Raw genomic sequence first — 65,264 nt, 5'->3', positions numbered from 1 at the left:
CCGCCCCAGGCCGTATTCCACGGGCTGCCTTTGGCACCCTTTCACCCGCGGCGCCTTCGCTCACTCGCAGGGTATTTATTTGCAGGGGCGCTTTCCCCCGACTGCTGTAACCAGGGTTGGGCGGCCGAGGGTGGCCTGGAACCCCGCCCAGGGAGGCCTCTTGCAGGGGACTGGAGGTCGGGGGCGGAAAGCCAGCGTCCGCAGAGCTGCGCTCCCCTCTGGAGGCTCCACGGAAGGACGCGCTGCTGTTTCCGGCTTCGAGAGGGAGCTGCACTCCACGCCACATGGCCTCTTCTCTGGCCGCTCCTCTCATCACATCACCTTCCCTTATGAGGCCCTTGGGCTGACACTGGTCCACGGGATAATCTAGGAAAATCTCCCCATCGAAGGCCTGTGTTCCCATCTGCATGTAGTCCCTTGGTCATGTAAGGGGACATGGTCACAGGTTTTGGGAAAAGGACGTGGACATCTCGGGAAGGCCATTATTCAGCTGCCCACAGACGTCTTCTTCGGTCTGACCCTGCCGGATGCCGGACGGACAGTGGGGAACAAAAACTTGACGGGTGCCAAAAACCGGTGTGGAGCGTGCACCCACTGCTTGACTCAGTCCTGGGCCCGGGGCCAGCACTGACTAAATGGTCACGATGATCAACAAAGCATTAGAAATAGGGCTGACTAGCTGAAAACACAGGGCTGCCAGGTAAATCTGAATTCCAGATAAACAACAATTTTGTACATTCCAGGTCATTTTTTTTTCCCTTTGGAGGTACCGGGGGGGCCGGGGATCGAACCTTGGGACCTCGTATGTGCAAAGCGGGCGCTCAACCACTGAGCCACAGTCGGCTCCCCTGACTTGGTCTTTTGTTTTGCTTGTTGTTGTTTTTTTTTTGTTTTTAAAGATTTATTTTACTTATTTCTCTCCCTTTCCCCTCGCTGTTGTCTGCTCTCTGTGCCCATTCGCCGTGTGTTGTGTCCGCTTGCATTCTTGTCATGCGGCACCAGGAAACTGTGTCCCTTTTTTTTGTTGCGTCATCTTGCTGTGTCAGCTCTCCATGTGTGTGGCGCCACTCCTGGCGGGCTGCACTTTTTTCGCGTGGGGCGGCTCTCCTTGTGGGGCGCACTCCTTGTGCGTGGGGCTCCCCTACACGGGGCACACCCCTGCATGGCACAGTACTGCTTGCGCATGGCAGCACTGCGCGTGGGCCAGCTCACCACACGGGTCAGGAGGCCCTGGGGATCGAACCCTGGACCTTCCGTATGGTAGGTGGACGCTCTATCAGTTGAGCCACAACTGCTTCCCTGTTTTGTTTTTTTGCTGCTGCTTAGGAGGCACTGGGAACCGACCCTGGGACCTTCTGTGTGGGATGCAGGAGCTCAACAGCTTGAAATCTGCTCCCCGTAGGTAAGGTTTGGGACATGCTTATATTATTTTTTAGTATAAGTATGCCCCACGCAATATTTGGGACATACTTATACTATATATATAATATATATGTGCGGTTTTTTTGTGTGTGAAAATGGTTGTTTATCTGAAATGCAAATTTAACTGGCAGCCTGTGTTTTCCTTTGTGAAATCTGGTAAGGCCTAATTATAAACAGTGATGAGGCGCCACAAGGTGGGAGAAAATGGAGTCTGGAGGTCGTGGGACTGGACTTAACTTAGCCCGGGGGGCGGGCCGGGTGGTCTCTCAGGGAAGAGACGCTCGAGTGCTTCCTGAAGGCTGATGGGAGCTTCTGCAATAGCTGCACTACGAGGGCGGAAGGAGTAGCGCGTACCTCAGCCAAGGGGGCCACGAGGAGGACAAGAGGGGGCCAGGTACCTGGGAGGACGGGGGCTGGCCCACCGCGGGGGGCCCACGGGGAGGGGCGTGGGTCTTTATCCTGGGGGGTGATGGGAGGCGAGAGGATTATGTTTTTTAAGATAAACTTTGAATTGAAGGATGACATCCATAAATGGACAAATTACATGACTCCAGCTTGGTGAAGTTCCACGAGCCAAATACACGTGTGACATCATCACCCAGAACAAGGAGTGGAACACGCCCCCTGAAGCCCCGCTAACGTCCCCCTCACTGGCTACCTACTCCCCAAAAGGGCAAGCACGTCCTTTCTTCTGACAGGAATACATTTGCCTGCCTTTGAACTTTACATAAACGGAATCACATCCTAAGCGTTGTGTCCAGCTTCTCGCCCTCGGCGTGGTGTTTGTAACACTCATCCGTCCTGTTGCACGTTGCATTATTTTATTCTTCATTTTCATGGCTGTATAATGGGGCTGTGCAAACATTCTGGAAAAGGCCAGATGGAAACCATTTTGTGCTTTGCAGGCTAGATGGAGACAGGCTCTGTCGCAACGTCTGAGGCTCAGGCCCTCCTACATGACATGTAGACGCTGGAACAAACGAGGGCGTTCCTGTAAACTTTACCTAATTTCGGACATTAAGATTCGAATTCCATATAATTTTCATGGGCCTCAAAATAACCATTTTTAAAATTTTTTCTCACCATTTAAAAAGGCAAAAACATCTGATTATATTCGCTCGTTAGCTGTGCAAAAACAGGTCGCAGGTGGGATTTGGTCCCGGGGCCACCTGCAGTCCCCTGCCTGTCGGATTCCAACAATCCGTGTGACTAGGCCACCAGCTGTTGTCTACTGCCCAAGGGTTGGGACCAGGGGTAAGAAATGAGCGGATTTGTGGGTTAGGGTGGCGCTGGCCGTGGGGACACAGGTGCACCCTGTCCTTGCTCGCCCACCTGGCGCTGTTCCAACTCCTGATTCACTCCACCCCTGGGGTGGGCGGTCCTCACACCAGAGGCCCCGCCCCTGGGATGGCGCCTGCGCACCGCCACTGAGACCGTCGGCCAATCAGAGGAGGAGCCTCAGTGGCCCGATCCCCGCTGCGCATGCCCGCTGCGCTCTGACGGCCTCTGCGCAGCCTCGCGGGGGGCGGAGCCTCGTAGGGGCGGGGCCTAGTCTTGGTTTCCCGCGCAAACGCGTTTCCCTGCGGGCGTTGGCGGGGCCTGGAGATCCCCGCGCGCCCCGGGGCGGGTCCGGAGCCCTCCTGGAATTCCCTGCGTGCGGGGATTCCGGGGGCTGACACCTCCAGACGCCTTTTTCCTCTCAGAATCCCCGAGGCGGGCTGTGGAACCGAGTCTGAGGCGTGCGAGGAGCCCGGGCTGGGGCCCGCCATGACGGCCACGGCTCCTCTCTGGAACTTTCCGGAGTCGCAGGGCTAGGCCGTGGGAACCCCGAGGCCCTTGGAGGCAGGGTTTGAGGCCTTCCGGGCCTGAAACGGGCCCAGGCGGGGCCCCCCGAGCTCTCAGGCGCCCTCAGGCGGGGGGCCGAGGCCCGCTGCTGGGAAGCAGGCCGCGGGCGCCTTCTGAGAAAGGAGACGGCGGCCGCGCGCAGGGACCGCCTGGTTTCAGAGAAAGGGGGCAGGACGGCCCAGCACGCCCCAGCTCGTGGAGGCGGCCACCCGTCTTCGCAGAAAACAGCAGGAAGTGGAGAGGAAGCCAGAAGGCGGCCCGGAGGGGAAGTCGGTGCCCAGTGCGGTCACAGCACGGGCCTCGCCGGCCGTCCCCTCCAGCCGGGTCTTGCAGGGCGCTGGGATCCGGGCTCTCCCAAGCCCCCTTGCAGCTCCTGTTCTCGCCCAGGGTGGGTTCACGGAGGAAGAGCGTGGCCGCCTCCTTTCCCAGCAGCTCAAGGCTCCTTCAGGGGAAGCGGATTTGGCTCAACAGCTAGAGCATCTGCCTACCACACGGGAGGTCCGCGGTTCAAACCCCAGGCCTCCCTGACCCGTGTGGAGCTGGCCCACGTGCAGTGCTGATGCGCGCAAGGAGTGCCCTGCCACGCAGGGGTGTCCCCGCGTAGGGGAGCCCCACGCGCAAGGAGTGCGCCCCGTAAGGAGAGCCGCCCAGTGCAAAAGAAAGTGCAGCCTGCCCAGGAATGGCGCCGCACACACGGAGAGCTGACACAGCAAGATGACGCAACAAAGAAACACAGATTGCTGATGCTGCTGACAATGCAAGTGGACACAGAAGAACACACAGCAAATGGACACAGAGAGCAGACAGTGTGTGTGTGTCGGGGGGGAGGACGGGCAGAGAAAGAAATAAAAATAAATCTTTAAAAAAGAGTCCCGCAGGAATCCTCTGCCAGGGTCCCCCGGGCCCTCCATGCCAGGCTAGGTGGCACCTGCTCTACAGCTGGCCGCATACTTTTATTTCCTCCCCGTGCAAGTTGAATTTTGTGAGCGTACTGTTTCCCTCCCAGAGAGGCTAGTCCAACTGGGGAGCGAAGACCTGTGGACACATAGTAAATGTGGCTTCTGCACTTGGCAGGACGCGCGTGTGGACTCCAGCAGGAGGAGACGCTGCCCTTTACCTGTGCACTGCGCCAGTTGGGTGTCCATGGCCGAAACTTAAGACTGTCAGCCCACTTCATTTACCAAATGTCTGTGTTACTTCTATTAAAGCTCTTCCCAGCCACCTTGGGGGTGGCACTGCTCGTTATTCCCACGTTACGGAGGAGGAAACGAGAGGCGGTGCCGTGCCTGCTGTGGCCTGCTGGAGCCACCCCGCTGAGCTGCTGGCAGAGACTGCCTCGCCTGTGCCTCTTCCCTGCCCTTCTGCCAGGCTGCCCTTTGTTCGAATGTGTTTGGGGGAAGCGAATTTGGCCCAGTGGTTAGGGCGTCTCGTCTACCACATGGGAGGTCTGCGGTTCAAACCCTGGGCCTCCTTGCCCCGTGTGGAGCTGGCCCATGCGCAGTGCTGATGCGCGCAAGGAGTGCCCTGCCACACAGGGGTGTCCCCGCGTAGGGGAGCCCCACACGCAAGGAGTACACCCCGTAATGAGATACCCCATGTGAAAAAAGCACAGCCTGCCCAGGAGTGGTGCCACACACACGGAGAGCTGACGCAACAAGATGATGCAACAAAGAGACACAGATTCCCGGTGCCACTGATAAGGATAGAGGTGGTCACAGAAGAACACACAGCGAGTGGACACAGAGCAGACAACGGGGGGGCGGGGAAGGGGAGAGAAATGAAAAAAATAATAAATAAATAAAACAACGTGTTTGGGAGCGGCGCTGACGTGCCTCCGAGCCGTCCCTTGCTCTGGCCCTCGGGTAGCAGGCCTGGGAGCGCCGTGGGTGCCACGATCCCCGGCCCACACCCAGCGCGGCCCTGCTAATCTGAGAACAAAGACCCCCGCAAGAGGCCACAGAGGGGACGGTTGGAAGAAGGCTGGCCGGAAAGCGAGCAGACGTGAGGGGCGCTTCCTCTCTCTCTCGGCTCCCAGTAGCTGCTCCAGAGGGGGCCGGGATGAGGCTGGCAGCCAGACCAGACAGCAGGCGGACCGGGAGGAGGGCGGCTTCCCTCGCTTCCTCCAGTGGGGGATGCTGCTGGTAGCACAGCGCCTTGACCCCAAGGGTCGGACTTCGGCTGGCTCTTCTCCCCAAGCCCGTCTATTTCAGGCCTCCCGCTGGGTGGGGGAACCCAGTTCTGACCCAGTAGTTACGCCTGATTGTCCCATGACACCTTCAGACTTTGGTCTCAGAATTCTGCCTGTCCAGAGGCAGCTCCACAGAGCTTTGAAAGTGAGAACGTGAGTGTTTGCCAAACTCAGACCCTTTCTAGAGTCTTCTGATACTTGGGGAGGAGGTATATGTGTGTGGGGGGGGGCGGGGGGCAAGGATACCACCTGGCAATATGAGCTGGGCTTTTCTGGAATGTCTGTTCTCTGGAGTCAGCGCTCGCCTTTCTATCCTAAAAGCCAGGTCTCTTACCTGAACAGGATTTGAGGCTTTAGCATGGGGGGGTCAGTGTTACTCGCTGCAGAATCCCGCAGCTGCTCAATCTGGAATTCCTCATTTTCTCGATTGTAGAAGGGTGGAATTAGAGGTCATCCTTGAGCTCACTGGAAGCTGAAGGCACGGGAAGGGACATCTGTCATCTAGCAAGGGAGGGGCAGAGCTGGATCGAGACCCTGGACACCTCCTGCTAGCCGGTTCTCCACTTCCCCCCGTCCTGATTCGGTGTGGGCTCGCAGACTGCATTCCAAGGAAAACTTTCTTTCTCAACATCGGGCTTGGAGTTCTTCCCGGAGTGGTACATTTTGGTGACAGAGAGTGCCACCTTCCTAGGCCCAACTCCCCAGGGAGCCCTTCAGCCCGTCTTTCCACCGTCAGCCCTGGGCTGGCTTCTCCCAGTCAACCGCACGTGGACGGTGGAAAGTGCCGGACCCGACGGGGCCATCCAGAGGGAGTGGCCCTCCCATCCCGGAGGCCTCGGGCTGCCTCGATGGCACTTCGTGTGGGATGGATTTGGATGGTTTTTTTCTCCTAAGGAGGTACTGGGGATTGCACCCAGGACCTCATGCACGCGAAGCAGGCGCTCAGCCGCTGGCTCCACTGCTCCTGCGGGACGGGTTCTCCTCTCCTGGGCTCCCTGGGGGACACTGGCTCCTGAGCCCGCCTTGGCTCTGGCCCTGGCCGCTGCTTGAGGAGGACTTGTAGGGAGCCCCGTGGGCTAGCCGGGCGGCGTGGGACCTGGAGGGCAGGCCGGAGTCCGGAGGCGGGACGGTCCCCACGGGAGGTGCTGTGAAGCTGGCCGTGGGTCAAAAGCAGAAGCCCAGAGAGCTTCCAAGGCCTTGCTCAGAGAAGCACTTCCGCACCATGACCTTGTATAAGTCCCTTTTACCCTTTAGTATGGAAAAAGAGTTTCTAACTATTACAAGTAAAATGTGCCCTGCCAAGGCTGGTGGGGGTGCTCTCCTTTCACATCAGCCACTTTCCAGAAGTTTCCCCTCTGGTGGAGTCTATTGGTCCCAAATGTTTACGCGTGAAAGGCTGTTAAGTGTGGGAGCCGGCGACGGGGGTACGAGTTGCCCTGGCTTCTGGGGCTGCCGTCGGCAGGCACCGTCCAGCTGCCCGCCCTTCTGGGGTTGTTTCAGCTGCAGAGAGCCAGCAGGGGACAAGGGTCTAGAGGCCGATGGCAGGTCAAAGTGGAGGTACAAAGGCACCGCCATTTTGGCCCATTAAGGGACAGTTCCGGCTCCAGAGCTCTTTTGGGGTAGCCTGAGGCCCCCTCCCCCTTTCTGCAGGTTTTTTTTAAAGATTTATTTTTATTTATTTAATTCCCCTCCCCTCCCCCGGTTGTCTGTTTTTCTGTGTCTATTTGCTGCGTCTTGTTTCTTTGTCCGCTTCTGTTGTCGTCAGCGGCACGGGAAGTGTGGGCGGTGCCATTCCTGGGCAGGCTGCTCCCTCCTTCGCGCTGGGCGGCTCTCCTTATGGGTGCACTCCTTGCGCGTGGGGCTCCCCTACGCGGGGGACACCCCTGTGTGGCACGGCACTCCTTGCGCGCATCAGCACTGCGCATGGCCAGCTCCACACGGGTCAAGGAGGCCCGGGGCTTGAACCGCGGACCTCCCATGTGGTAGACGGACGCCCTAACCACTGGGCCAAAGTCAGTTTCCCTTTCTGCAGGTTTTGACCCCAAAGTTCGTCCCTGGTAAACATCCTGGACTCTAAACGCAAGTCTACTTCCCAGAGCAGCAGCCTGCCCCCTCCCCCGGGAGTGACCGTGCTGGTGTCACGATGGTACACTGTCCTTCCTTTGTAGGGTGACACCTGGAAGTTATGGAAATAATGAGAGGATGTTAAGACTAGCCTTCTCGAACTACTGCAGGATCCCCACGGTTCTTGCGTCAGATGTTTTGACACGGTGTCATTTAGTGCGAAAGCGTCATTTTTTTTTTTTTTTCTGTGGATTAGTCCTTTTCTCAATAGAAGGGGCCCCTTGCTTTCAACTCCAGAATTCACCAGTTTGAGTGACACGGCCAAGGTCACAGACAGACTGGGCTGTTTCCCCTTGTTGAGCTTCCCAATGTATTTTTAGAAAAGAAGAGGGGATGCCAAAACAGGATGAAGAAATCGTGGTGTGTTGCAAATGGTTATGTTTAAGAAACAAATGCATTTCTAGGGGAAAAAAATATAAATAATACAATACGCTGCAATATCACAATGGGACGTCAAAATCGATAAAAATAGGAGTGCACCGTGTACTACAGGTGGCACAGTCTGGTAACGGGACACGGTCTGACGTCATACAACAAATAAGGCCTTTTGACCTTGTCGGGGCTGCTTTTATTTCTTCTGGAGAAAGGTCTGAAGAGGCTCCAGAGGTCATTTGTGGAGGTGGCTGGAGGCCTGGGTCCCCGGTCCGGCATCCGTGCTGCCGTGGTTACATCCCCATTCTGCCCGTGAAGGCCTGTTTGTGCATGCTGCAGACATCTGCTCGTTAGAGCTCTGAACATCTTCAAGGCAAAAGTGATGCCGGGGAAGGGGGTGTGGCAAGTGATTGGACTCCCGCCTACCAGGTGGGAGATCCCTGGTTTGGTTCCTGGGGCCTCCTGAAGAAGATGGCTAGCTGGCATGAAGGGCAGGCGCAGTGAGCTGATGCAATAAGATGACGCAACAAAAGACGAGGAAAACATAATGAGAGGGACACAACAAAGCAGGGAGCAGAGGTGGCTCGAGCGATTAGGCGCCTCCCTCCCACACTGGAGGTCCTGGGTTCGGTTCCCTGTTCCTCCTAAGGAAACAAGGAAGACGAAGAGACACAGCAAGTGCAAATGACGAGTGGGTGGGGAGAAATAAAATAAATCTTTAAAAGAAAAGTGATTCCGGTTACAGATTAGTCTCGTAATTTCAGAAACAAAATGCAAGCATTTTGATTTGAAAGGGACACACCCACGTGTGTATATTTTAATTTACACCATCTCCTGAGCAAAGGGGTTTGGTGAAGTCCAGCTCACCTTAAGCGAATGTTTTGGCCTTGCATTTCTTGGAAAGTTGGCTGCAAATGCAAAGAGGGCTCTAGGTCCTCTTGTTCTAAATGTGGCATCTTTAAAAGTGCTTAAACGGAGGGCAGGGCTGTCTTCCAGGGTGTGCGGCCTGTGCTTTCAGGAGGACCCTGAGTTTGGCTTAATTTTCTACTGTTGCCTTCTTGGAATTCTTAATAATTTCTGATCAAGGGGCCCCGCAAATTACGTGGCCGTACTGGATGGCCCGCTCTGGCTCGGTGTCTGCCTGGCTCCAGGGGCAGCGCTTCCTGGCTGGCTGTTGTCATTTATTGAGTTCCCGCAGGTGGTTAGGAACATTCTAGACTTCTTAGCGCCACCTCAAGGGCTGTCCAGGTTCTGCCCTCTCCCTGCTTCTCCAGCCTCACCGGCTCCTTCCACCTTGCCTTCTTCCCGCTCTCTTCTCCCTGTGGGAATTCGGGCCCGCCCTCACCTTCACTGATGACACCCGTTAAAGAACCTATTTCCAGAGAAGGTCACATTCCCAGGGAGCAGGTGTTATCTTTTGGGGGGGACACAGTTCCATTCGCCACACTGGCCGAAGTCTCCAGTGGAGGAGCAGGCTCCTTCCCTGCGGGGGCTTCAAGAGAGAACCCCTCGCCCCGCCTTTTCCAGCTTCCAGAAGCCTCCTGCCTCCCTCGCTCCCGGCCTTCTTCCTCGTCTCTCGCTTCTGTCACCACATCTCTCGCTGATGTGACCCCCCGCCCCTCTCCGAGGCGCCCTGCTTTATGACGTGGACCCACCCGGTCCCCCGGGCGAATCTTTATCTCCACGTCTTTCACTTACTCCCACGCGCAATCCCTCTCGCCAGGTCGGGGACCACAGTCATAGGTCCCAGGGATTGCGACGTGGACATTTTTTTTTTATTGGGGTGGGGGCACCCCTGAGCTGACCACAGAACAGGCACAAAGGAAAAGTTGGCCTGTTCTGGAATTCCAGATACACGGAATCCTTCCCCCTCGTCTCCCGGGCCGGCTTTCCCTCACTCGGCGGGACGTGGCTGAGTCACGCATGCTCCTGCCCGGAGACGTCCAGTCGCTGTCACCGCTGAGCAGCCGTCGGTGGCATGAAAGCAGCACCGCTGCTCGGCCCAGTCACCTGCTGCCGGACACCTGAGATGTCCCCAGGTCTTGACTAGTGTGAAAAACAGCTGCCGGGAACATTCCTTCCAAGACTCCGTGGACATGTTTTAATTTCTCTTTTACTTCTCACGGGACTCTGTGTGCAACTGCCGGGTCACAGAGGAGGAGTGGGCTGTGTTTCGTAAGAAACTGCCAGGCCTTTTCCCACGGGGTTGCGCCATTTTACACTTCCACACCCCCGTGCACGCACCCCAAAATTATGCTTGTGCCACATACTTGCCAACACTCGTTCTTTCTCATTTTAGCCATTCAGGTGGACGTTGGGTACTTTTTTCAAAGTTTCCGTGAATCCGTTGTAATATCTTCTATCATGGGAAAGCTTCAACAAACCCTTTTTTGTATGTCGGGAGAATGTTTTGGCGGGAGGCAGGCCAGGCCTCGTGGGAGTGCGAGGCCGAAAGGCCCGGGACTTGCTTTACTGCGCTGCCGCCACCTCGAAATGCTTAATGTTTTTTGAACAAGGGGCATCGCAGTTTCCTTCTCCACTGAGCCCACAAATCACCGGGCGGTTGTCACCTGAGACCCCTCTGCTGCCCCGCTGCCCGGCCTCCTGGCCTCTCCCCTGCATGCCAGCACCCGAGGAGCGCCGGCTGGTGTCACGGGGGCGAGTGCCAGGAAGCACGGGGGTGAAACTTCGGCCGATGGGCAGCCAGGCCCTGAGTTCCCCTCTCCCACTCGCTCCCTCCAGGCCCCGAGGTCCCGTTTCTGCAGCTTTGCGGGGGCAAGGGCCCCAGCTCGAGCCGTCTGTCACACTCTGCTTCGGCTGGCTCAGTGACGCGCTTCCTTCGCTGCCTTTCCTCCTTGCCTTGGGTCCTCGTCCCTCCCTTTTGTTGCCCGGCGGCGTGGGACTGGACTCCCCAAGCACACGAGAGCGCGTGGGCTCTTCCCCGCTCTGCCTCCTGGGGAATGATGAGCAGAACCACGGCGCCCACCGCTGCCCCGGGTAGGAAGGAAGAAAGTTCTGGAGTCACCTGAGTGGTGTGATCCCAATTTTGAAAAACCAGTCACAACTTTCTGTACGAGGCAGTGTCGGTATCTCCTGGTGAAGACGGTGGAGGGACTGGGTGCTGCGATCCCACCGTCTGGCGGAAAGCCCTGGCTGGACCCCTCGCCAGCTGCCTGGCGTGGGGGAACCATTTCGTTCTGGCACCTTCACTGGCTCCCCTGCCCACGGTGCCATCATCACGGGGATGCCGGGAGCACCAGAGGACATCACCCAAGGCGGCGAGAGTGAACACCAGCTGCTGCCAGAGCCGTCCCCAGGACGCTGACATTCGCTTGTTTCGAGAGCAGGTGGGAGGGATTTGCACCCACTGGTAGAAGTGGGTGTTCATACTGAAGGGTGGTCCCAGGACACAGACGGAGGGGGCTCTTTTCACTTGTGAAGAAGAAAATGCACGGCACCAAGGATGGCCTTTGAGTTATTTTCCACAAATTGTATGATGATTATATTTTGCTTTGGGGATCCAGGACAAAAGTGATAAAAAATTTTTTGGCTCATTTCCTGCGTTTTTATTTTATATATTCAAAATACAGTTGAGTAATGTGTGCACAGTTTTGCACCTGGGGTTGACGTAAACTATTACGTAAGCATCTTTTTCATGTTCTTAAAGTCAGGTCATTATGGATGAACAAAATGTGGCCCGTCCGTACAGTGGGAGATCAGCCACAAAAGCGGAGGACGCGCTGGTCCGCGCCACAGCCTGGACGAGCCTTGAAAGCGGGACGCTGGGCGAAAGAAGCCAGACAAAGGGCCTCCTGTCACCTGATCCCGCTGACAGGAAATGTCCAGTCCCGGCAAACCCACGCAGACAGAACGTGGAGCAGTGGTCACACAGGAAGTGGATCCCTGGTCACACAGGAAGTGGATCCCTGATCACACAGGAATTAGATCCCTGGTCACACAGGAAGTGGATCCCTGGTCACACAGGAAGTGGGTCCCTGGTCACACAGGAAGTGGATCCCTGGTCACACAGGAAGTGGGTCCCTGGTCACACAGGAAGTGGATCCCTGGTCACACAGGAAGTGGGTCCCTGGTCACACAGGAAGTGGATCCCTGATCACACAGGAATTAGATCCCTGGTCACACAGGAAGTAGATCAGTGGTTGCCAAGGGCAGGGGATGGAGGAGGGGGTGTGACTGCTAACGGGGAAGGGGTTTCTTTTTTTGGGGTGATGAAAATGTCCTAAAATTAGATAATGCTGATGGCTGTACATCTACTGAACCGCACAATCTAAAAGGGTGGGTTTTTATGGTGTGTAAATTATATCTTGATTAAAAAACCAATCACACATTTGAAGACTGCAGATATCCAGGTGTGTGACTGCACCACAATGAAGACCTAAAACGCTGTTGTTGGATGGCGTCTGCATCTCAGGTTACTTCTCTGTGCAGATCCTCGGAAGGGGCTGTGCCCCCGGGATAGCCCCCAAAGCACTTTCTAGAAGGGTTGGCCTTCCCGGCAGGGTGCCCGGCGCTGGGTGAGGGCCCACACTTCCCTGCGAACCTGCTGGCATGGCCCGCCACAGCTGCTCTCAATCCTGACAAATTTGAGGCGAAAAGGAGAATTTCATCATTTAGACAAATCATTGCTGAACACTTTAAAAAGTCTATTGTAGCGACACCTGCCACATCCAACTTGCCATTTTAACCCTTGCAAGGGTGCGATTCAGGGACATCAATTATTCACAGGGTTGCACCCCATCGCCACCGTCAAGCACCCCACATTTTCCATCACCTCAAACAGAAACTCCGTGCCCACGAAGCGATCGCTCCCTGGCCCCTCGCCCCAGCCTCCAGCCACCTCCAGCCCTCTTCCTGTCCCTATGAATTTGCTTATTCTGGACATTTCGAATCTAGAATAGTCACACACCTGTTCCTCCAGGGAGGGCTCGTTTCACTCAACGCGATGCCTTCAAGGTCCCCCCACGCTGCAGCACGCATCGGCACGCCACTTCCTTTTACGGCTGAATGACAGGTAGGGAGGGGCCCCGTGTGGTCTGTCCGTTCATCGGTGGGAGGACACACGGGCCGCTTCCACGTTTTGGCAACTGTGAACCACGTGGCTGTGAATGTTCACGTCCACATATCTGAGTCCCTCATTCCCGGAAACACTTTGGGCTGCGCTACCTTGTACATACCCTTGCTCCATCTATCAATTGCCATCTCCGTGTTTTTCTTTTTCATTTCCAGGCGCTTTTTCTATATGAAGGATCTCACCCCTTGGCGGCCTCTCTTGGCAGGTAGTTCCCACAGCTTGTTTTCTACCTTCTCATTGCGTACTTTTTGATCCGTGGAGGATCGTTTTCTCGTAGTTGACTCTGTAGGGGAAGTTCTCTGCCCACAGAGCCGAGAGACGCCCTTTTCAACATTTGATCTTCAGTATTAAAAATGTAACTCCTGGCCGTGGGGCGTGAGATGAGGCGCCACCTCTCACCTGGTATCTTCCCCAGGGGTCTTTCTTTGCTGGTGGCAGAGAGAGCCAAGCCACGGGAGAAGAACTGACCATCCCACACTCCAAGCCCCTAAAAGAAGGGCTGCCTCCCACCGGGGATGCCAAACCGGGGGGCCCAGATGTGGGTGCAGGTCCTCCAGCAGCTCTCGCCCACCCCAGGTTTTCTAATTACAAACCTGAAAGCCCGTCGAGGCGAAACGTTACTCATTTTTGTAGGTGTCCTGAGCCCTGGGGTGAAAGCAGCTCCGCGTGGGAATGGGCCCGGGGCCCCTCGTGCCACCCCTTGCTGGTCGGTGCGGGGGCGCGGGGGTGACGGGCGCAGCCGGCCTCCCTGCTCCCGGCGGGAGAGACACCCTATCCCTGGTCGGGGCGGGCCCAGGAGAAAAGGAAGAGCGAGGCTTTTGAACTGTGTATCAATTCACTTTGTATTGACACTTCCACACGATACGAAAACACTGCAAGGAAGCGGGGGGACGGCGCACCCCGGGACTTCAGAGACCAGAAACTGAAACAGCTGGGCACCGGAAGGCAGGCGGGCTGGAACCTACTGGAACCACAGGCTGCTTCTGGAAACAGGGAACCAGTCTTGGCAAAGTTTGGCAACGGTCCGGGAGGGCGGGGCGTGGGAGCGGGGCGCCCGGCCCGTGGCTTCCCTTCCGAGGGTCGGAGGGGAGGTGGGCTTCAGTCCTCGAGGAAGGAGGATGGTTTGGGGGTCTCACCGTAGCCCGGAGAGCCCCCCGTCCCAGTGGCTCATGCCCTGGGGTGACGGCCCCGAAGCGTGGGCCAGGAGATGGATGAGCTGCCCAGGACATGGTGACGGCGACCCGGCGTCCAAGGGGCCAAGCGACAAAGAATAACGACGAGCAGCTCCCGCCCGGCGTGGCGGCCGGCGTCCTGGGGGCCCGGAGGTCATGACGGAGTGGATTCCCGGGCTGGGGGCCGCGTTTGGGGAGGACGGGGGGAAGGCCGCGTGTTCCAGCTCCTTCCCGGGGCGGCCGGCTTCCGTGCCCACGCTCGGGCGGGCCACCCTCCACCTGGCGCCCGTGGGAGACGCCGGGCCACAGGGGCAGCAGACGCCCGCGTCCCTCCCGCCTGCTTGTAGCTCCCCTTTCTCCCCTTCGAGTCTCCCCCGGCCCGGCCGGGAGGCGCTGCCCCTGCTCCCCGCCCGGCGGGAGACGCAGGGCCCCCGAGAAACGTGGCGAGCGAGGCTTTGGCGCCGCGCGTGGGGAGGACAGGGCCGAGCGGGCTGCGCCGAGGCCGTCCCCGCGCTGACGTTTATTCTCCGGGGAGAGAAAACCTGCAAGATCCCCCGACCCCAAAGCTCGGAAGCCCCCGGCTCAGGCCCGGCGCCTCCTACCCGGGGTCCGAGAGGGGGCAGCAACCCGGGGGCCCTGCTCCCCGCCCCCCGCCCCCGCATCGTGGGGCTCGGCCTGGGGGGCCCCGACTTCAGCGGGTGCGGGCTTTAGGGCCTGCACAGCCGGACGCCGCCGGGAGCCCATCCGGGGTCCCCCCGCCCGCCGTGCCCGCCGCGGCCTCTCTGGGGACACACGGGTGGACTGGGCTTGGTCCGGCGGTGTCCTCGTCCCCGAGGCCGTGGCCGGCTCGGCCGTCCCCTTTGGCATCTGGGGGCGAGGGGACGCGCCAGGGCCCGGCAGCCCTGAGGGTTAAAGGTGCTTCTTGGGAGAGGAAAGCAGGGATCCCTTGCGGGGGGTACAAGCCATCTCTGGTGCAGGGATGGGGCGGGGCATCCCGGGTGGCGGGCGTGGCCTCGGCAAGCCCCGCCCACACCACCGTCCCCCAGCGCCCCGCTTACCAGCCTGCACCTGCTCGGGATGGGGGTCCCCTCCCGGCCCAGCGGAGAAGAGGTGCAGGACCCGGCAGCCTTCCCGGCCCCTCGTCATCCGAGGGCGGGCTCCCCAAACCTCCTGGCTCCTCCCGGACCTGCCGGGGGCCAAGAGGGCGTCCTGATGTCCAGCCTCCGGGAGCCCGGCCGGGGGGGCTCCCCACTGCACCTCCTCTTCCCCCCGGCACCCCCAACAAGCCCGCCTCCCTCGGGAGCCTCCTCCGTCGTGGCGAGGCCCCGGGCGGCGGGGGGGATGAGCCCAAGGGGCGGGGGGCTCTGTCCCCACTCCCACCGGCCGTGGAATCTCCGCGGCCTTCCAGGGCAGCTCCCGGGCACGGCGGCGGCGGGGGAGCCGGGCAGGCGGGGGTCCTGGGGCCTGGCTGCCGGGGGGACCCGTCCCCGTGTGGCCGCGGGAAGGCCCGGCCAGGGGACGCGCTCCACCGCCGTCCGCCGCCCGCTCACCTCACGGCCCGGGTGGAGAAAAAGGAAAACCTAATTTTTTCCCAAGGCAGCCCCGTGACATCGTCTAAGCCCCTGATGTCACCGGGGAGGGCGATGGCTTCTGGTCAGACCCGGTTTCACTTCCCTGAGCCCACACGGGCCGCGGGGAGAGCCGCGGAGGGCAGGGCGCCGCCGGGACGGGGAAGCGCCGAGCGGGGAGAAGTTTCCACGTCTCGGGCAAGAGGAAACGTCGGGACATGCCAACGCGGCGAAAGCGGAAGAACCAAACCGGAAGAGCCAAATAAGAGCGAGGCCGCGAACTACCCGCGTCCACGCCTCCTGCTTAAAAAGGGGCGAAACGCCACCGGCGCTTTTTCAACCCGCTCCGGCCGCGAAGCCCCCGATCGCGCCCTGCACGTGCTCGCTGGGCTCTGGGTTTGGCCATCACGACCCGGCCTTCGCGGCAGGGATTCACAAGGCTTGAAGCGTGTTTTTAAGAAAAGTCATTGTGCTCCCCCCGCCCCCCGAATTTCACCTCTGCTTACAAAACATCCCAGCGACCCGGCGCCAGGCATTTCGCCAGCGGCCGCGTGGGCCCGAGCCCGCGGCGATTTCGCCCGTCCCAGTCACCCTGCCCGGCCCTGCGTGGCAATTCCGGTGGCAGGGGAGAGTTTTAAGACCCTGCTACCGCATCGCTCGGGCACTGGGACTGGTCTTAACTGGACGCGTTCGTGGAGCCGACACGCCCTTCCAACGGGGTGCTTGAGAGGGGCTAGTTGTTGGTTTTACAGCCCACAGAAGCGCAGAGGTCAGCTCTTAGCCCCGTTTGGGCGGGCGTCGGCACTCTGCGTTTCTTTTGGAATTAAAATCTGGGGGGATTCGAGAGGTTTTACTTGAGCTGAGAATGCCAAGACCCCACAGAAAGACCCCCTACCTTGAGAGAGAGAGAAAGAGAGAGGGGGGGAGAGGCTGAGCACACGGCACAGGGGGGACAGAGCTACAGGATAACACAGGGCTTCTTGTCCTTGAAGGGGTTCTCGGAGGCGGGGACGCCCACCAGCAGGGGGTCGTTGCGGGCGTGCTGCTCGCAGTAGCTCATGAGTTCGGACGAGGCTTTGGAGACCTGCGTGTGGACACAAGGGGGAGAAAGGAAAAATAAGAAGGGCTGGCACGCACACGCGCGTCGCGGCGTGGTTCACGGCAGCCGGGAGGTGGGAGTGCCCCGGGTTTGCAATGGCTGATGGACGGAGAAGCACGATGTGGTCCGGCCCGAAAATGGAGTATTATGCAGCCAGGAAAAGGACGGAGGTTCTGAGAAATGCAGCAGCACAGGGGGACCTCGGAAACGTGACGCCTGGTGAAAGAAGCCGAAGGCAAAAGGCCAGAGGGTCTGACTCCATTGATACGGACTGTCTGGAAGAGGCAAATCCGTTCAACCCCGTCGGGGACGCAGGGACCCCACGGGAGGCCAGCACCCCTGGTCAAGGTCAACGTCACTAGAGAAAGCTGAGGTCAGAGAGAGGGAGCCCCCTGGGCTGTACCCCCATTTCCCCAGGACACGAATCTGGGGGCTCTCTAGGTGCTGGGGGGCTGGAGGCTTGGTCGAGGGCGTATGGGGACACTTCTGCCCGCCACTGGGTCTCATCTTCCCGGGGGCAACTCTCTGCCATCCCCCACTTCCGACCGGGCAACCTGATGAGGTGGAAATGGGGAAGGAGTTCGGGGTGATGGGAGAGGCTTGGTAATGGATGGTGGTGAGGGTCGCACCCCGTCGTGAAGGCGGTCCATCCCACCGGAAGGGGTGCCTGGGAGTGGGGGCGACGGGAAGGTTCAGGCTGTGGACGTGCTACCCTGGTTAAAAAAACAAGAGCGAGACGGAAGAGGCGACAAGGAGATGCCACACATGATCTGCTCGGGGCCTGACCACGGAGGAGAGGCCCGAAGGACGTCATCTCAGGACAACAGAAAACACAGGTGCGCAGACTGTAAGCTTTACATTTCTTGAACTTGATGTGACTGCACTTGAGGTGGTCACGTAAGAGAAAATCTTGTTGGGAAGCGGACATGGCTCAACGGATACAGCGTCCGCCTACCAGACGGGAGGTCCAGGGTTCAAACCCAGGGCCTCCTGGCCCGCGTGGAGCTGGCCCATGTGCAGTGTTGCTGCGCGCAAGGAGTGTTGCCCGGCCCAAGGGGTGCCCCCCGTGCAAGGAGCGGCCCCCGTGCAAGGAGCGCAGCTCTGCGCAGGAGGACAGACCACCCGGGAGGGGTGCCGCCCGCGAGGAGAGCTGACACAGCAAGATGACACAACGACATGAGACACAGCAAACTAGGGAGCTGCGGTGCAGCAAGAGAATGGTCGCCTCTCGCCCACTCCGGAAGGTCCCGGGATGGGTTCCCGGAGCCGCCTAATGAGAAGACAAGAGGCACAGAGGAACACACAGCGTGTGGACACAGAGAGCAGACAATGGGGGGGCGGGGAGACATAAGGAAAAGTAAAAAAATAAAAAAGCAAATCAATTAAAAAAAAGAAAATCTTGTTCTTGGGAAATGTACATGGAAGCATTAAGTACTCAAGGAGCATGATGTGTGCAACCAACATTCCAGTGTTGAAGAAGTGGATGGGTGGGTGGGTGGATGGTGGATGGGCAGATAAATGGAAAGATGGATGGATCAGTGGATAGATGGATAGCTGGATGGATGATGAAAAGAGAGACAGACGTAACAAATGTGGCCGGGTGTTGAAAGGCGGTGAATCTGGGCAGTGGGCGGGGTACGCAGAACTTCTCAGTTCTGTTTCTGCAACTTTGCTCTAAGTTAGAAATGATTTCAAAACAAAAAGTTCAAAACCAAAATGCAGCCAACGAGAGGCCGTGGTGAGAGAGCTGCTCGGCACACGGAGGCGCCCCTCTTTGGGTCCGAGGACGCCCCGAGTCCCATCCCCCGGCGCCCGCCCACTTCCTCGGGGGCTCGGCCACCTCGGGCAGCCCCGGCGGCCGCCCCGGGCGCTCCCACCCACGGCGGCGGAAACCGCCGCGGCCCTGGGCGCGCACGGCCCGGCCCGGCCTGCGCGGCTCCACCTCGGAACCAGCTGCCCTGGGCGGCAGAAGGAGCCCCCGGAGCCCGGAACCAGCTGCGGGGGGGGGGGTCCCCGTGCCCCCCGCGTTCCAGGAGCGCGCCTTCCCGGGTGCCGCGGACGCTTCTGCCCGGGCCCGTGCCCGGCGGGCTCTGAATCCCCCGCGGCTCGGCCGGGCGCGAGCTGCCCACGCGAGAGCCAGGCCACGGCCGCGCCCGCCTCCGGACGCTGAGCCCCGAGGCTGGTCGCCGGGGGTGTTTTTTTTTGTTGGGGGGTTGGGGGCCCCATGAAACCTCAGGCGGGCTGCGGGGGACGAGCCGGTCACCTCCCGGCTCCTTCCTGCCGACCGCGAGACCCTGATGTCCAACGGGCCAGATGGACGAGGGGCCTGGCGGGCGCGCACGGGGCCCGAGCCACCTCAAGTGGCCTCGCCAGAAGGGATGTCGTGGACGCCCCGGGCTCGCTCCCCGCCGGACGCCAGGATTTGGGGCGTCCCCGTGCCCAGGGGCCTCCTGGAGGGATTCTGGACACCCGGGCCCCCTGAAACCCTCTCCGTGCCCCCCTCCACGCCCGGGGGCCGTTGGTCAGCTTGGCCAGGTCTGCCCACTTCCCAGGCCAGCGCTGACCGGCCGTCAGCGCCAGCCCCGTGCCGGGCCACACCAAGGGGTGCAGGGACCCCCAGGAGGAACACGCGGGGGGAGGCCTATTCCCCGTCCCTGGACCGAGGGGCCGGGGGAGGGCCAGTGCCCGCCTTCTGCGGACCCCCCCCCCGGCGGGGGCTCGGGGCGGCCCTCCCTTCGGCCCCCAGGGGGCTGGGGTCGACCCGGCCTCTGTCCACTGGGTCCCCAAAGCACGGCCCCCCATGCTGCACCGTAACCCTTGGCTCCCGGGACGCGGGGACCCGGGAGCCCAGGGCTCAGAGAGGCTGTGCGGGGGCGTGAGGCGGCACAGCACGTGGGCCCCGGCCGGCTCACCTTGATGCGCTCGATGCCGGCCTCAATGCGCAGCTGCTCCACCAGCTTCCGGGCTTGGGCGACATTGTTAGTGGCCGACATCCTCTGCCATCGGCTCCGGGCCCCGGGCGAGAGAGAGCTGCGGGGGGAGCAGAGGGGCCGGTAAGCGGGGGCCAGGGAGGGTGCCTGGGGCCGCGACGGCCCTGGATGTCCCCCGACGTCGCCTGGCGTGCCCCGGGGAACGGCCCTGAGCCTCGACCTGTGTGTGCACGGGGCGGGGGAGGGGGGGGTCAAGGGGCCGCCCAAGAGGAGGGGGTCTGGGTTCAGAGACACCCCCGGAGCAGGAAGGAGCCGACGTGCTCCCGCGGGACCTTCCGGAGCTTTCCGGGGGGCTGAGAGCGGACGGGCGGGGCTTGGCGGCACGTGGGCAGACGATTCGAGACGAAGCCCCCTGCCGCCAGCGAGACCCCCGCTTGCTGCCCTCACCGCGCCCTTCACGCCTGCTGGCCCGCCACCCTGGGGTGTCACGGCTCATGAGCGAGGGGGTCGCGGCCCCTCCGCGCCAGGAGGCCAGTCCCTTAGCGGCGCGGGGGATTCCTTCCGAGCTAGTGTTGGCGTGAGTTCTGCTTCCTTTCCCAAAGAGTTTTGCTCATTTTTCTCTTTCGGTCGGCTTTTCTGCCCGAGGTGGCGGTAGACTTGCGTGCGGCTTTAGGGAGTGAGGGGGGCGGGTGCGGCTCCGCGGTTGAGCGCCCGCTTCCCACATACCAGGTCCCGGGTTCAATCCCCGGGACCTCCTGAAAACAAACCAACCAACAAAAAGCGAGAGAGAACGCAGAAGAGGGTGGCAGACGGGAACTCTGTTTTATGCGTGAGTTTTCTGTCAACCTACGACTTCTCTTTAAAAAAAGAAAAGAAATAAGGCAGCGGGATCCCACGTGGCCATCACCCAGTTTCTTGCAACGTGATGTAGTCAACGGGATGACCGGCCCACAGGGGGTCCCTGCCCCGCCGTGGCTGCGCCCCCTTCTCTTCCACCCCCGTGCCTGAACGCCCGCAGCCGCGGATCTGGGTTTTCATTTCCATCACGTCATCGTTTCGAGAACACTATACAAAAATATCAAAAACAGAAAATAAAAGTGAAGGAAACAATTGTTTTGACGTTACAGAAACAGGATCATCTAGTGCATCACCCAGTGGGACAGGCTTTTTGCACTCGGTGTCACCTGGAGATTCTTCTGGGCTGCTGCGTGTTAGGTCCATTCTTTTCTTTTTTTTAAGATTTATTTATTTATTCCCCCCCTCATTGTCTGCTCTTTGTGTCCACTTGCTGGGTGCTCTTCTGTGTTGGCTTGTCTTCTCTTTAGGCGGCACTGGAAACGGATCCTGGGACCTTCCCTGGTGGGAGAGAAGCGCTCCGTCGCTGGCGCCACCTCAGCTCCCTAGTCTGCTGCGTCTCTTATTGTCACTCCTCTGTGTCTCTTTGTTGCGTCATCTTGCTGCGCCAGCTTGCCTTCGCCAGGAGGCCCCGGGGACCGAACCCCGGCCCTCCCATAGGGTAGACGGGAGCCCGACCGCTTGGGCCCCATCCGCTTCCCCGCTTCACTTCTTTTCACGGCCGAGGAGGGGAAACCGCCACCGACGGGAGGACATCTGCCCCAACTTTTCCTCCCCAAACCGCCGCGGCGCTTCGCGGCCGGGTTTCTGCGTGAGGGGGGCCTCCGTTTCTCCGGAGAGACGCTCCGGGACGCGAACGCGAGGCGCCCGGGAGCGGCAGGTGCCGTGTCTAGGGGAGCCCCCGACCCGACGGGGCCCGAGGGGCGAGAGCCGAGCCGCGTAGCCCGGCTGCGCGGAGGCGTCCCTGCGTGTCTCCCGTCTTCACCGAGGCGGCCCCGGGCTCTGAGCAGGGGTGACCGGGGACCTCGTGGGTGCCACAGCGGGGAGGGGCTGCTCCTGGCCTCGAGTGGGGGCCCGGGCGGCTGCTCAGCACCCTCCAGCGCCCGGCACGCCCCCACCCCAGAGAACGACCCGGGCCCGCCGTGCCCAGCTGCAGACGTCCCCGGGGGACCCCGGCCCGGGGCTGGGGGCGCAGAGCGCAGGAGGGGCCCCTGCTTCCGCCGGGACGGGTGGCGGCGCGGCCCCTCCCGCCGTGGCCCGGGTCGTGGCGCACAGAGGCAGGGCTCGGGCTCGCGGGGAGGTCCCGCTGGCTCCGCGGGGAAGGGACAGGGGCGTCAGCAACCCCTGGGGCCGCCAAAGGTCCCGCGCAGCGCGGCTCCGCGTCCCTGAGGCTTTCGGGACGACGAGAGTCCAGAGACGGGGGACGGGCTCGGCGTCGTCGGGGGGGCGGGGGTAGGGCCGGGGGGCGTGGGGGGCTTCCCGGGGCCGGGAGCGCTGGCGGCAACGCGAGCCGGCGCGGGGGGTGACGCGGTGGAGTGGGACACGCGTGCCCGCACACGGCCCTGGAGCTGCACGGGAGCCGGACGCGTGCCTGGCGAGACGGTGTCGCCGCGGGGGGCGGGCCGGGGCGTCCCGCTCTGCTATTTGTAGCGATGGCCTGGGAACCCACAGACGGCCTCCACGCAAAGGCTCGATTAAAGTGAAATACGGAAAAATAAAGAAGCCACCCCCTGGCCCTGCCCGGCGCCCCCTCGGCGGCCCCGGAGAGGCTGGCGCTGGACGCGGGGCCCGGGTGCGGGCTGCGGGGGGCTGTGATGGGCGGGACGCATCAAAGCGGCCGCAGCCCGGCCAGCCCGGGGGGAACCGCCTCGGCTTGGCTGGAAAAGCCTCAATTACTCAGAGGCTAAATATAGCCGTGCGCGGGCGCCTGGGGCACTGGCCTTGGGAGCGGAGGGGCGCTCAGCAGCGCGGCCCCAGGGCCCCCCCAGCCGGGAAGCACCCCGCTCCCAAGCTGCCCCGGGCGGGGGCTGGAGGGGCTGCCCGGGCCACGGCACGCCAGCCCGGGGCTCCGGCACCCAGACGGGGGGTGAGGACGGAGCCCACGCCAGGCGGGACGCAGAGCCACGCCGCGTCGGCCCGGAACATTCCCCACCCGCCGCCCGTCTGCAGGAGGCGTGCGCCCCGGCCTGGGCCGAGCAGAGCCGCGGGGGGCCCGAGACGCCCGGGCCTTGGGGGCCGCGGGGGTCTCCGTGCCCGGGGCGGGGGGAGCGGGCAGCGACGGGAGGGGCGCCGTGGTGCGCGGGTCCCATGCCGCAGGATCAGGCCCTGCACGTGGCTCGCGGTGAGGGGCGCCCCGAGAAGAAACCGTAACCGCCCCCGCCGGGGCCCCCGGGCTGGCGTCCGGGGCCAGGGCCATCGAGCCGCGGCCGAGCCGGGGCGGGCGTCCCTCAAAGGTCTCGGAGAGACGCCTGAGCGCCAGGGACACTGAGGGCATCACACAGACGGGTGCGGCGTGAAGACACGGTTCTGGGCTTAGCCGCCAGCCTGCGGCGCGTTTACGCACCACACCTTGCATCGTCTGTTGTGCTTGTCGTCACTTCGTATTACATACCAATGTGCACTCTACCGTTTGTTTCGTATTTTCTATTCGCTATATCCCTGTACCCCTTGTGCATGTGTGTGTGTGTTTAGGTACGGGGCCGGGAATTGAACCCAGGACCTCGTATGTGGGAAGCCGGTGCACAACCACCAAGCCACATTAGCACCCGAGTTGGTTTTCTTGTTGTTTGGCTTGTTGTTGTTGTTTTTTTTTTAAGATTTATTTATTTCTCCCCCCACCCCTGGCCCGTTATCTGCTGTCTGTGTCCATTCTCTGTGTGTTCTTCTGTGTCCATGTGCATTATCTGGCAGCACTGGGAATCTGTGTCTCTCTTTGTTGCATCATCTTGCTGCATCGGCTCTCCGTGTGTGCGGCGCCATTCCTGGGCAGGCTGCACTTTCTTTTGCGCTGGGCGGCTCTCCTTACGGGGCGAACTCCTTGCGCGTGGGGCTCCCCTATGCGGGGACACCCCTGCGTGGCACGGCACTCCTTGCGCGCATCAGCACTGCGCATGGGCCAGCTGCACACGGGTCAAGGAGGCCCGGGGTTTGAACTGCGGACCTCCCAGGTGGTAGACGGACGCCCTATCCATTGAGCCACGTCCGCTTCCCTGTTGTTTTTCGTTGTTTTTAGGAGGCACTGGGAAGCAGCCCCGGGACCTCCCGTGTGGGAAGCAGGCGCTCGACCACTTGAGCCACATCTGCTCCCTGACCTGCTGATGTGTATCATGACTCTATATTATTTATTCATCGTGTGCTTTTATCACTTGCTCTACATTTCATACCACTTGTCTGCCATATACTTGCTCTTTATTTGTTTTTACTTTATACATTGTACGCCTCCTATTGCACGTTGTTATGCACGCATCGACGCTTCCGGCACATTCCCGCCGCTTGCGACTTCTGCCACTGGCGCTCCGTTCGGTCCTGAAATCATCCTGGGCTCAAGGGAAGTCGCAGAGCCCAAGGCGCAGCGTCTGGGTCCCCACGGCCACGGCTGGGGGGCGACGTCCACACCGGGCCCTCGGCGTCGGCGCCTGGCTCAGGGCGCTGCCAGCAGAGCGCGTGTCGTCGCGCACCCGCCCAGGGGTCCAGCCCCTCCCGGGAGCCCCCGCCCGCAGGCCGCCCGCAGCCCGTGGGGCGGGGGTTTGCGAGCGGAGGGGGGCACCCGGGCACGTGCGACGTGGAGCAGCCGGATCGCTTTTTGGGGGCGTCCTGGGCGCTGGGGGTTCAGCAGCCCCCGGGCTCTCCTCGCTCGATACCAGCAGCTGTCCCTCCCCACGTGACAGCCGCAAGCGTCCCCAGCCCTCGCCCAGCGTCCCCTGCGGGCAAGACCTAAGCTCTCCATGGCATTCCCTCATTTCGAGCGTCCCCGCGCCGTCGGCTGAACGGAAGCGGCAGGAGAGCAGGGGGCCCGCTGCCCCGAGGCATGGTACCAAGTGAAAACGCAGGCCAGTGGCCCTTTGGGACCAGAAGCGCCACAGACCAGTGCCACCTCCCCAGCTCATTGGAAGGGGGAGAGACAAAAGGGAGGACAGAGCCATCTGGGAAAGCAGGAGGCCTGGATTCGCTCTGTCACTTCAGCTGTGTGTCCCTAGGAAACTCGCCTCCCCTCTCTGAGCCCCAAGCAACTTCGCTCAGAGCAATGATCTCTGATCTGTGCCGGGCCCGGCAAACCACCAGGTCCCCAATTTCCAGGAGACGGGGCTGGCCGCTGCGGAGAGGGCCCTCTTTCGGGGACCCGTGGTAACTGCCTAATGGAGACACAGCTGCTGGAAGCCTGGGACACAGAGAGCAGACAATGGGGGGGGGTGGGGAGGGGAGGGAAATACATAAAAATAAATCTTAAAAAAAGAAAAGCTCCTTTAAAAATAAAGAAAAACAAAACGGGAGTGAAGGGACTAGGGGATTGAGCCGGGATCTGGGGGGCGCGCGCTCCCCCGTTTTCCGGGCGCCCGAGACGGCCCGCTGGGCTGCGGGCCGAGCCTGGCCCCTTGGGCCGTCCCGCCAAGGCTGCTCTGCTGCGGGGCCTCAGGGTGTCGGGTGTCTGGGGGTGCCCAGGTGGCGGGCGCGTCACTAGGGGCCCCCCGGGGACCCTGGCTGCACGAGCCCCCCACGGAGCCGGCGGACCCTACCGGAGGTCTCGGGGTGCCGGGGGGGGCCTCTGGGGGTGGGTGGAGGCGGGGGGCACCCGTGGACACGGGGGGCCCTGGCTTTGCCGCCCCCCGAGGTCCCTCGCTCGGGCTTCCTCCACCGGCATAAAGGGTCCTGCGGGCGGGCCCCGCTGTGCCCGCCGCGGCGCCGAGGTCAGGGCCGGCTGCGCGACGACGTCTTCGAGCCCCCTCCACCGTGGACGGGAGCCTCTGGCTGCAGGCTGCTGCCCGTCCCATGAGGCAGCGCTGCGCGGGCAAACCCGACCTGCCGGGCGCACCCAGGGACGCCGGGCGGGCGGGGACGCCGTCTGCTCGAAGCCCGGGAGCGCTGCCACGACGGCGAGGGAGCTGGAGCCGGGGTCTGGGGGAGGAGGGGAGCCCAGGAGGGGAGCCTGGCTTTTGGGGTGACTTTTCCCCAGGAAGGTTTGTTGTTTTTTTTTTTAATTTAAATTTTATCTGGTTTCGTATTTATTGGTGTAAAATTTTCTGTAGTATATGTGAAAATGCAATCTGTGGGGAAGTGGACATGGCTCAACTGATAGAGCGTCCGTCTACCACATGGGAGGTCCAGGGTTCAAACCCCGGGCCTCCTTGACCTGTGTGCAGCTGGCCCATGCGCAGTGCTGATGCGCGCAAGGAGTGCCCTGCCACGCAGGGGTGTCCCCCGCGTAGGGGAGCCCCACGCGCAAGGAGTGCGCCCCGTAAGGAGAGCCGCCCAGCGTGAAAGAAAGTGCAGCCTGCCCAGGAATGGCGCTGCACACACGGAGAGCTGACACAGCAAGATGATGCAACAACAGCAACAAAAAAGAGATGCAGTTTTCTGGTGCCACCAAGGGTGCAAGTGGGCACAGAAGAACACACAGCGAGGGCACACAGAAAGCAGACAATGGAGGGGGTGGGGAAGGGGAGAGAAATAAAGAAAATAAATCTTCAAAACAAAACAACGCTCTCTGGCTTATCTGTAGTTATGTCCACCTTTTAATTCCTAACACCTTTTGCCTCCCTCCAGGGTTGCCTAAGATTTGTCTAATAGCCATTTTTTTTCCTTTTAAAAAATCAATGGTATTTATTTATTTTTCATTGTGGTAAAATATATATGATGGAAAAAGTTTTGGCTTTTTTTTTGCACTTTCTTTTTTAGGAGGTGTCGGAAATTGAACCCGGGACCTCGTACATGTGAAGCAGGCGCTCAACCACAGCCACACCCGCTCCCACCGTAGCCATTTTACGTGGACAATTCTTTGACAAGAAGCACATTGGCAAGACTGTGGAATTTTCACAACTGTCTATTTCCAGGCGATTTTCACCATTCCAAATCAAAACTCATTAATTTAGCAGTAACTCCCCATTCTCCCCCCTCCCCCCCAAACCCCTCGTAACCATGCTTCTGCTTTCTTTCTCTAGGAATTTGCTTATTCTAAGTATTTCACATAAGAGAGGTCATACAACATTTGTCCTTCTGTGTCTGGCTTACTTCACCCCGCGTGATGCTATGACCCGTGTTACAGCGTGGAGCAGCACATCACTTCTTTTATGGCTGAATCATCTTCCGGTGCATGGATGGACCCTCTGCGCATCTCCCTTCATCTGCTGAGGGGCGCTTGGGTGGCTTCCACCTTTTTGCGATTGTAAGTAAGGCTGCGATGAACATCGGAGTACAAATATCTGCCCGAGCCCCTGCTTTCAATTCTTTGGGCCTGTGCCTTGAAGTGGAATCACTGGGCCATGTGGCAATTCTGTTTAACTTTCCGAGGAGCTGCCAAAGTGTTTCCCGCCATTTTACATTCCCAGTGCGAGGGCTCCTGTGTCTCTGTATCCTCGCCAACACTGTTCTTTTCAGATTTGTTAGTGCCCCACCCAGGGAGGTTGTGCTGAGGGGCTGGGGTCCCAGGCCTGCTTAGAGGAGACGTCTTGGTGACCCCCCGCTTACGCAGCGGCTGGGACGGCAAAGGGCTGCGCTCTCGGAATAGCGGGAAACGGGAAGCAGGCAGGCCCTGACAGGTATGGCAGGTGAGTTTTGACTAATACCAGTCCCCGGTATCAGACTGAGGCGATCCTAGATTGCTAGTAGCCCTAGGTGCTTCGCAGAAGTAAACCTAAGTCTTCTCTGCTGGAAAAAACCCCATCATCCTAGACCTCCACTCACTGCTAAAAACAAGTCTGCAAAGTCAACGTCCAGCACGCAATTAAAAATAACCAGGCACACAAGGAGACAAGGCCACATGAACAAAAATCAGCAGAAGTAATGGGCAAGACAGACAGACCCACAGGGGTTCCAGGTATTGGAGTTGACAGGGATTTTAAGATAATTATGTTTATTATGTTCAAGGAGATAAAAAGATGGGATCGAGAGTTTTGGGAGAGAACTACGAATTACAGGAAAGAGAACCAAGCGGATATTTGACAACTGAACAAAACAATATCTGAAATGTTAGAGGACTCAGTGGAAGAAGTGATATCATTAAAGACAACTGAAGAGAAAATCAGTGAACTGGAAGACAGGGCAGACGAAAATATCCAGAATGAAGCATGAGGTTCAGGAGGGAAACTACAGAACAGATATATTATGAGCTTGCAGAAGGAGAGACAGCACGGGGTAGAAGCAATCTTCTTAAGAGATACTGACTGATCATTTCCCAAAACTGACTTAAAAAAAACACAGCAAAACCTCAAGGTACAGACGTAAGAAGCCCTGGAATCTCAAGCAGGATAAGTACCTAAAAAACTGACAGAGGAATGGCCAGTAAGCACATGAAAAGGAATTCAACATGATTAATCATCAGAGAAATACACACCGAAACTGTAATGAGTCATGCCTTCACAACCACTAGAATGGCAAAAAATTAAAAGACTGACAAAGTCAAATACTGGAAGGATGTAGAAAATCTGGAAGTTTCATATATTCCTGGCAAGACTGGAAAATAGTACAACCATTTTGGAAAAAATGGTATAGCAGTTTCTTGTAAGGTTTAACACATAATCAGCCTATGATCCAGCAATTTCACCCTAGAGAAATAAAAATGTATGTCCCTAAAAAGACTTGTATAAGATGTGCATAATAGCAAAAAGGCCAGAAATAACCCAAATGCCCATCAACAAGATAACAGATAAACAAACTGGGGCATACTTGTACCACGGAATACTACTGCACAATGAAAAAGAACAAACCACCGATTTATGCAGCAGCATGGGTGAATCCTGAAAATACTTTATTAGGCAAAAGAAGGCGGTCACTAGACGCCCACAGTGTATGATTCCCCTTGCAGCAAGCTCAAGAACAGGCAAAACTAATTTATGGTGATAAAAATCAGAGAAGTTGCTAGAAAGGGGCATGAGAGAACTTCCTGGGGTGGTAGAATGTCAAATATATTTTCTTTTTGAGGTACCTGGGGTTGGAGATTGAACCTCGGACCTTGCATGTGAGAGGCTAGCACTCAACCACTGAGCCACTCTGGTTTCCCGGGTTGGTCTCTTTGTCTGTTTTGCTTATTGTTTGTTTTTGTTTTTTCAGGAGGCGCCGTGAAACGAACCCAGGACCTCCCGTGTGGGAGGTGGGTGCTCAACTGTCCGCACCACCTCTGCTCCCCAATGTCCTATATTTTGATTGAAGTATTGGTTACACATGCAAATACATTTGTGAAATGCACCAAATTGTACATTTACTATCGGTTCGTCCATTTTACTGTATATGAATCGTACCTCCATAAAACCAGCTAATTACAAAGAAAAATAAACAAAAACGCTGCCAGAGGAAAAAGCAAAAATTAGATGGACGCAGTGAAAATTCTAGACCCTGCGAAAATACCCTTTGCGCACTAAGGAAACCAAGACGTTTTAGACAAACCGAAACTGAGACTTTCTCAACGGCAGACCTGTCTTAGTAAAGGTAAAACTAAAAAGCTATTGGAGAAAAGTGACCCCAGGTGGATGGTCAGAAGTATGGGAAGGAATAAAAAACGAGAAAAGCACAGAGGAGGGAAAGAACCTGACAAAATAATTCTAAAGTTCCTGTGGAAAAATAAAACAGGAAGTGAAAAGCCCCAAGTTCCTTGGAACACACGTAAATCAAGAGAGCGTCAATTGAACACTTACCTCCAGCCAGTTCCACAGTGACACAGGCAACCCCGAAGAGCCAATGTTCTGTGCTGCTGTGTTACATTTTAAAAAAAACAAATCAATTAAAAAATATATAAATACATGTTTATTTATTTCTCCCCACCTCCTCATTGTTTTTCACTTGCTCTGTCTGTTGTCTTCCTTGTTAATTTAGGAGGCACTGGGAACTGAACCCAGCACCTCCGATATGGGAGGGAGGCGCCCAATCGCTCAAGCCACCTCTGCTCCCTGCCCTGCTGTGTCACTCATTGTGTTTTTCTTTTTGTGTCTCCCGCTGCACCAGCTTGCTGCACCTGCCTGTCACACCAGCTCACCGTCCCGCTCATCCTCTCCAGGAGACACCGGGAGCCTCCATTCCCTGCTTTGTTGTGTCTCTCATTATGTTTTTCTTCTTGTGTCTCATTGCATCAACTCGCCACACCTGCCTGCGGCGCCAGCTCGCTGTCTTCTTTAGGAGGCCCCGGGAACCGAACCAGGGACCTCCCGTGTGGCAGGCGGGAGCCCGATGGCTTGAGCCACCTCCGCGCCCCCAGGCCAGCTCTTGGCGGCGTCTCCGATGGAGAACGGCTCCATCTGCAGGGTCCTTTCTGGCTTCCAGAGGTGCCTGCGATCCCGGGCTCGTGGCGCCTCCCCGCCTTGGAAGCCGCAGCGGGGCCTCCGACAGCTTCTCCCCAACCTCGGCGCCATCGTCACCTCTCCTCGCCCCGTGCCCCCCTGCCTCCCGCCCACGGGGACAGCTGTGACATCGCCGGGTGCCCCGGAGCAACCGGGAGGAGCTCCCATCTCAAGGCCCTTGGCTGACTCCATCGGCGAGGGCCCCTGTGCCGCGGGACGGGACGCGGTCACGGACGCGGGGTCCGGGTCGGGGCGCCTGCGGAGCCGTTGCTCAGCCGCCGCGCCCGGGCGCCGTCTCTTTCTTCGTGGCTTTCGTAATTTGGTATTTTGGTGTCCCCCGTTGGGCCGGAGGCCCCCGAGGGCTCGGAAGGCGCCTGCGGGGAGCGGCGGGGGCACCTCCTTCACTCCAGAGGGCCACTTGGACCTCAGGCCACCTCCAGGACGCAGGATCAGACGTCGTCCTCTGTGAACGCTTCTTGGGGCTGCCTACCCCCTGCTTCCTGTGAGAAGCCCTGGAGCGCGGCGTGCATTCAGAGACCCCCGGCCGTCTGCGCCCCTTCATTGCCACCTGTTCATGTACTGGAATCCTCGGCCGGTGTCTTCCTCTCTGCGGGCGCCCTGACAGCCAGCCAAGAGCAGGGGCGGCAGGCAGGGCTGGTGAAGTAAGGGACGGAGCAAGGGCCTCGCTTTTGTACCTGGAGGCACAGAGTGGAAGGGGAGGGACGGCGGGCCAACCCAGCACCTGTCACCTCTGCCAGGGCCAGGGACTGGGCTGGGAAGCAAATGGTTCCAAAATAAAGAAAGAAAGAAAGAGAAGGAAGGGAGGAGGGGGAGGGGGAGGGGGAGGGGGAGGGGGAGGGGGAGGGGGAGGGGGAGGGGGAAGGGGAAAAGGGAAGGGGAAGGGGAAGGGGGAGGGGGAGGGGGAGGGGGAAGGGGAAAAGGGAAGGGGAAGGGGAAGGGGAAGGGAAGGGGGGAGAAAGAGGAAGAAGGAAGAATGAGAGAGAAGGAAGGAAGGAAAGGAAAAGAAAAAAGGAAGGAAAGAAGGGAGGAAAGAAGGAAAAGAAAGAAAAAAGAAGAAAAGAGAATGAGAAAGAGGAAGGAAGGTAGGAAGGAAGGAAAAGAAAGAAAAAATGAAAAAGGGAGGGAGGGAAGAAGGAAAAGAAAGGAAAGAATGAGAAAAAGAAAGAAGAAAGGGAAAAAAGGAAGGGAGGGAAGGAAGGAAGAAGGAAAAAAGAAAAAATGAGAAAAAAAGAAGAAAAAGGAAAGAAAGAAAGAGAAAGAAAGAAAAGGAAAGATCAGATAGGTGAAACAGAGGCCACATATTTTATCTCCCACCCCAGTCAGAACTAAAACAAAAGAGGAAAACAATCCACAGTGTGGTTGACTTGGAGCAATAAGGAGGAGACTGTTTTGCAGCTTGTGGTGAGTGCCGTGTCTGAGCGCTGTGTCCGGGCGCCGTGTCTGGGCGCCATGTTGGGGCGCCGTGTCGGGGCGCCGTGTCTGGGCGTCGTGTCCCGGGCGCCGCATGTCCCAGGTGCTGTGTCTGGGCACCGTGTCGGGGTGAGTGCCGTGTCCGAGTGCCGTGTCCCAGATGCTGTGTCCCAGCTGCCATGTCCGAGTGCCGTGTCCCGGATGCTGTGTCCGAGTGCCGTGTCCCGGGTGCCGTGTCCAGGTGCTGTGTCCGGGCGCCGTGTCGGGGTGCCGGGGCCCGAGGCCGGGCGAGGGGCTGGCCGGGAGCTGGGGGTGGGGGCTGGGCCCTGGCACGCCCTGCGCCCCCTGGGCAGCAGCTGCCCCCCTGTGGGCCTCAGAAGCAGAGCGGGCTGTGCCCCGAGCTCCACGGTCGGAGGGCCCCGACTTCCCGTGAGTGGCTCCGGTGGGGTCGGGGCCCCGGGAATCCCAGCTTTCTCGGGGTGCGTTCGCCTCCCAGCCGCCGTGACGGACTCGGGCGGGCTGCCCTTCGCCCCCCGCTGGGCCCTCCTCTCCTCGCGAGGACGCGGCGCGCTGGCTGGGCCCACCCCGGCGTGGCCTCGACACCCCCCGAGCCCCTCTTCCAAGGCCTCGAGCCCGGCAGGGGCAGGCCTGGACACAGCCTTCAGGGTGTCGTCACCAGGCGAGGGGCCGAGCCTCCCGGAGGGGTGCGCGTGGAGGGGCCGGGGCGCACGCGGCGTCCTGTGGACCCGGCGCCCATCGTCGCCATCGCGCCACGCCCAGCGCCCCGGCACCGTCGGCTGCCTTTTAAAAGGGGCACCCACGCCCTAAAGGCGAGGTCTGAGGCCCACGGACGAGGGGCTGCTGGCTTCTCCCAACACTCGGGAGCCGCAGGTTTCTGCGTTTTACAGGCAGGGAAACTGAGGCTCAGGGACGGGGAGCGAGCTGATCAAGGCCGCCCGGCTAAAGAGCTGCAGAAACGGGATGAGGGGAGAGCAGTCAGCGTCCCTGGCACGGCCGGGCGGCTCCGTCCCAGGCACCGAGAAGGAACGATTATCGCCTGTTTTTACAGAAAAGGAAACTGAGGCTGGAGGATGTTAGCAGCCTTCTCCAGCTGTGCAGCTGGCGGGCGGCGGAGCCAGGATGTTCAGCGAAATCCCCGACCTGGGGCGCATCAGGAGGCTTGACTGGGGGGCAGCCTGGCCCGCGCCCCCCCACTGCCCTGCCCCCTCCTCACCCACCCCCCTCGCCCCAAGAAGCTTCTGGAGGGGCTCGCCACCCCCGCGGCAGCCAGCGCGTTCGCGGCTCACCTCAGGAGCCGGGGGTGGCTCTTTGGGGTGCTTGAGGCCGGCGCAGGTACCACACCTGGCTTCACCTGGCCAGGTGCACAGGTGAGCCTGCCTCCTGCTGAAGGAAGCCACAGCGTGAGTGTAGATGTTCAACGGGGACCGACAGCCCCTGCACACACTGGCCCGGGGCGGCCGAACACACACGGGGGCTCTGGGCAGGACGCGGGGGCACCCACCCCATCGTACCCGGAGGGGCTTCGAGGGCAAGGCCTCTGGGGGCTTCGGGTGGTCCGCGGTTCTGAATTCTTTTAATTTAAAGAGTTATTTTATTTCTTTCTCGCCCCTTCCCCCTCTATTGTCTGCTCTGTGTCCATTCACTGTGTGTTCTTCTGCGTCCGCTCGCATTATCTGGTGGCACTAGGAATCTGTGTTTCTTTTTGTTGCGTCATCTTGCTGTGTCAGCTCTCCGTGTGGGCGGCGCCATTCCCGGGCAGGCTGCACTTTATTTCGCGCTGGGTGGCTCTCCTTACGGGGCGCACTCCTTGCGCGTGGGGCTCCCCTACGCGGGGACACCCCTGTGTGGCAGGGCACTCCTTGCGCGCATCAGCACTGCGCATGGGCCAGCTGCACACGGGTCAAGGGGGCCGGGAGTTTGAACCGCGGACCTCCCATGTGGTAGACGGACGCCCTATCCGTTGAGCCCTGTCTGCTTCCCAGCGGTTCTGAATTCTAAACGCCGTGCCCTGGGATCCTCGCGGGTGGCACCGTGCCGGGAACGCGGCGAGGGCACATGCCCGGGCCTGGGGCAGCTCGGCCGGGTGGGCCAGACTAGATGCGGCACGAGGTGGGCTTCTGCGCCCCCGGGTTAGGGGCTCGCAACCACGGTGGGGCTCCGTGCGTCCCGGGAAGTTTTCCCGAGGCCGGGGGCACGCTTTCCGCCAGCTCCCGAGAGGGCTGCCTGTCGTGTGCACCTGGGGACCGCCGTCTTGGCGCCGCGCACGGCGTGCATCCCTGCCCCCGGGCCTCTCGAAACATTGCTTGCTTTTCTGGCACATTCCTGCTTCTGTCTTTACAAACTGGACTGGGTAAGGGGCAGCCTCAGACGTGGGGCTCTAAGATGCCGCTTTTAAATATATATTTACCGTAGTAACCTATTATAAAGTAAGAGTGGCCATTTTGACCACTTTGAAGAGTACAAGCCATTGGTGTTAATTACATTTCCATTTATGACGCACTGCATTGACAACGCAATAATTAGATTTTTGGTGCTGCGCCTCCACCGTCGCCCCAACTCTGCCACCGCCCCACGCTGAACCCTAGGTCCATCCAGCGCTAACGCCCCCTTCCCACTTGTGTCCCCTCGTGGCCTCGACTTTACTTTCTGCCACTGTGAATGTGCACGTCAGTGGAGTGTAGCAGTGGAATGTTACTTATGAATTCCAAAAAGAAATACAGATTATGTCTGGGGAAGCAGATGTGGCTCAACAGATACAGCATCCACCTACCACATGGGAGTCCAGGGTTCAAACCCCGGGCCTCCTGACCCGTGTGGAGCTGGCCCATGCGCAGTGCTGATGCACGCAAGGAGTGCCCTGCCACGCAGGGGTGTCCCCCGCGTAGGGGAGCCCCACGCGCAAGGAGTGCGCCCCATAAGGAGAGCCGCCCAGCATGAAAGAAAGTGCAGCCTGCCCAGGAATGGCGCTGCCCACACGGAGAGCTGACACAAGATGACGCAACAAAAAGAAACACAGATTCCCGTGCCACTGACAACAGCAGAAACGGACAAAGAAGAACATGCAGCAAATAGGCACAGAGAATAGACAACTGGGGTGGGGGGAAGGGAGAGAAATAAATAAAATAAATATTTGAAAAAAAACATTATATTTGCAACCGCGTGGGCACTGGCTCACCGCGCGGGCACTCGGCTCACCACGTGGGCACTGACTCGCCGCGCGGGCACTGGCTCGCCACGCGGGCACTGGCTCGCCGCGCGGACTCGGCTCGCCGCGCGGGCACTGGCTCGCCGTGCGGGCACTGGCTCGCCGCGCGGGAACGCTTTCTCTTCTTCTTCTTCTTCACGAACCCGGGTCCTCCCATATGGTAGGTGGAGGCCACATCACTTGAGCCTCACCTGCTTCCTGAGAGAGGAGCCTCGTCCCAGCCCACAGCTGAGCGGGGAAGGGGCTGGGCCCACGGAGCCTTAGAGGAAGAGGAAGGCTGGGCCCGCGCAGACGCGCCCGCCATCGTGGTCAACCCGGGGCCAGTGGCTTTGGGGGAGGACGTGCCTCTCGTGGGGCCCGGGGACCGCCGGCTTCTGGCCGACACCTCCCCTTGGTAACGGCGCGCAGAGCCGCACCTTGCGTCAGTGCCCGTGACTCACACGCGGAGGCACCCGCCACTTGCCCGAGTCTGGCGTGGTGTTTGCGAGCCTCCCCCGTGCTGCTGTGCGCATCGGACCTGGCTCCCTCTTCCTGCTGGGTCCTGTTCCCTCGTGGGGAAGGGCCACCCTTTGGTGCTATTTTAAATCTCGGCAACACTCTAAACACGACCCCGCGCTCCCACCGCCCAGAACGCAGGCGCACGGGAAACAGGCGCTGCAGACCCCGAGGCGGGGCGGGTGCAAAGCCGAGAGACGGACAGGCAGGCCTGGGCGCCGCCGGCCTCGCAGGCACGGGCTCCTATGCAGCCGGGGTTAGCCCCAACCTCCCGGGCACGTCCGGGCTGGGGACACGAGGAGGCTCACTGCCCCCGGAGCCAGCCTGGCTCCCCTCCACACCGCCCCCCGCCCCTGAGACCCGGGGAGGCAACGCTGACTCTTCTTCCCGTCCCGTGATGCCGTCCCCGTGCACGGAGGTGTTTTCCAGCCGAGCAGGAAGCGATGACAGCGAGGCACAAAAATGCCGGCCGTCCCTGCGAATTCCGGACATAGCGCGCATAGCTGGGAGCGGGCGTCCCGCCCCGCCGGGGCAGCGGCCTCGGAGCGCCGCCCGCGGGCTGTTTTCTCACCAGCCGAGAAGGAATGTGCTGTCGGGGCGCCCGAGCCCGCCGAGCCGGGCGTCAGAGGACAAGAATGCGGGCAGCGCGCCCGCGAGGCGGGGGGGGCCCCCCCAGGGCCACGGGGGGCCCGGCCGTGTCCCCGCCCCGCTTATGGGGAGGGGGCCCGGCCTGGGGCAGCACGGCCCTCCCCCTGGCACGGGCGGACGCGCAGAACAGGGGTGGGCGCCCGCTGCGCCCCGACCCCCGCCGGGCAGGCCGGGGCCCGGGTCTCCACGTCCAGGCGCCGCGGCTCGATCGACCTTCTGGGGAGCTCTTGGTCCCGGGGGGGCCAGCCCCGCGCCCCGGTTCTGAGATGCTGGGCTCCCTGCGGACTGGCTGCCCGGCTTTTCTGTCCTCGCCCGGGCAGAGGCGCCCTGCAGGAAGGCTGCCTGCCGCGCTGTGGTCCCGGCTCCTGGCAGTGGGGGTCCCCCAGTCCCCGGCACGGCCGGCGTGGGGGCGCCCCGGGCACCGTGGAGGCTGAGCGGCCTCCCCAGGCCCCCCCACTGGCTGCCGGCAGCCCCCCCTGTGGTGACAGCCGCGGATGTCCCCAGACCTGGCCCAGCGTCCCCTGCGGGGCTCACAGCCCCTGGTGTAGGGGAGTCCCGGTCCCCCCCAGGAGACCCGGGTCCCATGACCACTGCCGCCGCCCCAGGAGGCTGCGCACGTCTAAACACCCGCCCCGGGGGCGGGGGAGCCCCGGCTTACGCCGTCTTGCCCGCCGGGGTGCTGTGCTGGGGGTGCGGGCAGGGCTTGGGCTCACTGTCTCCCCAACGGTCCCTGCAGTGGACGACCCTGCCCGGGGGGCCCTCTCTGGGCCGCGCGTCCTGGACGCCGTGGGGTGTCGGGCGGCCTCCCTGGGCCCCCCGCTCGAGGCTGGCGGCACCCCCACCCCACCCTTGCCCGGCGTCCCCTGGGGGAGGACCCTGCACCCCGATCACCCAGCAGAGCCTCACGGAGACGCTTCTCTTCCGATTTCTGCTGTGAAGGAAAACGAGGAACGTCCCGGGACAGCGAGCTCGGGGTTTGGGGTTCGCGTTTGGCGGGGGGGAGGTTTCTAGGCCCCCACCCAAGTCGGGTGGTCGCAGCCCAATCCCTGCCCCCCGGGGCTGTGCACAGGGGCCCCCTCCCTCTCCCGAGGGGGCTGTTGGGAATTTACAAGCATCTGTCACATCTGTGTCTCTGACCTTCACCAATGACCCGGTTGGTCAGGGGTCATGTGGGGGGGAGACCCCGGTGACCTCTGCCCTCGGGGTGTCACCCCCCCTCGGGCAGGGGAGGGGCCTGCGGCGGGCCACGGCCTCTGGGAGGGGGCTGCGTCGTCAGGTGGCGCGGTCGCCCTGCGGCTTCTCCGCAGTGGCCTGACCTGAGCAGGGGACCCCCTAACCGGGACAGACCCATCTAGAGGGAACGATGGGAAACCCGGAAGCGCTTGAGGCGGGGGAGGGTCTCCGCCGCTGGCTTTGAGGGTGGAGGGGGCCCCGTGGCGAGGAACCACGGGAAGCTTCTAGAAGCTGAGAGCTGAGTGAGGGACTGGCTCTCGCCTGAATGAGCTGGGACGAGCTCCAGGGGAGCCTCGAGAGCCCCTAAGTGGGGCGGCCCGACCACGACGCTGACGCACGGCTGTCGTCCCGAGCTGCTCATCTGTGCTCGCTTGTTACGCAGCACTGATAGCTGATACGCAAAGCCGAGGGGGGACTCGAGCCAGGCCTCCCGACGGTGGCATGGGCTTCTTTCCAGCACCTTCCAGCTGCCACCGCTGAGCGGGCAGCCTGGGGTAACACAGCTCCAGCCCACGTCCATCCCTGGGCGCTGAACGGAGCCATGGGCGTGATGCCTGCAGGTTCAAGGCCAGACGGCTTCCGGCGCCATCCGCGTGCAAAAGCGCGCTCCCCGTGAACTGCGGTGGCGGGGCGGCCTGGGACGCCAGCATCAGCGCGGTCCAGCTCGGCGGCCGCTCTTTTCTGGTCCTTCTACGAGCGGGCGGGGCTTCGGTGGACACGGCGGGCAGGGGCGGGGCAGCCCCCGGGGACGGCGCCGCTGCCCACGTCCTCCCGGCTGCACACGCCGGCTCGCGCTCTCGGCGGCCCGTGGGGAGGGCACGGCCCCTTGTGTTTGGACAGACGTGCCCTTCGCCCTGTCTTGAAACTTCCCGGTGAGCAGGAGCTGTGCAGCGGGCTGAGCTTCTGGAAGCTTCCGCCTGGTGGCCAGAGCTCCGACCCCTGCCCTCCTCTGTCACTATTTAAAAAAGGGGGGGTGGGGAGCACAGGTTTTTTTTTTTTAAGATTTTTAATTTATCCCCCCCCCAGTTGTCTGCTCTCTGTCCATTCGCTGTGTTCTTCTGTGACCGCTTATCAGCGGCACCGGGAATCTGTGTCTCTTTGTTGCGTCATCTTGCTTCATCAGCTCTCCGTGTGGGCAGCACCATTCCTGGGCAGGCTGCACTTTCTTTCGCGCTGGCCGGCTCTCCTTACGGGGCGCACTCCTTGCGCGTGGGGCTCCCCTACGCGGGGACACCCCTGCGTGGCAGGGCACTCCCCGTGCGCATCAGCACTGTGCGTGGGCCAGCTGCACACGGGTCAAGGAGGCCCGGGGTTTGAACCACGGACCTCCCATGTGGTAGGCAGATGCTCTGTCAGTTGAGCAACGTCCGCTTCTCCGCAGACGGTTTTATAGGACACAGGACGCGCGGCGTGAGAAAGCCGGCCCTCTCCCCTGAGGAGGGACGCGGTGTTTGGAGAGGAGAGACGGGGCATTTTGCCTAAAGAGGAAAAAACCCAAAACCCAAACAGAAGTAGGCGGTGGCATCGGGGGAAAGAAGGCTCCGAGGCACGGGTGGGGCTGAGTGGCCCGCGCCTCCGTCCCCCGCCATCGATGCGCATCTCCTGCGCACCCACCGTGTGTGCCAGGGCCGTGGGGACACGTGGCGGGGAAGCGTCTGCGCTCCCCTTCCCGGGGTGGAAGCTGGAGAGGGCCGCGCTCCCAGGGGTCTGGGACACTTGTGGCTGGCACGGCTGGGGAAGGGGTGCCGGTGGCGTCACGAGGGGGCGGCCCAGGGACACGGCTCAGCCCCTGCCCGGTCCCCCGGCTCAGAAGAGCAGAGCTGCGCTCAGCAGCTCCGGGCCAGGCCTCGGGGTGGCGGTTTGCGCCTCGGAGAGTGTCCTCCGGCTTCTGGGCCGCCCACACCTCACCCCGGGCCCACGGTAGCTGCCTAGGTACGTCCAGGGGCAGGGGCTGGACAGGTGCCACCACGTCACCTGTGGGAACGCACCTGGCCACGACGTGGCAGAAACGTGGCCTCCGACTCCCGCCGGCTAGGGGCGACTGGTGGGGTGGGGCGCCCCGCTTTGTTCTCGGGGAGCGAGGAGGGCCAGCTCACCTGTGCGGTCCCTCCTGGGGGGTCCCCATTCAGGCCTCTGGGGGGACCGGGGGCCCAGTGCACATAGCCGCCTCGGGAAAGCGGGACGTGAGGCTTTATTCTAGAAAACTACGTGGGTAGCTGCGTCCTCCTCTTCCCCGAGAGAGCACCTAAAAGCAGCTTGGGGGACACGGATGTGGCTCAGGTGATTGGGCTCCTGCCTACCACATGGGGGGGAGGACCCTGGTTCGGTTCCCGGTGCCTCCTAAAGAAGACAGCGAGCTGGCGTGACAGGCAGGCATGACAAGCTACTGCAAAAAGAAACACAAGAAGGGAAACATGACAAAAGACACAACAAAACACGGAGCAGAGATTCCTGGGGCTTCCTGAAGAGGACGAGCAAGACAGTGAACTGGTGCGATGGGCAGGCAGGGCGAGCTGACGCAACAAAGAGATAGAAGAAGAAAAACACAATGAGAGTCACAACAAAGTGGGGAGTGGAGGTGGCTCAAGCAATGAGGCGTCTCTCTCCCACATCGGAGGTCCCGGGTTCAGTTCCCAGCGCCTCTTAAAGAAAGAAACAAGGAAGATGAACAGACACGAGGAGACGGGATAAATAAATAAGTGAATCTTTCATAAAGAACAACTTGGCCATGAAAGAGAACAGGCCCCGCGTCACAATGGGGCCCCATTTACCCGGCCCGGGGGGGCTCGATGGGGATGTTGTAAGGGACGTGCCCAGGGGACCTCAGCCCCTGGAAGCTGCCGGAAGTGAGCGCCATAACCTGGGCGCCTTCCGAAGTCCCGCGGTTGTAAACCCAGCTTGGGCGGGCCGGCGCTCCCCTGGAAGGTTCTGGGAAGCCCCCCGGCCTGCGGCTGCGCCCCTCCAACCTCCGTCCTCCCTCGGTGTCTGTGTGCAAATCTCGTCCCCCCACCCAGCTTGGCCTCGTCCGAACCCGTCACAGCTCCCGAGACCCAGCTCGCGGGGTGGGGGCCGATTTGGGGGGCACGATTCGGCCCACAGCAGGGGGGCCGGGACCCGCCGGGCCTCCTGCTCCCCACTTGGTGGGTCTGTACCTCCCGGGGTTCCAGGGCGCACACGCAACGGATGCTGCACCCAGGCGGTGAGGACAGGGATGTGGCCCCAAGGCCACAGAGCGTCCTGGACGAGGGGAAGGCGGGTCTGGGGGCGGCCACTGTCCCTGGCCTCTGGTTGCAGGCTGAGCCAGGTGTGGACGTGGACGTGGCGCAACCACCCGGGTGGGCCTGACCTAATCAGGCGAAGAGCCCTGCTGAAGAGGGAATCCTGCCGGCCTTGCGCCGGCTGCCCCCCACCCCATGGATTCTGGACCTGCCTCGCCGGCCCGGGACCGCGGAGGCCGGCCTCTGGCCATAAAGCTCTCATACCTTCCAGGACCTGGGACCTGCCAGCTCTGCAGCCCCACCAGCCTGCCCCGGCTGCCCCGCCCCGGCCCCAGCCAGGTGGACTCGGAGCGCAGTGCTCGCTGGAGCGCCCCACGGCGCCAGGGCGGCCCTGGAGGAAGGCTGGGCTGTGCCCGCCCCTGTGGGACCCTCCAGGGCCCCCTCACCGACCCCCACGCCCCCCGCCTGCTCCTGCCTTGTGGCGCCCTCCACTCAGACCGCCAGCCCAACTTCCCCGAGGAGAGGGGCCGAGGGCCCCTGGGGTGCTCTGGGTAGCGCCTCGGACTTCCCGGGGTTGACATCAGCACCTCTAAGAACGGACGCGTGCGTGTCACCCACGTCCAGGTACGCAGCGCTGTGGCGGCGGACGCTTCTGGCAAGCAGCGGGGGGTGGCACCCGTCCCTCCACCTCCCAGGAGACGCGACTTCCCCGATGGTGATCGAGCGGCCGAGCCACGATTCGCACTTGGGGCTCCTTGTGCTCGCCCCGGCACGCCAGGGGCTTCGACCAGGATGGCTGTGTCCCCTGGGGGGGCCACTTGGCCTCCCGTAGCCCCCACGGCAAACCCGGTGCCTGGAGGCCACAGAGGCGCATTCCGGGGGATGGACCCCAAGCCTGGAGGACGGGGCCCTAATTCGGGGTGTGGGTGGGCGGGGAGGGGGGGGTCCTGCGTCCAGGCTCTGGGTGCTCTCTGGCTCTTGCCGCGTCGCTTGAGGCTCTGCCTCCTCCCTCAGACAGGACCGCAGGGCCTCACGGGTTGCCTCCTGCCTCCAGCTCCTTCACGTAACCCCCCGGGGGTCCCTTCCTGCATCCAGGAGAACGCACAGGCTCCAGGGCCGACGCCGGGACTTGGCCAGCCTTGGGGTCTGGAAAGTTCTACGCACGTGTGCCTTGCTGCCTCTTCTGGGGCGGGACTTGGCAGGGGTTTTTTTCTTTTTCATTTTAAAAACAATTTAAATCGTTCGTACGTGAACATCCGTAAACTGTAAAAGCCGTGAACTTACGCAGCAAACACGCATGACCTCGTGCAGGCTCCACCCTTCAGCCCCCCCAGCGCCGTCCCCTGTTGAGAAATGTTTGTTCTGAACCAGGAGAGACCATCGTCTAGGTATTTCTACTAACTATAGCCTGATTTTACAACCCACCCTATTATTATTATTTTGTTCGTAAACCATATAATTTATCTAAAGAGCACAATATGTGGCTTTTGGTATAATCACTGAGATGTGCATCTGTCACTTCAACCCTTATTAAGGAATTTTCTTTTTTTTTAAAGATTTATTTTATTTATTTCTCTCCCCATACCCCCCATCCCGGTTGTCTGTTCTCTGTGTCTATTTGCTGCGTCTTCTTTGTCTGCTTCTGTTGTTGTCAGCGGCACGGGAATCTGTGCCTCTTTTTGTTGCGTCATCTTGCTGTGTCAGCTCTCCATGTGGGCGGCGCCACTCCTGGGCAGGCTGCACTTTCTTTCGCGCTGGGCGGCTCTCCTTACGGGGCGCACTCCTTGCGCGTGGGGCTCCCCTACGCGGGGGACACCCCTGCATGGCAGGGCACTCCTTGCGCGCATCAGCACTGCGCATGGGCCAGCTCCACACGGGTCAGGAGGCCCGGGGTTTGAACCTTGGACCTCCCATGTGGTAGGCGGACGTCCTATCCATTGAGCCACGTCTGCCTCCCTAGATCATTTTCACTACTCCAAAAAAAAAAAAAAAAAGAAAAACAACAAAAAACAAACCACTATCACACCCTTGTGTGAGCACAACTAATTACAAGCCATTTCTAGTCGTTCCCAAACATTTACAAGCAACTTCTTACCAATTCCGCAGATTAACCCTCGGCTTTCCCTCCTCTACCCTCCTCCTATTTTCTGGCGACCCACATTCTAAAGATCAACTCCACGGGTTTACACGGCCTATTTGGTTCACAGTAACGCACCTCACGCTATCTGTCCTTTTGTGTCTGGCTGGCCCCGCCCGACGTAACGTCCCCGGGTTCACGCGTGCCATCGCGTGCGCACGCCTCGGTTTCTCCCTCCAGCTGCGGCCCCTGCTCCGCCGGGGGTGCATGCCCATTTGTTTGCCGTTCACCGGCCGATGGACACCTGCGTGTTCCCATCTTCCGGGGCCCGTGGACAGGCCATTGGGGACGTCAGGCACGGGCGTGCGTTCGAGTCCCTGCTCTCAGCCCCTGTGGGGCGCGCCCGGCCGTGGGGTTGGGGGGCCGTGGCAGGTGCACCCCTGACTCCTCAGAGCGTGGCGGTAGTCTCTGCTCTCTTGAAGGACCGTCTCGGGCAGGGGCTTCCTGCAGGTGTCGTCCAGGGAGGGTTTCTCGGCTGAACCCACCCTGGGGCCCAGGACGCGGGAGGCGCGCACCGGACCACGCAGCGACCCCAGCTCCGGCTCGGGCTCCGGCGGGGGGTGGCCCCAAGGGGCCCTGGTGTCGCTGCCCGGGGTCGCACCCGCCAACGCTGCCGGGGCCCGGGGAGGGCGCGGGCTGACCGCCGGCGCGGAACACGGGCCGCCGCGCTGGGGGCGGGCGCTCGGGGACACGCGGCAGGACGCCCGCGCCTGGGGCCGCCCCCGGGACCCCCTCGTGGCCGTCGCCGCTCGACGCCCCCTGCCCTGCGCTCTGGGGCCACCGGGTCTGCGTCTCGGGCGGGAGCGTCCCCTTCGGTGGCCCCGGCCTCCCAGCCCCGGGCTTGGCAGCTCCGGCCACCCCGCCGTCCCACAGCGCCCCCGAGACCCGGGACTCCGCGATGCGCTCGGGCGCGAACGTCGCCGGCCAATGGCGGGGCACGGGGGGCCGCGTCTTGTCCAGGACGCACTGGCCCGGCACCTACTGTGCACTGTCCCCTCCCTACGGGTGCTGGAGAAAAGCCCATCTTCCAGCGCCCAGGGTGCTCGGACCCGAAAGACCCGAAAGCGGGGGGCTCGGAGCGAGGGCTGCGCACTGACGGTCATGGCGCGGCGATTCCCGACACCACGAGGGGAAGCAGCATGCCAGTCCATCGACAGAGCGACGGGCACCCGGACGATGGAACGCCACCGCCTCAGAGGAGACGATGCGCAGTGCTGATGCACGCAAGGAGTGCCGCGCCACGCAGGGGTGTCCCCGTGTAGGGGAGCCCCACGCGCAAGGAGTGCACCCCGTAAGGAGAGCCGCCCAGCGTGAAAGAAAGCGCAGCCTGCCCAGGAATGGTGCCGCACACACGGAGAGCTGACACAGCAAGATGACGCAACAAAGAGAAACACAGATTCCAGGTGCCACCTGATGAGAATACAAGCGGACACAGAAGAACACACAGCGAGTGGACACAGAGAGCAGACAACTGGGGGGGGTGGGCAGGGAGAGAAATAAATAGAAAATAAATCTTTTAAAAAAAGAAAGAAGAGTGCGGCGACGGCCACCCAGCTCCATAAACTGGACTGATAACCGATCGCCGACGGGCACGCCACAAACGGGCGGATTCCGTGGGACGCGTATGACGACACGATCAAGCCATAAATGAAAAAAACGACACTTAAAAGAGAAACCCGCGGGCAGGAAGAGAAGGGGTGCTTTTTCAGAAGGAGGAAAACAGAAGCACAGCCGAGCAGGCTGCCTGGGGCTCGGCCCGCCCCGCTGGCAAGGGGACGGTGTGTGGCCCCGAAAGGGGAAGGTGGCGATGCCAGCTCCGCCGCGCAGTGCGGCTCACGGGGAGGGGGCCGCATCGGGGACGAACACGCGGCCCCCGGCCTCTCAGGAAGTCTCCCCCCCTTGGAGAACCGTTCTCCGGCGCGGCCACGTGGTCCGGGCAGCCTCACGGGCTGACATTCAAGGAACAGACGCTTCTGGAGTGGGGCAGCCGGGGCAGCGCGAAGACGGAGATTCTCATCCGCAAAGCTGTCCATCAGTCGCTGAGGCTGCGGGTGCTAGGTGGACAGACAGACTTTGCAAGGGCGAGGGGGCCTGGGGAGTTCTAAGGAAACCCACCTGCAGGTCCTCAACTCCACAGTCTCTTTCCAAAAACGTGCGTGCTGCAGAGTGCGGCAATCCTTGCCCTCCGGAACGGGGCGGCGTGGCCGTCACCCACGCCAGACGCGGCGCTGCCCCGCGCCAGAAGCACCACCCAGGCGACGACGAGAAACCCTGCCGCAGCGGCGTCTTCTCGGGGTTCCTCAGGCCCTGGCGCGCACACTTTCCGGGTCTTTTTCAGTTTTGGACGCGTTTTGGGTGCAGTGAGCATGGGGGCTGCAGCGGGATGCACGGGTCTGAGCTGGAGAGCTCTGAATCAGATGCAAAGCGGAGAAGGGCCAGCTGAGTCAGCATCGCTTTCAACTGATGCCCTGGTCGCTTCCACACCCGCGCGGCTGCCCGCGAACGCGCCGCCCGCACGGCAGGGTCCTCTGAGAGCAAAAGCAAGAAGCGCGGCTACAAATCACAGGCTGCCGTGCCTGCGTATTTACACGATGAGAGTCTTTTCGTGTATTCTCAGGGCTCACTCCCAGGATGTCCCACTGGCTGGAGAGAGAACTTCAGTTTGTAAAAGTAACGGGAATGTTTTCTGAGGCTACCAAAAAGCATTTCCAAAATACATGCACAGAAGGATAAATAAAACCTTTACATGATGCAAAAAAAAAAATAGAGAAACAGCAAGGCTGCTGCTTGGGTGCGGCCGGCTCTGCTACGTAACAGCCCCCAACTCAGACCCGACGGAAAAGGGGCTCCAGCCAGGGGCCACTCTGCCCCAGGGGACATCGGTGGTGGCCACGGCTGGGGAGGGGGCACTCCTGGCACCGAGCGGGGGGACCCAGGGCGGCCGCCCCATGCCCCCCAGTGCCCGGGACGCCCCCACCCCCGAGAAGGACCCAGCCCTGATGCCCGGCGCGCCGAGATGAGAAACCCCACATTCATTCCCAAAAAAAACATCAGGTTCGCGCCCTGCTCACGCCTTGTACCAGAATAAATCACGGACGGGCATGAGGGGATAAGCTGGGGCGAGCCCCAGCTCCTGGGACCCCCCGGTCTGTGCATTTAAACGTGCGCAGCCCCCTGGGACGGTGGGAGGCGGGATGATTCTGGGGCGCAGGGTCTCTCGGGGCTCCGTGGAGCCCCCCATGCCGGGGGTCTCGGGCTGTGCAGCGTGGCGAGACTCCCTGTGGCGCCCCCCAGGACGGGGTCCCGCCGGCTGCGGGCCTGTGACGTCGGGACGGGGCTCGGGGCGCTGGACGCCGAGGTCTTGGCCGCGCGGACGTTTCTGGAAAGAGCGCGTGCCCCACGGCGCACCCCAACGGTCCCGTGATCCTTAGACAGCCCCGGCCCTTTGTCCGGGGGCCGCGCCGGCTCCCCGGGCGGCTATATTTAGAAGGGGCTGAGTAAGGGGCACTGGAAGCTCGAGAATGAGCAGGCTTGTTCGGAAGCGGCCGCACAATGGGGCCAGCGAGGAGGCCGGCGGTGACCGGCGGTGACGCGGCCGCCGCGGGCACGGCCGGAGAATAAAGGGCTGCTCTCTGTGCCCCCCCGGGCGGGCGGGGGCGGCGGCTTCTCGTGCTCCCCGCTCCGTGGGCGGGAGGATGACTGCAGAGCCATGTGAGAGCTGGCAAGGCCGGGCCAAGCGCTGACGCGGGGATGCCGCTCCCTTCTGGCCACTGCTTTGCAGCATCGGGGCACCGTGCCAGCGCAGGGGGCCGCTCGGGAGATGGAGGGCTGGGGAGAGACCCACTGCTGAGAGTTCTGAGCCCGGCATGGCCTTCTCCACCTGGGCCTGGAAAACTCCTACACATCCTACAAAGGCCCATCCAGCATGATCCCGCTAAGCCGCGGGTCCGCCATCCGAACAAGACGGGCCGTGCTAGAAGCCTGTCTTGGGGTGCGCACGGCTCGGGGACATGTCTCGGGCCCCGTGAGAGCTTCTTGTTGCTGTTGTGACAAGTCATCACAGGCTTAGGGGCTCAAAGTGACACAAAGTTTCGGAGGCCGGGGGTTCTAGAGGTTGGCTGGGCTGGGTCCTTCCGGCGGCTCCGGGGGAGAGTCCGTCTTGCAGGGACGCCCGCGCGCCTGGGCTCGCGGCCCCTTCTCCGCCTTCAAAGCCGGCAGCGGCCTGTCGGAGCTTTCTCGCGCCGTGTCGTTCCGCAGCTCTGCTGCCCTCGCGTCTCCTCGCTCGCACCTCCTGCCTCTCCGAGGACCCCGTGACGACATCCACCCCCGGTGGCTCAGGATGAGCTCCCCGCCGCCAGGTCCCTTAGCAAACCCCACCTGCAAAGTCCCCCCCCCTTTAGGAGGCACTGGGGCTCGAACGCAGGACCTTGTACCTGGGAGGCAGGTGCTCAACCACCGAGCGACGCCCACTCCCCAGTGAGAGTTGGTTTTTTGTTTGCTGGTTTTTAGGAGACACCAGGGCCCAAACCCAGGACGCTGTACGTGGGAGGCAGGTGCTCAACTGTTAAGCTACACCTGCTCCCTGCAAAGCCCCCCCCTTTCTAGGAGGAACTGGGGATCGAACCCAGGACCTTATACATGGGAAGCAGGCGCTCAACCACTGAGCTACATCCGCTCCCCAATGAGTTGGTTGGTTGGTTGTTTTTAGGAGGTACTGGGATTGAACCCAGGGCCTCGTGCATGGGAGGCAGGCGCTCAACCACTTGAACTACACCCGCTCCCTGCCAAGTCCCTATGGCCACACGAGGGGATGCAGTCAGGTCCCGGGTGCTCAGACGGGGACGTCCTCGGGGGCGATGATTCTGTGGACCCCAGGTGGCCCCGGGCGCGGAGCGGCGGCCTGGATGGAGGAGGCTGGCGGCGGCGGCGGCGCAGGGAGGTTGCCAGGGACGCTGCGTCCGGACATGACCGCGCTGGGGACATGACCGCGCTGGGGCCGGCGGCTGCGGGAGGGGCCCCTGAGCCGCACCTGCCCCGCGCCTCCCAGGTGGACAGGCGGGCTCGGGGCGGGGCGGGGGGCGTCCCGCCGGGAGGGCGGCTCCGAGGCCCAGCTCAGGCCGGGCTCTCCCCGCGCCGTCCTGGGGGGGCCGGGACGAGAGGCTCTTTCCAAAGGGGCTTCTGGGCTTGGGGACGTTTTTCAAGTCCCCAAACCAGGCGAGGAGGGGCCCGCGGAGCAGTTCCAGGGACCGGGCAGGGCTCGGGGGCCGGGGCGCAGGGTGGGGGTCCCTCCCGCAGGGCGCCTGGCGGGCCGTCTGTGGGGGTGACGACGGCGGGGAGGGGGAGCCACGGACGGCGGGGCCGCTGAGCGGGACCCGGCCCCGAGCAGGCTTTCCCCGGCGGAGTTCCGGCCGGGTTGGGGGACGGGGGGCCCGGCCGGGGCGCCCAAAGGGGTTCCCAGGCACCTGCGTCACCTGGGCACGTCCAGACTTGGGGGGCCCCGGAGGCCAGCAGCCGGGGGCCGGGGGTGGCACTGGCTCAGCTGCACAGGTTCCTAGCATCTCCTGTAGAACCTTCCGGAAAGGGGCACCCCCCTGGCCCCTGCTGCTGCGCACCGGGGATGCCCCGGGAGGGAGGGGGGTCTCAGCTTCCGGTGCCGGGGGCGGGGCGTGTCCTCGCTGAACGGAGGTCTCGTCTGTCGGTTCTTAGCGTCTCCCGTAGAACCTTCCGGAAAGGGGGCCCCAGCCCCCAGTGCGCAGCCCGGAAGGGAGGGGTCTCGGCGTCCCGGGGCCGGGGCGGGGACTGCGCTCGGGGGTCAGGCGCCGCTGCCCCCCGTGAGGCTGGGGTGACCCGCGTGGAAGCGCCAACGAGCCCAGGCGCGTCGTTTCGCTCTCGCCGACGCGGCCTCTCCTGGGAACGCGGCCGAGCCCCGGGCCGCCCCGGGGAGGGCTGAGGACCCCGCGCTGGACGCGGGGCGGGAGGAGTGGCCGCCTGGGGCCGGCGCCGCAGGGTGTGGGGAGGGCCGTCCGGGCTGGGCAGCCGCCTCGCCAGGTGCGACCCCGTCGCGGCCTCTCGGCACCTCCGGTCCCGCGCGGCCTGGAGACCCTCCTCGCCGGCCAGGGAAGCCAGGGAAGCCAGGGGCCGAGCGGGGCCCCCGGGGGCGGGCGTCGCGAGGAAGGCGTCCGCCCACCGCCCGCGCCGCCTGGGGGGCGACGCCATCCCCAGCCGCGCCTCCCCATGAGACCACGGCCCGCGGTCGTAGCCTGGTGAGACCCTGGGCAGGACCCCCGGGCAGGCTGTGGCCGGGCTCCGGCCCCCGAGGAGCTGCACAGTCGACGGCGTGGGTGCCGCGGCGAGGCTGGTGGTCACTCGTCAGGCAGCGGCGGGTAACGAGGGCCGCGAGGCGCGGGTGACCCCGAGAGAACCCGCGTCTGGAGCAGGCGGAGGGGCGTCAGCCACCGTTCTCCGGTCACCCTCTGACGTCGCGCAAGTTGTGTCTTCCCATCCTGGTGAGCCAACTAGACGATAAAAATAACGCCCGCTGCTGACCCCAGACCCTCGGTTTAAAGGATGGCTCCGGTAAAAGAAAACTGTTCGCCTCGCTCCGAGAGGCCAGCCTGGGACAACCCGGGGCCCCGGCCGGCCGCCCCTGCAGCCCTGACTCCTGCAGTGTAGCAGGCGGCGAACTGCCGGGTAACAAAGAAACCCGCTGATGGGTCAAGTTCGAGCCAAACGGGCGCTGGGAGGTGAAGGCGCTTGTAGCTGCGCACGCTTTTGGCTGCCCTGTTCCACCCCCTCCTGGGATGCCTTCCCCGACCCCTTGGAGATGCCGCGCAACTCCTCACATGCCGTGACAGTGCCCTGCCCACTTAGCCCCGCTCGTGCCACCGGCCCCCATCACCCCTGGCTGCTGGATGCCCCGAGGAGCCCGGGGTTCCCGTGCACGTGCCACGCCTGGGATTCGGTCCACTCTCTGGACGTGGGAGGCTCTCCTGGGACAGAGGCAGGGCAGGGGCCAGGACTACCATCCTGCGCTCGGCCACTCGCTGCCCGTCTTTTTATTAAGATTTATTTTACTTATTTCTCCCCACCCCGTTGTTGTTTACACTAGATGTGTCTGTTCGTTGTGTGCTCGTCTTCCTTTTAGGAGGCACCGGGAACTGAAACCGGGTCCTCCCATGTGGGAGGGAGGTGCCTAATCGCTTCAGCCATCTCCACTCCCTGCTTTGTTGGATCTCTCATTATGTTTTCCTCCTTGTGTCTCTTGTTGCATCATCTCGTTTCGTCAGCTCACTGTCTTGCTCGCCTTCTCCAGGAGGCGCTGGAAACTGAACCAAGGGCCTCCCATGTGATAGGCGGGAGCCCAATCGCCTGTGCCACAATCGCTTTCTTGCCTGTCTTTTTAAACATTGGAATGTGTCCCTTCTGCCATCCTCTCAGCATATCCAAGAGGGGTTGGGAAGCTGGGAAAGAAACTCCAAAACCGCCACGACTCCGCCACCCTCCCACAGCCCTGCCTGCCCTTCTGCTCTTTAAAGCCCACCTCCTCGGCTCACCTTCTCACCAAACCCCTCCTGCTTTCCGCAGGATGGCCCAGGAGGGCTCTGCAACGCTCGCCCAGGTGGGCAGCTGGCAGGTGCAGCCCGAGAGACCCCCAGGTGCTTTGCCGTCAGAGAGACTCAAGTGCCTGCCCTGGCCCCACCGCCGACCCATCCCCAGGCCTGGCTGAGACTTTCAGCCGCCGAGCCTCGGTTTCCCCACCTATCAAATGGGGATAGTGAGGCCTGTGGTTCAGGGCTTGCCGAGAACTAAGTGAGGCAGAGCCACGGGCGGGTGTGTGGGGGGTGGCAGAGGCGGGGAGGGAAGTGGTCGGCGGTTGGCGGCCGAGCCTCTGGGGGCAGGGCTTTCTCGGGCATCCTGCCGGCAGGTGTGCCAGCCAGGCCCAAATCCCCGCAGCACCGCAGCTAGCGGCCAGGGGGCAGCCCGAGTCCATGCTCCCTGATGCCCAAGCCAGGCTGGGCCGACTCGGTTCCACCTGAGGCTGGGATGGGGACCCCATGTTGTGTCTGTTCGTTGTGTGCTCGTCCTTCTTTTTAGGAGATATTGGGAACCAAACCCAGGACCTCCTGTGTGGCAGGAAGGCACCTAATCGCTTGAGCCACCTCTGGTCCCTGCTTTGTTGAGTCTCTCATTATGTTTTCCTCCTTGTCTCTCACTGCATCATCTTGTTGAGTCAGCTTGCTGTCTTGCTCATCTTCTTTAGAAGGCACCGAGAACTGAACCAGGGGACCTCCTGGTAGGCGGGCGCCCAATCGCATGAGCCACATCTGCTTCCCTGCTGTCCATGTGTGCATGTGTGTCCTGGAGGGCTAGGCCTGGTTTGGGCTCTGGGGCGGAGCTCATCTGCGGCCCCCCGACAAGCGTCCTGAGCCACCCCAGGCGACTGCCCTGCTCCTCACTCATGGCGGGGACGGGGCTTAGCACCGGCCAAAGGTCACGTCTCGAGTTGCATTGACCTTCGTCTTCATCGTCGTCATCGGGCGTGCGGGAATGAGACCGTGTGGCGTGGGAGCTGCTGGGAGGCGAGGGGGCACCGGCCTCGGAGGCAAGACTTAGGAGGCGCGGGCGTCGCGAGTAACCGGACCGTAACGCGGTTTTTCTTTGCCTTTTTTTTCTCTATTAGAGAAGCTGTGGCTTCACAGAACGACCGTGCGTAAAATACCAGCTCCCGCTCCCCCACCGCCCCCACCGCCTCGCGCGGGTGTGGAACGCTCGGGGTTCTGCAAAACGATCAAAATCACTGCACAACAGCCGTGGCGCACACGCCATCAAGATTGTCATTAAAGACAAGAGCTTTTTAAAAAATTTTTCGGCATTTATTTATTTATTTTTATGACTTAAAAAAAAAATATTCTCTTCCCTTCCCCCTGCCCTGTTGTCTGCTCTCTGTATCCATTTGCTGTGTGTTCTTCTGTGTCTGCTGATATTCTTGTCAGCGGCACCGGGCATCTGTGTCTCTCTTTGTTGCATCATCCTGTTGTGTCAGCTCTCCGTGTGTGCGGCGCCATTCCTGGGCAGGCTGCACTTTCTTTCGCGCTGGGCGGCTCTCCTTATGGGGTGCACTCCTTGTGCGTGGGGCTCCTCTGCATGGGAGACACCCCTGCGTGGCAGGGCACTCCTTGCGCGCATCAGCACTGTGCATGGGCCAGCTCCACACGGGTCAGGAGCCCAGGGTTTGAACCCTGGACCTCCCATGTGGTAGGCGGACGCTCTATCAGTTGAGCCAAATTGCTTCCCTGTTTTGATCAGATAAAAGTTTCCCAAATTTGGACGTGCTCCGGCCCCGCCCAGTGGTGGCTCTCCCCGCCCCTCCGCCCCGGCCGCCCCGAATCTACCGTCCGTCTCGGTGGCTTCGCGACTTCAGGAGACTTCAGTCGTGGGGCCACGGAGCAGCCATCCTTCCGCGCCTGCTTCGTTTCGGCGTGGGCCTGAGCGGCATTTCCTCTCTACGGCGGAGTCCAATCCCGTTGTCTGGAGGGACGCGAGGGTCCTCCCGTCACCCGTCAACGGCCACTTGGGGTGTGAGTTCAAGTGGCTGTGCACGTGCGCAGGCAGCTGTGTGCGAGCCCCGGTGGGATTCCCGGCCGCGCCCGTCAGCCCATGTTAAGTGTCCCACGCGGTGGCCCTGCTTGCTATTCCCAAGAGCCCGGATCTGATGGGGTCGGGATCTGGGCGAAGAGACTCCTCTCCTTTCTGAAAATTTCGATCATCTGTTCACAATGGATTGTCCTTTTTGCATTAATTCTGCTTTAAAAAAAATACGAGTTCTTTGGCATCCCCTTAAATTCTGCCTTCGAGATGAGTGCCTCGCTCTCCTCGCCCTAGTCTCGTCCGTTCTGCTTATGGCATTTGGAGGTTGTGCAAAGCAGAGGGCCGGCGACCTCAGGGGCCACACGAGGCCCGAGAAGCGGAAGCTGGGGGGAGGTGAGCTTCGGAGGCGCCACGACGACGGCTGCGTGGCACGGTGGCCCTCCGCCTGCCCTCCGCCCCTCCACCGCAGCCTCGGGTCGGGCATGTGTCCGTGCGCTTTAAAATGAGCTACCCAAGGTCGTGCCCCGCTGGGCCCGGATGCAAGGGGCTCGAAGGCTGCGACCTGCCCATTCACCCCAGGGAGGCAGGGAGTGAGTGCCCCGGGCCCAGAGGCATGCAAGCCTGGGCTGAGGATGCTGGGGGGGCACTGGGGGCCCTTGTCCCTGCGCGGGCACGGCAGGCTCTGGGCCCTGAGAGAAGGCACACGGGCGCTTGTCACGTATAAGAGCCCGCCACCCCCCAGAGCACCTCCGTGCCTGCAGGTCTGTGGCAGCTGCCCAGACCCCACCCCCCAGAGCCTGGGGGGGGCCACAGGAATGGGCGGGATCCCAGGAGGCAGGGAGGCCTGAAAAAGAAGCCCCCACAGCACAATGCTGGGGGAGCGGGCCAGAGCCGCCTGGAGCGCCGCGGAAACAACCCCGAGGAGGCGCTGGGCTGGGGCATGGGGAGGGGCGCCGGCGCCTCTGCTTTCTCTCTGGCCCCCGCGGGGGCCGTTTTCCCGACACGCTCGGCTCTGACTTTGCAGCCGGAATCCTCTAGCTGCCAAGGGCACAAGGAGGCAGGATTTGGGGTGGGGGCTAACAGATGCCGTGCCCCCCTAGTCTTAACAAGACACGTGGCAAGACCAAGTGCTCGGGCTCAGACACTGAGTCCCTACAGAGCCAGGGGCAGGCATGGGGCAGGTGAGTCCAGGGCCAGTCGGGGTCCAGGGTAAAGTCTCCCCAAAACCAGCCCCACCCCTGCCTTGTCGGCAAGCCCTGCAGGGAAGTGCTGCCTGAATCTCTGAAACGAGGGGCCAGTCTCGGGGTAGAAGCCCATTCCAACAACACCGCCCAATGTCCTCACCTAAGAAACGCTTCCTGATCCCTCTCCCTTCCCAAATTAACCGTGGAAAACGTGGAAATTAAACAGCCAATGGATCAAAGGAGAAATCACCAGGGAAATTAGAGGACACCTTGAAAACAAAGAAAACAAAAATGCAACATACCCAAACTTAGGGGATGCAGCCAAAGCAGTGCTCAGAGGGACATGTACAGCCGTACGTGACTACGCTGAAAAAAGGAGGAAGATCTCAAATCAACAACCTAACTTCATACCTTAAGGAACTCGAAAAATAAGAGCAAACTAAACCCAAAGCCAGCAGAAGGAAGGAAATAATATGTGTTGGAGCAGAGACAAATAAAACAGAGAAGCGTAAGACAACAGAAAGAATAAACAAAACCAGAAACTGGTTCTTTGGAAAGATCAATGAAAATGACGAACCCTTAGCTGGACTGACCAAAAAAAGAGAGAAGATGCAGGTAATTAGAATCAGAAACAAAAGCAGGGACGTTACTCTCGACCTCAGAAATGAAAAGGATTATCAAACAACACGCCAACCAATTAGATCATCCAGCTGAAACGGACACATTCCTAGAAACACAGATTACCAACTCCATCACGGTTTCAGTTTCAAACTGCATTTGCGAGACGCTACTTGGACGCCGGGTGTTGGGCCATGCATTTTCATCTCCAAGGCCCCTTTTAATCTGTGCAGCGCTCCTGTGAGGCATGTGATGTTTCCATCACAGGGAGATGAGAGAAGTCCGCCCAAGTGTGACGGAGCCCGGGCCGCGGTGGATTGCGACCTGAACTCAGGTTTCCTGGCTCCCGGCCCAAAGATCCCTTCCTGATGACACAACCTCCCAACGTGTCATGTGCGCAGAAAAACACTGTGGCTTGTTTGTTCCTCTTTCTGAAAAACAGAAGATTCCAAGTTCGGGACGTAAGGTCCAACGCCACATACCTTTTGTCGTCTGCCCTGGGAGCAGTGCTTCACCCTGGGTGGAAAAGGAGAGGGAGAAAATCACCGTTAAAAATGGTTTTGACTTCTTTGGGCTTTTCTGGGACAAATACTTGGCCGTCACCAAAAAAGTGGGGTGCCTGTTGGAAACGGCTGGGGCGGGGGGGGAATTGAGTCTGTGACCACCGGTCCCTGGGAGAGGCAAAACTGGGCTTTTCTGAGGCCAGGTCAAGTCTCCTTCTACAACTTGTACTATTCCATGGCGGAGCCGTAGGGGGCCCCGGCCCGAGTTATGGCCGGAGTCCAGGGCGGCAGACAGGCCAGTACGGGAAAAAAGAAAACAAGAGGCTCGGGGACCGAGCGTTACGATGTCATACTTGGTGTTTTTCCATCTCTGCTTTGTGCTTTTGTGGCGGCCACGTGCCCGGCCGAGGGAGAGGTGGAAAATGAGCTCGGGGGGCAAAGCAATTAACCTCGGGTGGAAGGGACGATGGATATACGGGGCAGGAAGGTGGCAGGTCAGCGGGAGAGGACGTGGTCGGTGTGGTGGGAGCCGGGGCGGGGGGCACGCGGGGGTGCGCTCCAGGGAGCGGCCGCCTCCGGCCCCCTGTGCGGCCCTGGCCATGCTCGGCGGGGCGCCCCGGGCGCCAGCCCGCGCCCCCGTCTCCGCGTTTTCTCGGCTGGCCCGGGAAGGCACCAGCCTTGGGGGGGAGGGCGCACCCCGTTCCTGGTGCCCTCAGAGGCACCGACTGGGGGGCACCCCCACCTGTGGGGCTCCCGCTTTGGGGGCGCGGGGCCGGGAGTGCCCGCGGGCGCTGGCGGAAGGCTGCGCCCGGCCCCCTCGTCCTGGGCTCGGGCCCTCCTGGGTGTCGCCGGCCCCCTAACTTTCCCGGGGCCCGGTCCCCCCATCTTCCCGGTGAAAATGAGGGGCCTTTCCGGGCCATTGGGAGGCTGCTGAATTGGGGGGGGAGCAGATCAGAGAGCACCCGAGGGCCCGCCGACTTGGGGGTCCTTCAAGCAGGGTGACCCCAAGACGCCACCCGTGGTTCGCGCCATTGAAAGAGATTCTTCTGGAAACTGGAGGCAGTGCCCAGGACCACCGCTTCCCACCCTAGAATCTTCCCCCGGCACCCCAGTGTCTCGGGCCAGACCGGAGCAGGCCCACGGCTGCTCTGGGGGAGCCACTTTCCCACCGCGGGTGCCAGGACACCCCTGCCGCGCCCCGCTTTCCACCCGCCCCTGGTGGCCAACTGCGCTCCCCCCGCGCCTCCGAAGTCTTGTCCGCTCGCCTCTGTGCACACCGGCACCCCTTCCCGCTCACCCCCGGGCTCTGCCCCTCCTGGCCGGCCCTGGGTGGCAGCTCCTCGAGGCCACACGCCTCCCGACTCGGCCTGCTTATGAGCTGCAGGGAGGAGAGGGGTTCGAGCCCCGGCTCCGGCGCTTGTTCGCCGCGTGGCCCTGCCTGGGGTGATCGGGCCTCGCCAAGCCTGAGTCTCGAAATGGGAAGGGCAGACCCCTGCCTCGAGGTCCGGCACATCGCAAGCGGCACTTGGCGAAAAGTAGCTGCTAGCCCGGGTGATGCCATGCGACAAATGGGCCCGAAGCTCAGCGGTGGGCCCGGACGGCGTGCTTCTCGTCCGAGGACTCACGGGCGTGTGCGGACGGCGGCTGCGAAGGCGGGCCCCCGCCTGAGAGGTTTCCCCGGGGCGGCCGTAACCGAGTGCCACCGGCTGAGACGCGGCGTCCCCCAGTCCTGGAGGCCGGGGGTCTGAAATCGCGGCGTCGGGGGCGGCGCTCCCGCAGCAGGTGGGGCGGGGGCTCCCGGCCTCCCCCGGCCCTGGTGTTTGCCGGCTGTCCTCGGTGGCCTGGGCTTGTGGCGGCTGGTGGCCACGGCGCCTTCCCTGCGCCCGTCACCACGTCCAAACCTTCTCTTCTCTCTGGTCCTGTCGGCTTAGGGCCCTGGCCCCGTTTGGCCTGATCTAAACTGATTCCATCTTAGAAGACCTTTCTTTCTGAAGCACGGTCCCGTGCAGAGGGTGCGACCCACCGCAGCCCCCGAGAACGCCGCTTCCTGGGACCCACGCCCTTGCGTAACCTCTCGACGTGGGAAGGAAACGTGACTTGAACCAACACGACGCCACTTCCGTGACCGGATTTCAAAAGATTCCGAGTTCCCTCTTGCCTGCGGGCCCTCCCTGGCTGGCCCGGTGTCACACGGGGGAGGAACGGTCGGCGAGGAGTCGAGACTCTCGAGCCGATGGCACGAAAGCAGCCAAATCCTTCCCCAGCCGGTGAGATCCCAGCCCTGCTGGTCTTGAGAGAGCCCTCCCCCCCGACAAAGCGGCCCCCAGACTCCTGACCCCCAGAAACTGCAAGATAATAAATGTGTGCTGTTTTAAGTTGCTCAATGTGCGGTGGCTTGTTACGCAGCTATAGCTGACTGATACGACGTGTCCGTGTGGGGCTGACCTCTGCTGCTGTGGAGCTGTTACCTTCTTCGGGGGTCAGTCTCCTTGGCCGTGTCGGCAGAATCAGAAACAGCTAGGGGGTCACCCCCTGGCTTCACCAAGCTACACTCTTGCCCATTGGTCAGAATAAGTCCCATGGCCCAGCGGAAGGGTCTGGAAGTGTGGGGGAGAGGGTGGGGTGTTGGCCGAGCGCCTCACTCCCCACCGCGGCACTGGGAGCCCTTTGTGGAAAGGGCCGGGGGACTGGGCAGTGGACACAGCGTTCTCCAAAGAGCCGGCCCTTCCTCCAGCTTTACTTGGGTTTCGTGGCACGGGGGCGAACGGGCGTTCTCTCGCGGTCTAACCACGCGCTCCACCTTCTCCTCCTCCCCCGGCCAGCGTGCACGCCAGCGGGCTAGGCCTGCGCCCCAAGTTCCGAGGCCGGGACGCGGCGGCCGGGGCATGATGGGGCGGCCACGGCGGTGCCACGCCGCCCGGTGCTGGGCTGGCGGCAGGGGGCCTGCCCAGAGGGGGGGTGTTTAATTTCTGGAAAAGGCAGAAGGGGGGGGGTCCCAGTCCGGTGGGAACGGGGGGAGGGGGTGTGGAGGACGAGGAAGGGGAAATCCAAAAGGGGGGGCCCTGGAGAGTGGGGCTCTCGAGGCTGACCCCTGCCCTCTGGCCTGCAGGCGCTCGGGCACCGAGGGGTGTCGGCCGGGTGAGCGCCCCCCGCTCCTGTGAGGGGGGCAGCAGCCCGGGCGGGGGGGAGCTCCTGAGCACCGGGGGGTCGTACGTCTCGGCGGCCGAGGCCCTGCTGGGGACGGGACGGGCCCGTGGGGGGCCGGGCGTCTCGGGGTGCTTCGTGCCCCCGGGGCTCCCGCTCGTTGCGGGGAGGGTCTCCCCTCAGCTGACGGCGGGGCTGGGCCGTTCTCTGGGGTGGGGGTGTCCTGGGCACCGGGGGGTGTGGGGGGGCCTCCCTAGGTCCCCCCCAAAGCCAGGAGCTCCCTCCCCAGTCAAGACTGGGGCCACCAAAGCCTCCTGTGATGCCCAGTGTCCTTGGGGGGCGGGATCGCCTCTGGATGAGAAGGGGAGGGGTCTCCCCCCCCAAAGAAGGGCAGCCCCAAGGATGAGAGGCCCTTCTCCATCAGGGGAGACCGAGGTCACCGTCGCGGGGGACGCCGCCACTCTGCCGACGCGGGGTCCAGGGGGCACCCCCCAGCCGCGGCCTCCCTCAGGCCCCTTCCCGCCACGCCCACGGGGGAGGTGGGGGTCGACAGCGTTTACCCCCCCGCAGGTCCACCCACGGGAGCCCCCCCCTCCATGTCGGTGGGCAGGGGAGGCTCAAAAAGACGGGGAGCTGCTGGGGGCTGACTCCTTCCCGGGGTCCCTGGCTCCCCCCGTCCCGGGCGCGGTGGGAGGCAGGGCCAGGCCTCCAGCCTCGGGGGGCTGCGGCTCCCAGCCTCGGTTTCCCCATCCGTAGAGAGCTCAGGATAGCGAGGGCAAGTCTGGCGGATGATGGTGCCTCCCCCCGGAAGTGGCTTCCGCCTCGTGGCCAGCCCCCGCCCAGACTCCAGTCCCCGCGGGACCCCACGGAGCGCCGCGGCTTTAGAGCTGAACAGAAAGGGCCGCGGCGGAGCTGAGGGGGCGCGGCGCTCGCCTCGGGCCGCGAGGGTCTTCTGGACGACCCATGGGGAGCCTGATGCCATCACGGGGTCCCCAAAAGAGGGGGTGGGAGGGCCGGAGATGGACACGAACGGAAGGAGGGAGAGACTGGAAGACGCTGCACGGCTGCTTTGAAACAGGAATGCGGGGCCCCCTAGAAGCCTCTGGAAGGAATCAGACCTGCCAGCGCCTTGATTTTTTTTTTTTTGCAGGAGGCACCGGGGATGGAACCCAGGACCTCAAGTGTGGGAGGCAGGTGCTCAACCACTGAGCTGCACCTGCTCCCCAGTGCAAGCTGGTTCTTTCCATTTGTTTGTTTTTAGGAGGCCCTGGGGATTGAACCCAGGACCTCATACATGGGAGGCAGGTGCTCAACCACTGAGCTACACCCGCTCCCCTACAGCACCTAGATTTTCGCCCCATGAGATCTACTTTGACCTCCGAGGCTATCTTAAACCGTGCTGTTTGAAGCCCTAAGTTTGTTCTCGTTTGTTCTGGCAGCCCGAGGAGGTGCTAGGGTCTCCCTGAGTTAGACTTTCGCTGTCAGAACTAGGGGACGAGGGGTGCCACTTCGAGTCCTGCAGAGCCTACTCCGGCTGGCTGCCCACCTGCTCTCCTCCCTCCATCTGTTTGTGTCCATCTTTTCCCAGGAGTGTCAATTCCTAGAGCCCAGAACAGTCTGCAACCCACAGAGGACTCCATAAAATCGCTGAATAATGCTGTGGAGTAGGGAAGTGGACGTGGCCCAGTGGTTAGGGCGTCCGTCTACCACATGGGAGGTCCCCGGTTCAAACCCCGGGCCTCCTTGACCCGTGTGGAGCTGGCCCATGCGCAGTGCTGATGCGCGCAAGGAGTGCCCTGCCATGCAGGGGTGTCCCTGCGTAGGAGAACCCCACGTGCAAGGAGTGCGCCCGTGAGGAGAGCCGCTCAGCGTGAAAGAAAGTGCAGCCTGCCCAGGAATGGCGCCGCCCACACTTCCCGTGCCGCTGACGACAACAGAAGCGGACAAAGAAACAAGACGCAGCAAATAGACACAGAGAACAGACAACCGGGGGAGGGGGGGATTTAAATAAATAAATAAAAATCTTTAAAAAAATGCTGTGGAGTAAACTCCGCAACCTAAATGCCATCTAGTTTTTGTTTCGGCTTTCTTGGAAACAATTCAGGTTGGGATTTTTAAAATTACTGCTGGAGCAGATATGGTTCAAGCAGTTGAGTGCCCGCCTCCCACACAGGAGGTCCTAGGTTCGGTTCCTGGAGTCTCCTAAAGAAAATGAGCTGATGCAATGAGCAGGCAAATGAGCAGACACAACGAGCAAGGAGCAGAGACAGCTCAGGCCATTGGGCACCTGCCTGCCACATGAGAGGTCCTGGGTTCGGTTCCCAGTGCCTTCTAAAGAAAATGAGCTGATGCTACAAGCAGACAAATGAGCAGACACAATGAGCAGGGAGTGGAGAGGGCTCAGGCCATTGGGAACCTGCCTCCCACACAGGAGGTCCTGGGTTCAGTTTGCGGTGCCTCCTAAAGAAAAAACAGACAATGAGCAAAACCAACGAGCAGACAATGAACAAAAAACAAGCAAACAGATGAGGGAGCCAAAAAAAAAATTATTGCTTAGTGGAGCGGGTGCAGCTTGGTGGTTGAGCACCTGCTTCCCACGTACAAGGTCCCGGGTTCGATCCCCAGTACCTCCTTAAAAAAAAAAATTATTGCCGCAATGTCAACTCACTCCTTCCGAGTCCGACTTGCCTCACGGCTCCGCGCACGGCTTTCCGCGCGAACCCCAATCCTTCCTGACGAGCGCGTCCGATGCTGCACTGAGAGTTGAGGAGAAGGGCCCAGCCCGCTGTCCCCTGAGACCCCCAGTGGAGAGCCCCCATTTTAGGGGGGCCCTGTGCCCCCGAATCATCCGACCTGCGGCCACCCCACATTGAAATGCACAAACGGTGTGTGGGGGGTGGACCCCCAAGCTGGGGCGCCCCCTGGTTGGGGCCGTCTCACCCGTCGGGAGGTTAATCTGGGGTGTGGGGTGAGCTGGGGGTGGGGACTCGGCTTTTCCCAAACACCCAGGACAGGGTTTCTCGACCTCAGCCTGGTGACACGGGGGCGGGGGCGTGCGGGCAGGACGGGACTGGGCTCGGGGGACGGGCCGACGTGAGGTCCCGCAGCGCCTTGGCCGTAAATCTGAATTTTCGCTGTGTAACGGTCAACCACCTGGCTAACCAGCTCTGCCCACCCGGCCAGGCTTCCCCTGCCCGAACGAGGCTTCGAGGCGCATCCGGGAGGCAAGCAGCGCGGCGACACGGCCGGGCGGGTCCGCAGGGGCGGACGGGGGGGCACGTGGAAGGCGGCGCGCAGGCCCGAGACGCAGCGGCGGGTCGCGTCGCGGTTGTCTCTTTTTCAGCAAGGCCCGGGGGTCGAACCCGGGAGCTCGTACGTGGGAGGCAGGTGCCCAGCCGCTGAGCCGTCAGCACGTCCTCCGTGCCCACCCTGACGTGGGTGCCTCCCAGCTAAGCGAAAGGGTGCGTGCGTCAGCCAAGAGGAACCAGCTGCGGGCGTGCCTCCCTGCGGCCGGGACAAGCGGGGGACCCCGTGAGTGGGGAGCCCCCCACGTGGCCCTGAAGGCACGGGCTGAGGGGAGGGCATGCGGGGAGACGCACTAAGCCCCCTCGTGGCGGGTGAACGGGAACCGGGATCCCACACCCGGGCGGGCGAGGGCGCCGGAGGCCGGGGAGCAGGCCCGCAACCCACGCGCTCGTCGCGGCTCAGCTCGCCGTCGCCGCGGTGCGAGCGGCCCAGGCGGCCTTCAAGAGACAGACGGAGAAACAGACCGGGGTCCATCCAGACCCCGGGACATGACGTGGCCCTGAAAGGAAGGGGGCGCCGAGTCCCGTGGGCGAGCGAGGGGCAAATACCGCACGATTCCAACGGGCGAGATGTGGAGAATCAGCGCGCGCGCAGTGGCAGGACGTGGACTTGGGGCTCCCCGGGGTGGGGGCGCAGGCTCGCTTCGCGGGTGCGGTTCCTGTTCGAGGTGGCAGGACACTGCAGGTGGTGACGATGGCGGCCCCACGCTGTGGGCGCAATGGATGCCACCGCGCCGGACGCTTGAAGACGGGTGAAATGGCAGGTCGTGTGGCGAGGGCGTGTGCGCCCGGGACAGAAACCACAAAGCCGAAAGGCAGAAAGCCTCCCGCAGAGCCCGGCAAGGTATTTCGTGACGCTACAAAGATGAATCGGGGGAGCAGACGTGGCCCAGGGGTTAGGGCGTCCGCCTACACATGGGAGGTCCGCGGTTCAAGCCCCGGGCCTCCTGACCCGTGTGGAGCTGGCCCATGCGCAGTGCTGATGCGCGCAAGGAGTGCTGTGCCACGCGGGGGTGTCCCCTGCATACAGGAGCCCCACGCGCAAGGAGTGCGCCCGTGAGGAGAGCCGCCCGGCGCAAAAGAAAGTGCAGCCTGCCCAGGAATGGCGCCACATGCACGGAGAGCTGACACAAGATGACGCAACAAAAAGAAACACAGATTCCCCATGACGCTGAGAATGCAAGTGGACACAGAAGAACACACAGTGAATGGACATATAGAGCAGACAACTGGGGTGAGGGAGAAATAAGAAAGGAAAGAGAGAAAGAGAGAAAGAGAGGAGGGGAGGGGGAGGGGAGGGGGAGGGGGAGGGGAGGGAAGAAATTGGTGTAAAGACGAGTATGACCGAGGTTGGATTATTGTCATTATCTTCTTCCAATTTTCAAAGAAACGAAAGCACATCCGAGAGCTTCACGAAGTCGGCCCCGGAGCCCGAGTGCGAGAGCGGACGGGGCTGCGTCTCGGCGTGGGTTTGAGGGGTGACGGGGGCAAGGACGGGGCTGTGGAGATGGGACGGAGAGAGGCCCAGGGGGGTGTGCTGCTTTGGGGCTTTTACGCGGACCCCGGAGAATCACGTCCCTGACTTGAGCCTATCGGGACCCCGGGGTGACGTCAGTCAGCTGAGGACCCTCTGGTGCATTTGCTCCCGTGCAAGTGACCCAGGGCGGGTCGTTCTCCTTTCTCGGGTCCTTTACAAACGGAGAACGGAAAGCCGCAGACGCAGGAAATAGCCGCAGAGACAGAGAAGCCCGAGCGGCTGAGACAGGCCCCAGGGGCTGGACTCAGCGGAGCACAGAGGCACGCAGAGGCCCCCGGGAGGCTGCGGGGGACGAGCCATGTGCCTGATAGCCCACAGCCGAGCTTGGTGAGGCAGGGTCTTTTTTTTTTTTAATTAATTAATTTCTCCCCACTCCTCGTTGTTTGCACTTGCTGTGTCTATTTGTCGTCTTTGTTTCTTTTGGAGGCACCAGGAACTGAACATGGGACCCCTGATGTGGGAGGGAGGCACTTAATCACTTGAGCCACCTCTGTTCCCTGCTTTGTTGTGTTCCTCATTATGTTTTCCTTCTTGTGTCCCCTGTTGCGTCAGTTTGCCGCAGCTACCTGTTGCACCAGCCCACTGTCTCCTTCAGGAGGCACTGGGACCTGAACCAGGGGGCTCCCGTGCGGAAGGCGGGAGTCACAGCCGCTTCCCAAAGCACTGCTTTTTTATTTTTGCTTTTTTACCCCCCTCTCCCTCCACTGTTTGCATGTGCTGCGTCTGTTCATTGTCTGCTCATCTTCCTTTCAGGAAGCACTGACAGGAACTGAACCCGGGACCACTTGAGCCACCTCCGCTCCCTGCAGCATCTCCTGACGGAGCCTTGATCTGGAAACTTCCACGGCCTCAGAACTGTCAGCTTTTCACCTAATACGTCCCCGTTAGAAAAGCCAACCCGTTCCCGACAGACACTGCTCTGAGCGGCTTTCAGCAGACTGAAACGGTGGGGAGGCACTGGGGTCCCCTCTGCACCCCGATGGGGTCACTGGGGGAGAAGCAGGATTGGGGTGCGGGGGAGAGAAGCTGGCCCGAGCCCGGTGACGCCGGCCTCCCGCTGTGGCCCCGTGCCGTTTGCTCCTGCAGCCCATCAGTCTGTCCCGTCCTTTTTTCCAAGGAGTCCCCGCGGCCAGAAGCAGCGGCGCCCGGTTCCCGAGCACGGGGCAAGACCCCCCACGACCCGACACCCGAGCCGGCCGCCCCTGGGAAGCACGTCCAGCGCGAGCCTGTGGTGAGAAAGGCTCCCGGGCCCCAAAAAGCAAGACGCAGGCCTCTGCGGGTGTTTCCGGGGGTGGGCGGGTGCTTCGGGGAGGCCGTGCGTGGCTGTCGCTGCCCACGGGGGTCCCGGCCTCGCCTGGCTGCCCGAGACCAGGCTTTCGGGGAGGCGGGGACGAGCAAGGACCTGGCGGCCCCTTTCCAAAATCCGAGCGGGGGTCAGCGGAACCGAGAGACCCCCGGCAGGGGCTCGGTCTGACCGGGGGTGAAGAGCTGCTCACAGCAGAGCAGAATTTGGGCCGTGGTTCCTGCCGTCCAGCAGCTCCCTGAAAAGGCCCAGATGGTCAGTATGTTTGGTTTTACGGGCAAATCGGGCTTGCTGCGACCAGGTTGCTCTGCTGCCGTGGCACAGAAGCTGCCACGGGCCAGCGGGAACCAAGGGACGTGGCTGTGTGCCAATAAAACTTTATTTACAAAAGCAGGTAGGGGGGGCCGCAGTTTACTGGCCCCTGTTACAAATCATCAACCTTTCTCCTTCTGCCTCAAGTTCAAGGTCGTGATTAAAACGGCCTAGGTGACCCAGGAGGCAGAGAAAAAGAAACAGCATGAGGAAGAAAAGCAGGTAAAGAACTGCAATTTGGAAGAAGAAAACTTCAGCCAAGTTGTTCGTACACTCGAAAGAAAACGCACTTTCCTCTGGGCTGGTGGATCGTAATGCGGGGAGGCATGGGAAACCTATACATGTGATAAAATGTCAGAGAATTACGCACAAGCAGTTACAACAGAAGCAAGCGCACGCTGAAAGCGGTGACTGCCAGGTACGGTGTGTTGTCTAGTAAATTGTACTGCTGGGGTCAGGCGAGGTTTTTAAATTTTGTTTTGCTTTGTTTTCTCTCCCTCTCCCACTCTCCCTGCTGTTTTTGCTCTCTGTGTCCATTTGCTGTGTGATCTTCTGTGTCTATTTCTCTTTTTGTCTTCTCTTCTCATTTTCTCCTCTAGGATTCACTGGGATTCGATCCTGAGGACCTCTGACGGGGAGAGAGGCTCCCTGTCACCTGTGCCACCTCAGTTCCTGGTCTCTGTTGCATCTCGCCTTGACTCTCCCCTTCGTCTCTCTTTTGTGGCGTCACCATCTTGCTGTGCGGCTCGCCGCACAGGCGCTGGCTCGCCACGCGGGCACCCTTTCACCAGGAGGCCCCAGGGATCGGACCCGGGTCCTCCCATATGGTAGGTGGAAGCTCAGTCACTTGAGCTACATCCGCTTCCCTCAATCGAGATTTTGAAAACGCGCTACTGCTTTATAAGACGTCCGCGCTGGGGCGAGCTGGGGATGGCGCCCTGTATTATTTTTGTAATTCTGGTGAGCCTGTAATTACCCCAAAACGGAAAACGAGGGAAGCGACCGTGGCTCAATCGATTGGGCTCCCGCCTACCACATGGGAGGCCCTGGGTTTGCAGCCGGGGGCCTCCTGGTGAAGGCGGGCCGGCCCGTGCGCTGCGGAGAGCTGGCACGGCAAGATGACGCAACAAAGGGGAGACAAGCAGATACAGAAAAAAACACGGCGAATGGACACAGAGAAGAGACAGCAAAAGGAAAGGAACAAGCTGCGAGGGGGGGAATAAATAAAGAAAA

General features: G+C 61.6%; 3 long non-coding RNA genes and 1 other non-coding gene across 4 annotated transcripts; 1 reads left to right on the top strand and 3 right to left on the bottom strand.

Moving 5' to 3' along the window:
* The first annotated feature begins 5,512 nt into the window (after nt 1–5,512).
* Nucleotides 5,513–29,692, top strand: LOC131277736 (uncharacterized). Its single transcript, XR_009184852.2, has 3 exons — nt 5,513–5,608; nt 26,823–27,046; nt 28,930–29,692. It is a non-coding gene; the product is annotated as an uncharacterized lncRNA (long non-coding RNA).
* Nucleotides 10,676–16,741, bottom strand: LOC139438549 (uncharacterized). Its single transcript, XR_011648227.1, has 3 exons — nt 13,147–16,741; nt 12,879–13,056; nt 10,676–12,546 (listed from the first exon to the last, which is right to left on the bottom strand). It is a non-coding gene; the product is annotated as an uncharacterized lncRNA (long non-coding RNA).
* Nucleotides 19,897–54,780, bottom strand: LOC139438550 (uncharacterized). Its single transcript, XR_011648228.1, has 3 exons — nt 54,410–54,780; nt 29,511–29,566; nt 19,897–19,912 (listed from the first exon to the last, which is right to left on the bottom strand). It is a non-coding gene; the product is annotated as an uncharacterized lncRNA (long non-coding RNA).
* Nucleotides 54,781–58,833: 4,053 nt separating this feature from the next.
* Nucleotides 58,834–58,908, bottom strand: TRNAG-CCC (transfer RNA glycine (anticodon CCC)). The gene has a single exon. It is a non-coding gene; the product is annotated as a tRNA-Gly (tRNA).
* Between the last annotated feature and the right edge of the window lie 6,356 nt (nt 58,909–65,264).

The sequence above is a fragment of the Dasypus novemcinctus genome, unplaced genomic scaffold, assembly GCF_030445035.2.
Source record: "Dasypus novemcinctus isolate mDasNov1 unplaced genomic scaffold, mDasNov1.1.hap2 scaffold_358, whole genome shotgun sequence".
Taxonomy (NCBI): domain Eukaryota; kingdom Metazoa; phylum Chordata; class Mammalia; order Cingulata; family Dasypodidae; genus Dasypus; species Dasypus novemcinctus.
This window is presented reverse-complemented; position numbering and strand designations above follow the sequence as displayed.